The sequence below is a fragment of the Entelurus aequoreus genome, linkage group LG03 (genome assembly GCF_033978785.1).
Source record: "Entelurus aequoreus isolate RoL-2023_Sb linkage group LG03, RoL_Eaeq_v1.1, whole genome shotgun sequence".
NCBI lineage: Eukaryota > Metazoa > Chordata > Actinopteri > Syngnathiformes > Syngnathidae > Entelurus > Entelurus aequoreus.
Window position 1 is genome coordinate 5199429 of NC_084733.1, and position 72089 is coordinate 5271517.

The 72089-nt window shown below is 36.4% G+C and overlaps 1 protein-coding gene across 4 annotated transcripts; it reads left to right on the forward strand.

Moving 5' to 3' along the window:
• The first annotated feature begins 714 nt into the window (after positions 1-714).
• Positions 715-33945, forward strand: mbip (MAP3K12 binding inhibitory protein 1). 4 transcript variants are annotated; one of them, XM_062040978.1, is made up of 10 exons: positions 715-883; positions 5520-5636; positions 7708-7917; positions 8450-8546; positions 12249-12317; positions 16021-16176; positions 16251-16348; positions 33215-33253; positions 33339-33468; positions 33745-33945. In XM_062040978.1, the coding sequence occupies exons 1-9, from the start codon at positions 758-760 to the stop codon at positions 33444-33446; spliced, it is 1020 nt and encodes a 339-aa protein (XP_061896962.1). In that variant the 5' UTR covers positions 715-757; the 3' UTR covers positions 33447-33468; positions 33745-33945. The 4 variants fall into 4 exon arrangements, with proteins under 4 accessions (XP_061896962.1, XP_061896961.1, XP_061896963.1 ...); XM_062040977.1 differs by lacking the exon at positions 33745-33945 and having other exon boundaries at positions 33339-33596; XM_062040979.1 differs by lacking the exon at positions 33745-33945 and having other exon boundaries at positions 12252-12317; positions 33339-33592.
• The last annotated feature ends 38144 nt before the right edge of the window (positions 33946-72089 follow it).

The window sequence follows — 72089 nt, forward strand, 5'->3', positions numbered from 1 at the left end:
AGTGCCGGTCAGGTTGGACTTATAGATATTATGGACTGGGGTTTGGGCCTGAGGCTGGACTATTGTTGTGTTGACACACGTTTGAAAAAAAAAAAAAAAAAAAAAAAAATAGGGGGACGGAATCTGTAATGTGTTTTATTTTAGTAATGTGTTAATATGGGATACATATTCGGGTTGTTTATGTTCTTAGAAAGGTTCATCTAAGAAAGGGGAGATGTTATAGGCGAGTAAGGGTTGCACCCCTAACAGAATGGTATGTCCCAGCAGCTAGCAGGAAGTGTGTGTTGTGTTTACGTCCGGGCCATCAGTTGCAATAAAGACCACTGAATGAGTTACACACTATTGTCTCCTGTCCCAACTATATACAAGAACAATTACTCCGGTACTCTTGTCTTGTTCTGTATATTGTACAGTATTTTGTATATTGTACAGGCTTGCTTATTATTTGTATTGGATAGTAGTCTGTTTATTTAAATTCTTATTTTTTATCTTTATTACTTCTTGTGTTTTATCCCATATTTGTTTCCACTACCGCACCTTAAATTGGAGTCTTTAATCTTGTTATATGCAAATATAATGACAATAAAGTCCATCATATTATATTCTATTCTATAAAAGTCGTTGAAATATTGCAAATTGGCACTGTTGACTATCTTTGCTCCGCCCATTTTCATGACGCATGACGCTAGTATGCATCTATTTCCGGTTTTTCAGCCAATCAGCGATGAGCTGTTCGGGCCGCTGACGTCACAGCACAATGGCGACCACGGCGCGGAAGCCGAGCGGGTCTCGTTCTACGGTCGGCGAGTCCAGTAAGAAAATGTCCAGCGCCTCCGACTGCCTGGGTGTGCTGTTGGAGCTGCTGGTAGACTTTGGAAGAGAGGTTAGTTCGGGTGGTTTCTGCGTGCCGTGAAAGTGTTCTACAGCCAAGTGCCGGGTTAGCTAACAGCTAGCATGCTAACGCTACTAGCGGCAGTCAACACAATACATGAGCAGCAACTCGTGAGAAAACATTTTTAAATTGATTTTAGAGCAAAATTAATACATTTCTATACATTTTACTATGTACAAATCACCCAGTGTGCCTAATATTATTTTCTATTAAAATAAGTTTGTTTACATTTGCACTGTGTGTGCGCGCATGCGCATTGTATTTATTTTTTTATTTGTTTTAATTTTATAAACCTTTATTTATAAATTTCAACATTTACAAACAGTTGAAAAATAATAATCAAAGTAAGTACAAAAACATGACAAAACAGCGCCAGGGGGTTGTAAATTCAAAGTAACTAAAATAGTGTATAGTGTAATATGTTTAGAAACTCAGGAAATAATGTCCCTGGACACATGAGGACTTTGAATATGACCAATGTATGATCCTGTAACTACTTGGTATCAGATTGATACCCAAATGTGTGGTATCATCCTAAAGTAAAGTATCAAACAACAGAAGAATAAGTGATTATTGCATTTTAACAGAAGTGCAGATAGAACATGTTGAAACAGAAAATAAGCAGATATTAACAGTAAATGAACAAGTAAATTAATAATTCATTTCCACCACTTGTCATTAATAGTTTTGACAAAATAATAGGTAGATAAATGACACAATATGTTACTGCATATGTCAGCAGCTAAATTAGGAGCCTTTGTTTGTTTACTTACTACTAAAAGACAAGTTGTTTAGTATGTTCACTATTTTATTTAAGGACACAATTGTAATAAGAAATGTATGTTTAATGTACCGTAAGATTTTTTTGTTAAAATAAAGCCAATAATGACGTTTTTTTTGTGGTTCCCCTTTATTTAGAAAAGTACCGATATACTTTTGGTACCGGTACCAAAATATTGGTATCGGGACCACACTAATACACACACACCGAACACCCACTGGCAGAAATGTAGATCGGCGCTTAGGCATCATACTGCAAGCCGGTTATAATATTTAGAAAGTATAGGTAATAAAAATGGCTTTTGTATTTACAAAAATGGTCATGTAGCTGCATGCAGTGACTATGCGTAGCTCAATTTGAAGGGGAACTGCTCTCTTTTTTTTAAAATGTTGCCCGTGTAGGACAAGATCACATATGTTTTTCTTTTTTATGCATTCTAAATCGTAAATAAAGTAGATGTTAGCAAAAGTCTGCTAACACTGGAGTCAATGGAAGCTCCTATATTCTGCCCACAAAGCCCTCTAATAAACATTTGAAAACTGCCCAAAATACTCACTTTACATCTTGTGACCTCAATATTAACCGAGTATTAGAATTTTTGTAATCATGAACTATGCAGGAGACACTTTTTTTTTTGCGTCGCATTGATCACAGAGAGCTAACTAGCTTATGCTGCTATATTGACATACTGAGCCGGCTGCTGCTGCTTTGCCTCCGAGTTGGTAAAGGTTAATTTTGGATTATATAAAAAAAAAATTGCCTCTGCGCATAGCATAGATCCAACGAATCGATGACTAAATTAATCGCCAACTATTTTTAATAATAATAATAATACCTGGGATTTATATAGCGCTTTTCTAAATACCCAAAGTCGCTTTACACGTGTGGGGGGGGGGGATTAAAACAACTTTATTAGGAAAAGAAACTAAGAAAAGAAAAAAGAAAAAAAATAATAATAAAGAAACACCAAGGGCAGGGTCAGTTTGGAAAGGCTAATGTGAAGAGGTGAGTTTTTAGGGTGGTTTTGAAGGTAGGGAGGGAGGGGGCTTCTCTGATGTGCCTGGGGAGAGCGTTCCAGAGAGAGGGGGCAGCCACGGAGAAGGCCCTGTCGCCCCAGGTTCGGCGCCTGGTCTTGGGGACCTCCAGGAGGCCAGCATCACTAGACCTGAGGGAACGGGACGGAACGTGTGGCTGGAGGAGGTCAGAGAGGTAGGGTGGAGCCAGGTTATGGAGTGCCTTGTAGGTGGTGAGGAGTATTTTAAAGGGGATTCTGTATTTGACAGGCAGCCAGTGGAGGTCATGAAGGACAGGTGTGATGTGCTCTCTGGAGCGGAGTTCTGGACATATTGCAGTTTATTGAGGGTTTTGGAAGTGATGCCATAGAGGATGCTGTTGCAATAGTCTAGCCGGGATGAGATGAAGGCGTGGATGAGGGTTTCGGCAGCAGAGGGTGTGAGGGAGGGCCGGAGACGGGCAATGTTTCTGAGGTGGAAGAATGCAGTTTTGGTGATGTGGTTTACATGGGGGAGGAATGAGAGGGTAGGGTCGAAGATTACACCTAGATTGCGGATGTGGGTGGAGGTAGTGACAAGGGAGCCGTCGATGTTTAATGAAAAGTCCTGAGTGGAGCGAGTGAGGGAGTCGGGGCCAATTATAATTATTTCAGATTTGTTGCAGTTGAGTTTTAGAAAGTTTTTTTGCATCCAGGTTTTTATGTCTGTGAGGCAGGTGGTAAGGGTGGAGTGGGTGGCTGGGGTGATGGTCGTGGTGGAAAGGTATAGTTGTGTGTCGTCGGCATAGCAGTGAAATTGAAGGCCGTGGTGGCGGAGGATCTGACCGAGGGGCAGGAGGTAGATGGTGAAGAGTAGGGGGCCAAGTACTGAGCCTTGGGGGACGCCGTGGGTGACTGGGGCAGTGGAGGAGGTGCAGTTGTTGATTGAGATGAATTGCTGACGGTCAGAGAGGTAGGATTTCATCCAGGAGAGGGCAGTGCCGGATAAACCAAGGGAGGAGTGGAGGCGTGATAGGAGGATGGAGTGGTTGATGGTGTCGAAGGCAGCACTGAGGTCGAGGAGAATGAGGATGGAGAGGGAACCAGAGTCGGCGGAGAGGAGGATGTCGTTGGTGACCTTGAGGAGGGCAGTTTCTGTGCTGTGGAGTGAGCGGAAGCCGGATTGGAACGTTTCGTATAGGTTATTGTGGAGAAGGTGGGATTTGATTTGGGAGGCAACTGCACGTTCGAGAATTTTAGAGAGGAAGGGGAGGTTGGAGATGGGCCTGTAGTTGTTGGGGAAGTTGGGGTCGAGACCGGATTTCTTGAGGATGGGGGTGATGGCAGCCAGCTTGAGGGCAGGAGGGACAGAGCCAGTGGATAGGGAGGAGTTAATTATAGTGGTGATGAGAGGTGAGAGTGAGGGAAGGCAGGCTATAACTAAAGTGGATGGGATTGGGTCGAGGATGCAGGTGGAGGCTTTCATACCAGAAGTTATGGAGGATAGGTCAGTTGTGGTGATTTCGGAGAAGAAGTTGAGTGGGTGGTTGGAGAGTAAAGGGGGGGCATGATCGGGGGTAGGGGAGGAGGTGGGAGAGGAAGCGGCCAGTTCAGAGTGGATGGTGTTGATTTTTGATTGAAAAAATGATAAAAATTCTTCACATTTGCTGGTGGTGAATGAGGTGGTGGTGGTGTCCATGGGTTTGAGGAGTTGGGTTACGGTAGAGAAGAGTATCTTGGGGTTGTTGCTGCCGGATTGTATAACGGAGGAGTAGTGGGAAGTGCGTGCATTGTTGAGGGCATCTCTGTATTCCTGTTGGTGTAGTGTGTAGATGTCCAGGTGAACAGTGAGACCGGTTTTCTTTGAGAGCCGTTCAAGCTGCCGGCCCTTGGCTTTAAGGTGACGGAGGTGGTCAGTGTACCAGGGGGCAGTGTGGGTGTAGGAGACAGTTTTGGTTTTTATGGGGGCGAGTTGATTGAGACAGGAGGAGAGTGCGCTGTTGTATCTGTTAACCAGTTCAGTGGGGGAGGCGCTCAAAGTGAGGGTATGATCGGAGGTGGTGTCAATCAGTAGGGCGGAAAGAGAGGGGGGGTGGATTGATTTCATGTTCCGGTATGATATGGAGCGTTGCTGCTTGATAAGGGGGGTGGGGATGTCTATGTCCAGGGTGAGGGCCAGGTGGTCTGAGAGGATGTCTGTGAGGTTGAAGCTGGTGAGGTTGCTGATGGAGAGTCCAGTGGTGCAAATTAAGTCCAGGGTGTGTCCTTTTTTGTGGGTGGGGAAGTCAACGTGTTGAGTGATATTAAATGAGTCGAGAATGTCCAGAAATTCAGTGGCAGTTTTACAGGTGGTGGAATCGACATGAATGTTGAAATCACCCAGTAGGATGACTGAAGGTGAAATGGCACAGAGTTGGGTGAGAAATTCAGAAAGATCGGAAAGGAATGCAGGGTTGGGTTTGGGGGGGCGGTAGATGATTGCAGTGACCAGGGGTTTGGGGCCAGCCAGCTTGAATGACTGGTGCTCAAATTTTATAATCGATTAGTTGTTGCAGCCCTAGTACCGGTATACGTACAACCCTACTACATTAAATATATACTTACAGTGTGTATATAATAAAATTGATGGAGGTTTTTTGGGTGTTTTAGAGCGCTTTATAGGTGGAATAGAGCCACTTCCATTACCTCTATTGTTAACAGACTTTTACTAATTTTTATTTACCATTTAGAATGCATAAAAAGAAGAAAAACATAGGAGTTCTTGTTTAGGGATTGTAAATGATAGGCAAAATGTCAAAAAAGTGCCGTTCCCTTTTAACCGTGCTCATCATCATTACTTTGTGTCTACAATGCAGCTCAACTTGGGCGACGCGGCGCTGAGAGTGGACGTCAACGTGGATGCTGCGAGTCTTCAGTCTTCGGACGCAGCTCACGTTTACAGCTGTTTGCAGCAGCACATCACTAACTTACAGGTGATCACTAAGAACTGCTTGAATGTAAAGTGTTACGTATTTATATAGGAATATATGTTATGTATATGAAGGGTGTAACGGTACACAAACATTTCGGTTCGGTGCGCACCTCTGTTTAGAGGTCACGGTTCGGTTCATTTTCGGTACAGTAAGAAAAAAACTAAATATACATTTGCTGGTTATTTATTTAACAAAATTTGTTAACAATGGCTTTATCCTTTTAACATAACAATAACATACATATACACACAGTGTCGATTACCAGGGTTAATGCAGTCAACATATATAAAATAAAAACTAAATAAGATAAAGCTCAGAATTTTTTTTTAACAAAACCTTTCTACATATAAAGTGCAACATTCCCACATATAAAGTGCAACATTAAACTGCTTCAAGTTGTTGCTCAGATTAAATAAAAAGTGCAACATTAAACACTTTCAAGTCAACTCAGCCTCAGATTAACTTTTCTTCCCCCCCCCCCCAGCCTTTAACCCTGGTGACTTTCACTCAATTTTCATGTTTTTTGCCAGAAAAATCAGTTCATCCACATTGTCTGCAGAAAGAGCAGACCTGGTTGCAGTTAAAATGTCTCCAGCTGTGGAAAATACCCTTTCACTGGGCACGGAGGTAGCAGGTATGGCGAGGTAGTGCCTGGCTAACTTGGCAGTAAGAGGATATATGGGCTCATTGTTCTTCCACCATAGAAGTGGGTCAAAATCTAGTTTTTAATGCAATACGGTCTTAAATCTCAGGGTTTCCCACACATTCATTTATTTGTGGCGGCCCACCACGAAAGAATTACGTCCGCCACAAATAAAATAAAAAAATTAAAAAAAAATTTTTTTATTTTTTATTTATTTTTTTTGTCCTCTCCAGCTTCTCAGGCAAATCATATAGTTGATGTAGATGCCCATATCGGCTGTTCAGATTTACTTTACAAAAGAGAAGTGTAGGATACTTCTCTTGTTGCCTTATTTGTATTTGACTTTATTAAATGTATTGATATTAGAAACACAACATATGTATATAACAAAGGGTGCAAAGTCTGCAGGCAGTAGGAAACACATGGTTAAGTGTAGGGAGTAAAACTGATGGCAGTCTAAAGTTCAAGATTTTTGGAGCTCTTTGTTCAGTGGATCAGATGTTTGATGAAGCTCTGTGTCTATCTACCACCACTACTGTTTTCTGTTTATTTGTTACTGACTGTGGCAGGACACCTCTGCCTCTGTTTCGCTTTATGTTGCTGGTAAATAATATGGTTGTAGTAGTAGGCTAAAGTTAAATTATTTAGTATGCACTAATTAAAGGGGCAGAGCTTTGAGACATTTTAACTTTTATATTTTATAAGATATATTTTTTGTAAAAACCACAATTAATAAATATATTTCAGTGAATAACTTATTGTTCAAATCTGTATATAAATATGTACATAAGGTGTTGTAATTATATTGTTAAATGGATGGATGGACGTTTAAACCAAAGTGTTATTAATTAGTAAGTATACATTTTTTGAGCCTTTTTAGAGAAAATCAAATCATTGTAGTAAATTATGCAAATTACTCGATGATGTCATGGTGACCACGCCCATAGCCACGCCCCCACCGCCACAGGTATCTTGGCAGTTTATGGGAAACACTGAATCTGCTGCTATAAAAACATTTGTTATTGCTTTAGCCCTGCCTGACTCGCCGAGGAGAAGCTGCTTGAATGCGGTGGGAGCTGTGTTTGTTTGTCCTTCTCTTTGTTGAAGCGATGTTATCCCTTGTTGTATCGCAACGCGAAACCGAAATATTCCCAAATGGGAGATCTTAACGAGGCAGGAGGGTCTTCCAGCTCTGGCTTTTGCATGTTGTAGTAGCCCGGTCGTTGCTAGCATGCCGTGTGTTGTGCCTCGGTGTGCATTGTTTACACAACGTGCGGTACGCTACTTAATATGTCCGTGTGGAAACTCGTTCGGTACACCTCCGAACCGAATCAATCACGGTTCAATACAAATACACGTACCGTTACACCCTTAATATATATAGGAATATACAGTATGTGTTATGGTGTTCCACTTTTCTTTGTTCAGACTGTGTCAGAAAGCCTGAGGACCCTGACGAAGGCTCACAGTCACACATTATTGGCGACTAAGAAGGAGACACCACGTGACGCCGTGTCCACGTCTGCTCTTGAAGACCCGACCCCGTCCGAGCGAGGCCCTCCCCTCCCCGACGCCGCGGCGGCAGCGTCAGACGCGACCAGTGACGTCCTGGTGCAGATCCGAGCGGGCAAGTCCGAGGTCCGTTTAAGTCAGGCAGCTGTCGAGCCCTCTTTATTTTTATTTATTGTCTTTTACTCCATGTCACACAAAATGAATAATCGTTGGTAATTGACTGCACGGAGAGGCGATGACTAGGAGAGTCGGGGAGAGGGAATAAAGGGGGGGGTCTTTTAGCGGCGTGGTCCGCTAGAAGAGACCACGTTGCTGGAGGGCTCTGAGAGAGGGCCGGGTCCTTGATGGATTATGAAGTGGATGCTCATTACTCTGAGATTGGATGTGGATGGAGGACAAGAGGCCCCCATTCTGTTGCGCATTTATTTTGGTAGCCAAGCAAACAGTATTCATATTCCATCATGTGATGTCCGCCAGCGTGTTTTGCCTACCTGGGATTGCAATCGTCATTTTGCCTCATGCAAATTGCCGTTTGCCTCGGTGTGTTATCATTTCGCCTACAGCCGCGGCAACGACGACAAAAAAACTCTTTTGCCTTTCTGCCCCGCCTTTGAATATTTTATCGATCATTATCTGTTGTCGTCTCTCCCTTCTGTAGATCGAGCGGAGAATATCTGCATTTATGGAGCGCAAGCAGATGGAGATCAATGAAAACAATGTGCGCGAGTTTTGCAACGTGATCGACTGCAATCAGGGTGAGGATGGAGCGGGGGGGGGAGGAGGCGGGTGGGCGGGGAGCCTTGAATGTGTCAGGTTGGAGTGGGAGCCGCCACACAGATTGCCAATGTTTGGGAGAGAGCTGATTTCCACAAGGCGAGAGGTCAGCCTGAACTGCAGCGGGAGCACGGCTCAAGTAGCTAACGGCCTCCAAAAACGCGGCCGGCTTAGCAGAGAACAACACGTTAGCGACTAGAGCAGGGGAGTCCAATCTTTTCCATTGAGGGCCGCACACTGAAAAATCTAATAATTTGGGGGCCATATTTAAAACCAATATAATGTATAGTTGTTTCTTTTTCACGTTTACCCTTAAGTTTGGTCCTGGTTAACCAGAAGGGTCTCAGTCATGAAAATGTTAAAAATAAGTCATCTATCAATTTGTCTTATTCAACACTTAAATCACTAGATCAGGGGTGTCAAAGTTGTTTTCACTGAGGGCCACATCGCACTTATGTTTGGCCCCGGAGGGCCGCTTCTAACAGTGAATACTATTATTACACCATTTTTTATGCATTTTATTAATAGTTTTTTTTTCACACTAAAATGTAAAAAAAAATATGGTAAGTTGTAAAAATTTCACCTCAAAATGTAGTGTATATTACTGTAAATGGGAAAAACAGTACTGCTGTTTTTATGGTAAAAAAAAAAAAAGGCAGCTCAGTTGCCAGAATTTTACTGCAAAATTTACATTTGTTTTTTTATACTTTTAATAAAAAAAAATGCAATTTTACAGTAAAATTTTGGCACCTGAGCTGCCAGTTTTTTGGTTGTTTTTTTTACCGTAAATCAACAACTGTAGATTTTCCGGTGTATTACTGTAAATGCTAAAACGGCACCACAGTTTATTACAGTAAAATAAAGTACAGTTTTTTTCATTTAGAGAAAAATGCTGTAAAAACCGCAGTAAATTTTACAATTTTACCATGAAATCTATTGCTATTTTTACATTGCACAATTTGATGGATAACTTGCTTCGAAGTCATTATTATTAGTATTTATTTCTATTTTAAAAATGGTTTTGAATGTTTGATCATATATTTTTGCATAATTAGACAATATTTAAGTTAACATAATTTGCGATTACATGAGTACATTTTTTTTTTCTCCCAAAATAGAAAGAAAATACATTTAGTAAGAAAATACATATTATTTCCAAGCTTTCGAGGGCCAAAAAAGTGGCGGGCTACATCTGGCCCCCGGGCCTTGAGTTTGACACCTGTGCACTAGATCAACTGTCGATATAAATTATTTATTATTATTTTTTAATATTGTGTTATTATTTTTTAATATTGTATGCCCTTTTTGTCAAAGCCTTGTTTTTATGGCAAAACAATTAAATATGTCATATTTTCCCCCCAAAAAATTCCAAGTTGGAATATTTGAAGTAATAGTAGCTTTAAATAGGTCAATAATTCATAACAACATTGATTATTTTTTTAGCAATAACTGTTTAAAAAATCACGCTAAAATTCCTGGGGATCCAAAGAGGCCCTACTCATAATTTTTTTTGTATTTTCAATGTTTTATGCGATTTTATATAGTGTTTCGCTAAAGCTGGATTTTTTTTGGTAGTGCTTCTAAAACTTGTAGCTCATCCTCCTTATATTCCAGATCAACAATATAAGATTCTGGATCATCTTTTTGCCTTAAGTAAATGTTTGCTCTCACAAAGTCCACACGATTTGCATTGTTTTTGGTGGGGAAGGGATCTGCGGTCCCTAGCACTACACCACGCCATGACGTGTCTGGCTTCTTGATTATCTCTCAAAATGGCTCGGGAATCTCCGTGAGATTGATACTGTTTTGATCATATCTTTTTATCCGCAAACTTTGGATGTCTTTAGTTGTCATAAATCAGATATATATGATAAGTGTGTAACGGTACATGTATTTGTATTGAACCTTTTCGGTACGGGGGTTTGGGTTCGGTTCGGAGGTGTACCGAACGAGTTTCCACACGGACATATTAAGTAGCGCACCGCACGTTGTGTAAACAATGCACACCGAGGCACAACACACGGCATGCTAGCAGCGACCGGGCTACGACAACATGTAAAAGACAGAGCTGAAAGACCCTCCTGCCTCGTTAAGATCTCCCGTTTTGGAACACTTCGGTTTCGCGGTGCGATACAACAATGGATAACATCGCTTCAACGAAAAGAAAGACGAGTGTCTTGCAAACACCGCATTCAAGCAGCCTCTCCTCGGCGAGTCAGGCAGGGCTAAAGCAATAACAAATGTTTTTATAGCAGCAGATTTAAGACCATATTGCATTAAAAACTAGATTTTGAACCACTTCTATGGTGGAAGAACAATGAGCCCATATATCCTCTTACTGCCAAGTTAGCGAGGCACTACCTCGCCATACCTGCTAGCTCTGTGCCCAGCGAAAGGGTATTTTCCACAGATGAAGACATTGTCTGCAGAAAGGGCAGACCTGCTTGCAGTTACAATGTGGATAAACTGATTTTTCTGGCAAAAAACATGAAGGTTGAGTGAAAGTTACCAGGGTTAAAGACCGGGGGGGGAAGAAAAGTTAATCTGAGGGTGAGTTGACTTAAAACTGTTTACTGTTGCACTTTTTGTATGTAGAGAGAAAAATTCTGTCATTTTATTTAATCTGAGCAACAACTTGAGGCAGTTTAATGTTGATTAACGTGGACCCCGACTTAAACAAGTTGAAAAACTTATTGGGGTGTTACCATTTAGTAGTCAGTTGTACGGAATATGTACTGTACTGTGCAATCTACTAATAAAAGTCTCAATCAATCAAAAAAAGCACTTTATATGTAAATAAATAAATGATAAATGGGTTATACTTGTATAGCGCTTTTCTACCTTCAAGGTACTCAAAGCGCTTTGACAGTATTTCCACATTCACACACACATTCACACACTGATGGCGGGAGCTGCCATGCAAGGCGCTAACCAGCAGCCATCAGGAGCAAGGGTGAAGTGTCTTGCCCAAGGACACAACGGACGTGACTAGGATGGTAGAAGGTGGGGATTGAACCCCAGTAACCAGCAACCCTCCGATTGCTGGCACGGCCACTCTACCCACTTCGCCACGCCGTCCCTAGAAAGGTTTTGTTAAGAAACCATTCTGAGCCTCATCTTATTTAGTTTTCATTTTATATACACTTGTGATTTAGGGCTATATAAATAAACATTGATTGATTGATTGATATGTTGACCACATGAACCCTGGCAATGGACCCTGTGTGTATATGTATGTTATTATTATCTTTAGCATTCATGACTGCCTGCTGTTGCACTGATCAGCCTAGTGGTGGCTCACATCCATGACACACAGAGCTATTTTAAAGCAATGTTAAAAGGATAAAGCCATTGTTTACAAATTTGGCAAATAAATAACCAAAAAATGTATATTCCGTTGTTTTCTTACTGTACCAAAAATGAACCGAACCGTGACCTCTAAACCGAGGTACGTACCGAACCGAAATTTTTGTGTACCGTTACACCCTTAATATATGATAATAGCTTCAATATAGGGGCAACTTGTTTTTCCACTCTACTGCTACTTTAAAAAATTAGCTGCGGACAGCAAGTGGCCCCCCGGCGGTACACCGGACACCCCAAAACTAGAGCCACGTCGCACCCGCTCGTGGCGACAGCGTTTTTGTTCTCTTTTAATTGTATTTCTCTCGCTTTCTGCCCAGCAGAGAACAGTTGTGCCAGAACCGATGCAGTGTTTACGCCTTACCCGGGATTTAAAAGCCACGTGAAAGGTGGGATTTATTATTCAAATGTACTGTCCTGAGTTTTCAACACAACTGCAATCTACCTGTGGCATTGGATTGGTGGGCATGCCTTTGTCTGATTTGAATGATCGACCATGGTGCATCTGAGCAAATCTGAAAATTAAACTCGCTGTTTTAAAGTAAAACAAATTGAAAAGCTCTGAGTGGTCGCTGCTTTGAAAACTCACAAAGTCGCGCCTGCTTAAATGCTAACATAATAACAAGAGACATTAAAGGCCTACTGAAATGAGATTTTCTTATTCAAACGGGGATAGCGGGTCCATTCTATGTGTCATTCTTGATCATTTCGCGATATTGCCATATTTTTGCTGAAAGGATTTAGTAGAGAACATCGACGATAAAGTTCGCAACTTTTGGTTGCTGATAAAAAAGCCTTGCCTGTACCGGAAGTAGCGTGACGTCACAGGTTGTGGAGCTCCTCACATCTGCACATTGTTTACAATCATGGCCACAAGCAGCGAGAGCGATTCGGACCGAGAAAGCGACGATTTCCCCATTAATTTGAGCGAGGATGAAAGATTTGTGGATGAGGAAAGTGAGAGTGAAGGATTAGAGGGCAGTGGAAGCGATTCAGATAGGGAAGATGCTTTGAGAGGCGGGTGGGACCTGATATCCAGCTGGGAATGACTAAAACAGTAAATAAACACAATACATATATATACTCTATTAGCCACAACACAACCAGGCTTATATTTAATATGCCACAAATTAATCCCACATAACAAACACCTCCCCCCTCCCGTCCATATAACCCGCCAATACAAATCAAACACCCGCACAACACACTCAATCCCACAGCCCAAAGTACCGTTCACCTCTCCAAAGTTCATACAGCACATATATTTCCCCGAAGTTACGTACGTGACATGCACATAGCGGCACGCACGTACGGGCAAGCGATCAAATGTTTGGAAGCCGCAGCTGCATACTCACGGTAGCGAGTATCCAACTCAAAGTCCTCCTGGTAAGAGTCTCTGTTGTCCCATCTCCACAAGCATGCGTATCCAACTCAAAGTCCTCCTGGTAAGAGTCTATGTTGTCCCAGTTCTCCACAGGCCAATGGTGAAGCTTGACTGTCATCGTTCGGGAATGTAAACAATGAAACACCGGCTACGACGTATCCGCTACGTGTTTGTGTTGCTGCAGCCGGCCACTAATACACCGCTTCCCACCTACAGCTTTCTTCTTTGCTATCTCCATTGTTCATTAAACAAATTGCAAAAGATTCACCAACACAGATGTCCAGAATACTGTGGAATTTTGCGATGAAAACAGACGACTTAATAGCTGGCCACAATGCTGTCCCAAAATGTCCGCTACAATCCGTGACGTCACCCGCAAACGTCATCATACAGAGACGTTTTCAGCAGGATATTTCACGGGAAATTTAAAATTGCACTTTACTAATCTAACCCGGCCGTATTGGCATGTGTTGCAATGTTAAGATTTCATCATTGATATATAAACTATCAGACTGCGTGGTCGGTAGTAGTGGCTTTCAGTAGGCCTTTAACGTATTTCCCCATTAAGAAACGACATACCTCAGTCTAAACGTGTATAAACACATTCCTGTCTGAACAACTAAGCTATTCAATTGAACCCACAGGCTGTGCTGTTATGGCACAAAATTATCATCTGAGAAATACAAGACACAGGTGCGTTCAAGGACCTTTTGAAAAGTGTAGGATAACCAAAAAGTAGAACGCCCACCAGAAATAAAAAATAATAGATTTTATTTCCACCGCACTTTTCATTTAAATAAATCTTAAAGTACAAACCAATATGTATAACATTAAAAGTTTAGTCACTAGAACAGATGAAATACTAAGACTAAAACACTATCAGTAAAGAATACGAAACACAAAACATGCAAAATAGTTCTAAAAGTGTGTATTTATTTTAGGTATTTAAAAGAATTTCAGTGCGTGTATAAGTACTTGTTGAGCACTTTTCAACATTAATGCCAATATAATAACGGTGCTAATTTTGGTCACAATAACCGTGATATAAAATGTTCACAACACGAACACTCGGCCATCACTCCCGCAGCACTGAGAGCGCACTCGGCCTCAGAAATGTAATTTAAAACACTATCAGTAAAGAATAAGAAGCACAAAACATGCAAAATAGTTCTAAAAGTGTGTATTTATTTTAGGTATTTAAAAAATATAAGAATTTCAGTGCGTGTATAAGTACTTGTTGAGCACTTTTCAACATTAATGCCAATATGATAACGGTGCTAATTTTGGTCACAATAACCGTTATATAAAATGTTCATAACACGAACACTCGGCCATCACTCCAGCAGCACTGAGAGCGCACTCTGCCTCAGAAATGTCATTTAAAACACTATCAGTAAAGAATAAGAAGCACAAAACATGCAAAATAGTTCTAAAAGTGTGTGTTTATTTTAGGTATTTAAAAAAATATAAGAATTTCAGTGCGTGTATAAGTACTTGTTGAGCACTTTTCAACAATAATGCCAATATAATAACGGTGCTAATTTTGGTCACAATAACCGTGATATAAAATGTTCACAACACGAACACTCGGCCATCACTCCAGCAGCACTGAGAGCGCACTCGGCCTCAGAAATGTAATTTAAAACTCTATCAGTAAAGAATAAGAAGCACAAAACATGCAAAATAGTTCTAAAAGTGTGTATTTATTTTAGGTATTTAAAAAATATAAGAATTTCAGTGCGTGTATAAGTACTTGTTGAGCACTTTTCAACATTAATGCCAATATGATAACGGTGCTAATTTTGGTCACAACAACCGTGATATAAAATGTTCGTAACACGAACACTCGGCCATCACTCCAGCAGCACTGAGAGCGCACTCTGCCTCAGAAATGTAATTTAAAACTCTACCAGTAAAGAATAAGAAGCACAAAACATGCAAAATAGTTCTAAAAGTGTGTATTTATTTTAGGTATTTAAAAAATCAGAATTTCAGTGCGTGTATAAGTACTTGTTGAGCACTTTTCAACAATAATGCCAACATAATAACGGTGATAATTTTGGTCACAATAACCGTGATATAAAATGTTCACAACACGAACACTCGGCTATCACTCCAGCAGCACTGAGAGCGCACTCGGCCTCAGAAATGTAATTTAAAACACTACCAGTAAAGAATAAGAAGCACAAAACATGCAAAATAGTTCTAAAAGTGTGTATTTATTTTAGGTATTTAAAAAATATAAGAATTTCAGTGCGTGTATAAGTACTTGTTGAGCACTTTTCAACAATAATGCCAATATGATAACGGTGCTAATTTTGGTCACAATAACCGTGATATAAAATGTTCACAACACGAACACTCGGCTATCACTCCAGCAGCACTGAGAGCGCACTCTGCCTCAGAAATGTAATTAAAAAATATATATATAACAACTATACAGACGTTACCATAATTGGCTCATTTTAAAATATTGCATAAAAAATAAGATTTTCATATTGAAAACATTTAATATTTACTGACACACTCAAAAGTTACCGAAAACTGGTACCGTTGAGTACCGGTATTGATTATCTGGTACCGTGAATTGGTACCGTATCGGTTTAAATGTGAAAGGTGCCCATCCCTACTTGGGAGACAGAGCCTGGCGGAGGTCTGCGTTTTCTGAGTGCTTTCCTAGTTGTCCCTTTGTGAATGTTTCCGTGCAGTCACGCGGGTAGTCAACACGTACGGCCCTCAGACGCGCACGGGGGTCCAAGGAGAGGCCTTCGACCAGGCACGGAGCTTGGCCACGCGAGACTGCGGCAATCCGGCCGTCGAGGAACGCCTCAACAACATGGAATTTCACCTCAAACTCCCGACAGGTAAGGTTTTTTCACAATAAAAGTGTTGTTTGGAAAAAAAGGTCAATGCTAATGCGCATTGTTTTGTCACGCAGCGGGTCCGGTTCCATTGAGCGTCTACCAGAGGTTGAAGAAGCTGGAGGACCGCATCCTGCAGTTGGAGGGACTCTCACCAGAATACTTCCAGTCCTCAGTGAGCACTTTAAGGCGTTTATTGACTGCATTCAACAGATTTGGGGTTTGTTGACAGAGCTATGAGCAGACTTCTGAATACCAGATTTTGTATGTTCACGTGTCAACCGTCATGAATACACAACACTACAGTTCAATGACAAAGTAGAAGGGCACACTCACACCTAATTTAACATTCTTGCTCGTGCCCACATTGCCCGCCCGTGGCAAAACCGAACCCGGTGAGGCACCATTAGTCACACGACATGGGGGGGAAAAAAAGAGCAGCCAATTTTTAGCCGACTGCAGAGAGCGAGAACAAAAGATGTGGCATGGCGAGGAGGGAGAGGTGCCATGTCACCGCCATTGGGTCGGAACGGCAGTCCTAACTTGTATTACTCTCGCTGCTGAGGTCAGCATTTTACTTCCATACAGTTAGCAGCATGCTTCTTTAAGGTTTTAGCGCAGACCTGGGCAAATTAAGGCCCAAACCTTAGTGATGTATCAGATATATCAGATTGTAGGTGGGTGTTTTTTTTTTTTAAACCCTTCGCATTCATATTTTGCTGTGTTTTTTGCATTTTTGTAGCGTTTCGCTTGATTTTAAAATATGTCGATCAAGACGGGGTGTAATGTTCATATGTGACCTGTGCTGGCAAAATGAGTCACAATGAGGAAATTTAAAAAACCGAGTTATTGTTATTTACACATTCTCCATCTAAAGACCTTCAAAATGATATATGGTTTGTTGGAATCGGACAGAAAATGACCGAGTTACATCCGATTGAAGTCGACCAAGTTTGAGGGTCCGTTTTGAGAAAAAAACAGCTTAAAGTTTACTGTTCCAGAACAGAATGTTCCAAAACAAAACTCCATAGCAACCATACCTTAAAAGTCCTTGTAGCAACACCAAAATTGGTACAATTAAAGTCAAATCCCATGTCTAAAGGAAAAATATATATTCAACTCTATTGAAAATGGTTATGTACAAAAATGTCAACACTGTTATGTCACAGTTTTTTTGTTCACTGGTCAGTTTGTCAGCTGGTCAGCTGTCCGTAATATTCCTGACCAGCAGCACTAAGAAGATTCGCCGACTGCAGTGAATTTAGCGCACTTGCAACCGCCTGTGTACCCTCTCCACCTTCTATATCCATTACGGAATGTAAAACAGTCTAACTTATCCACAACAATAATAATTAAATGTTCGAAAATCACCTTTTTTCACCAAATATTCCGCTCGAATTACTGTGTTGTTTTTCATCAGGGCGCTGCCATGATACCACAATGCACCGCGCGGGGTGATTCAACCAATGAGGGTACGCCTCACAGCGACCCTTAGCAACAAGCCGGATTTGTTTACGTCGGGACAGGTTTAAAAACTCGAATTCTATTGGTCCAGAATGGCGTCATCGGGAATTCCATGCTCATTTTTAGAAAGTAGGTAAACTTGGCGTCACAATGATACCAAATATGGCTAGGGGGATTCCCCCTTATTGCCGCGAGTGAGCGTTGAAAACACTTGATTTTCTCAAGGAATTTTAACACAAAGGACTAATTTCTGGAGACATACCTCGTACAAAACCTTCAAATAAAGGTGATTTAAGATGTTTTCTTGCTATTTCGATGATTGGGATCGCTAGATTGTGGCTTTATGGACTCATTTTTGTGAAAATCTCAATTTCAACCAAGATACATTTTTTTCACTTATTTGCCTGTAGCTCAAAATTAGCCTGTGCGTATTCCGACTCATTTTGCCAGCACGGGTCACATATGTTGTCAATATTCAGTGTTTTATCGGTCATAGTTAATATTGTAAATCCCACATTCATTATTTTCATGTACATTCAGGGTGTCTCATTCAGTAAAAAAAAAAAAACGTAAAATTCCATTTCGTTTTTAGCATTCTATCAGACATTATTGTGAGGTTTTGCATTAGTGTTCCTAAAAATCAGGGGCCGTACTTATCAAGCTTCTTAGAATTACTCCTAAGAAGTCTGCTAAGAGTTGACTTAAGAGTAAATAAATTCTTCGCTGAAAGCTGCACTTAAAAGTTAGTTATCAAGCGTCTTACTCACACTTTCAGCGAAGTGTAGGACTGAATCTTCAGTGTCACACTCAGAGCTGAATTACGACATTACTATGTGCCGTAAACGGAATTTTAGGTGACGTCATTTCTGTGTCCATAGAAATGACCAATCACGGAAGGGAATCCGTTGTCTAAGAATAAAGAAATATCTTTGAAATATTTAAGTGGACAATGGGAGTGTATATTTTGACAATAAACTACAAAATAATACAAAACAAACTAGTCCCCGCCGGCACTCACGCTACCGCTCCCTCTCTTCTATTGCCCACACACTCACTGACGTCACTCACCTCACGGCCACACACATACGCTACTGTCATAACATTTTCTTTCCAATTCATTAATTAGGCAACTAATTTGAAACTGGTGTGGGTGGCTCTATATATACTAGCCCACTGCAGCCACATGCAGAAATCAACAAAGAATCGAAAAGTATTAAATCTGTGACAAAAATAATATCCGCTCTGTCTAAACGATACCGTTTGATCAGCTGCTCGTCATCAAAAAAAAAAAAAACATTGTTCCGTTCCCTGAACGTTCGCGCACGTCTCTCTCGCCTCAGTGCCATCCCCTGCTGGCAACTCCTAACCACTTAAGACACCTCTGAAGGTCTCTTAAATATCGTGGAGAGTAGGAGTGATTCTTAGACTTAAGAACGTTGATAAAAAAGCTTTTATTCTTAAGTTTGAGAGTAGGACTAAATTTCGCTAATTCTCAGGACTTAAGTGTAAAATGGCACTCTAAGAAGCTTGATAAGTACGGCCCCAGATATACCGGCCCCCAGACACATTTATTTCTCAAAATTTGGCCCACGAGTCAAAATAATTGCCCAGGCCTGATCTACGCTGCAAAAAGTCAGTGTTCAAAAACAAGAAAAAAACACACAAAAATTAGGGGTATTTTATTTGAACTGAGCAAAATTATCTGCCAATAGAACAAGAAAATTCGGCTGGTCAAGACTTCCCAAAACAAGTAAAATTAGCTAACCTCAATGAGCCCAAAAATACCTTTAAAATAAGTATATTCTCACTAATAACAAGTGCACTTTTCTTTGTAGAAAAAAAAGTAGACCTTTTTGCTCAATATGTTGAAAAATATTCTTAAATGAAGTAAATGCTGGTGCCATTATCTTGACATAATGATATGCGCTCGGCATCATGATTTTTTTTTTCATTCTTGAAGTAAGAAATTATTACTTTAAAAAAGTAGTTTTATACTTGTGAGTGTTGATGACACAGCTTTGCATCAGTTGATATTCTAGTTTCAAGCATGTTTTACTTAATATAGGTCATCAAATCTCAGCAACAAGCTGTAATATCTTACTGGGATCATTTAGGACCAAAACCCTTAAAACAAGTAAAACACTCTAACATAAAATCTGCTTAGTGAGAAGAATTATCTTATCAGACAGAAAATAAGCAAATATCACCCTTATTTGAGATATTTCATCTTACTTAGATTTCATTTTTTGCAGTGTAAACACTGCAAAAAGTCAGTGTTCAAAAACAAGAAAAAAACACACAAAAATGAGGGGTATTTTATTTGAACTAAGCAAAATTATCTGCCCAAAGAACAAGAAAATTCGGCTTGTAAAGACTTTCCAAAACAAGTAAAATTAGCTAACCTCAATGAACCCAAAAATACCTTAAAATAAGTATATTCTCACTAATAACAAGTGCACTTTTCTTGGTAGAAAAAAAAAATTAGACCTTTTTGCTCAATATGTTGAAAAATATTCTTAAATGAAGTAAATACTAGTGCCATTATCTTGACATAATGATATGCGCTCGGCATCATGAATTTTTTTTTCATGCTTGAAGTATGAATGTATAACTTTAAAAAAAGTAGCTTTATACTTGTGAGTGTTGATGACACAGCTTTGCATCAATTGATATTCTAGTTTCAAGCATGTTTTACTTAATATAGGTCATCAAATCTCAGCAACAAGCTGTAATATCTTACTGGGATCATTTAGGACCAAAACCCTTAAAACAAGTAAAACACTCTAACATAAAATCTGCTTAGTGAGAAAAATTATCTTATCAGACAGAAAATAAGCAAATATCACCCTTATTTGAGATATTTCATCGTACTTAGATTTCATTTTTTGCAGTGTAAACACTGCAAAAAGTCAGTGTTCAAAAACAAGAAAAAAAACCACAAAAATGAGGGGTATTTTATTTGAACTAAGCAAAATTATCTGCCCAAAGAACAAGAAAATTCGGCTTGTCAAGACTTTCCAAAACAAGTAAAATTAGCTAACCTCAATGAACCCAAAAATACCTTAAAATAAGTATATTCTCACTAATAACAAGTGCACTTTTCTTGGTAGAAAAAAAAAATTAGACCTTTTTGCTCAATATGTTGAAAAATATTCTTAAATGAAGTAAATGCTAGTGCCATTATCTTGACATAATGATATGCGCTCGGCATCATGAATTTTTTTTTCATGCTTGAAGTATGAATGTATTACTTTAAAAAAAAGTAGCTTTATACTTGTGAGTGTTGATGACACAGCTTTGCATCAGTTGATATTCTAGTTTCAAGCATGTTTTACTCAATATAGGTCATCAAATCTCAGCAACAAGCTGTAATATCTTACTGGGATCATTTAGGACCAAAACCCTTAAAACAAGTAAAACACTCTAACATAAAATCTGCTTAGTGAAAAGAATTATCTTATCAGACAGAAAATAAGCAAATATCACCCTTATTTGAGATATTTAATCTTACTTAAATTTCATTTTTTGCAGTGTAAACACTGCAAAAAGTCAGTGTTCAAAAACAAGAAAAAAACACACAAAAAGTTGGGGTATTTTATTTGACCTAAGCAAAATTATCTGCCAATAGAACAAGAAAATTCGGCTTGTCAAGACTTTCCAAAACAAGTAAAATTAGCTAACCTCAATGAACCCAAAAATACCTTAAAAAAAGTATATTCTCACTAATAACAAGTGCACTTTTCTTGGTAGAAAAAAAAGAGACCTTTTTTGCTCAATATGTTGAATAATATTCTTAAATGAAGTAAATGCTAGTGCCATTATCTTGACATAATGATATGCGCTCGGCATCAATATAGGTCATAAAATCTCAGCAACAAGCTGTAATATCTTACTGGGATCATTTAGGACCAAAACCCTTAAAGGCCTACTGAAACCCACTACTACCGACCACGCAGTCTGATAGTTTATATATCAATGATGAAATCTTAACATTATAACACATGCCAATACGGCCGGGTTAACTTATAAAGTGACATTTTAAATTTGCCGCTAAACTTCCGGTTCGAAACGCCTCTGAGGATGACGTATGCGTGTGACGTAGCCCGACGAACACGGGTATGCCTTCCACATTGAAGCCGATACGAAAAAGCTCTGTTTTCATTTCATAATTCCACAGTATTCTGGACATCTGTGTTCGTGAATCTGTTTCAATCATGTTCATTGCATTATGGAGAAGGAAGCCGAGCAAGCAAAGAAGAAAGTTGTCGGTGCGAAATGGACGTATTTTTCGAACGTAGTCAGCCACAACAGTACACAGCCGGCGCTTCTTTGTTTACATTCCCGAAAGATGCAGTCAAGATGGAAGAACTCGGATAACAGAGACTCTAACCAGGAGGACTTTTGATTTGGATACACAGACGCCTGTAGAGAACTGGGACAACACAGACTCTTACCAGGATTACTTTGATTTGGATGACAAAGACGCAGACGTGCTACTGTGAGTGTGCAGCTTTGGCTTTTTTTTGCGTATGTACGTAACTTTTTTAAAATATATAAGCTTTATGAACCTTGGGTTAGGTGAACGGTCTTTTGGGCTGAGTGATTGTGTGTGTTGATCATGTGTTTGAATTGTATTGGCGTGTTCTATGGAGCTAGGAGCTAGCAGAGGAGCTAGGAGCTAGCATAACACGTACCGTACCGTACGTGCGCGTCACGTACGTAACTTTTTTAAAATATATAAGCTTTATGAACCTTGGGTTAGGTGAACGGTCTTTTGGGCTGAGTGATTGTGTGTGTTGATCGGGTGTTTGAATTGTATTGGCGTGTTCTATGGAGCTAGGAGCTAGCAGAGGAGCTAGGAGCTAGCATAACAAACACGCAGGTGTTATTATGCAGGATTAATTTGTGGCATATTAAATATAAGCCTGGTTGTGTTGTGGCTAATAGAGTATATATATGTCTTGTGTTTATTTACTGTTGTAGTCATTCCCAGCTGAATATCAGGTACCGTGAGTATGCAGCCTTGGCTGCTAAACATTCGATAACTTGACCGTATGTGCGCGTCACGTACGTAACTTTTAAAAAATATATAAGCTTTATGAACCTTGGGTTAGGTAAACGGTCTTTTGGGCTGAGTGATTGTGTGTGTTGATCAGGTGTTTGAATTGTATTGGCGTGTTCTATGGAGCTAGGAGCTAGCAGAGGAGCTAGGAGCTAGCATAACAAACACGCAGGTGTTTTTATGCAGGATTAATTTGTGGCATATTAAATATAAGCCTGGTTGTGTTGTGGCTAATAGAGTATATATATGTCTTGTGTTTATTTACTGTTGTAGTCATTCCCAGCTGAATATCAGGTCACCCCCGGCTCTCACAGCATCTTCCCTATCTGAATAGCTTCAACTCCCCACTAGTCCTTCACTTGCACTTTACTCATCCACAAATCTTTCATCCTCGCTCAAATTAATGGGGAAATTGTCGCTTTCTCGGTCCGAATCTCTCTCACTTCATGCGGCCATCATTGTAAACAATAGGGAACTTTGCGTATATGTTCAACTGACTACGTCACGCTACTTCCGGTAGGTGCAAGCCTTTTTTTTATCAGATACCAAAAGTTGCAATCTTTATCGTCGTTGTTCTATACTAAATCCTTTCAGCAAAAATATGGCAATATCGCGAAATGATCAAGTATGACACATAGAATAGATCTGCTATCCCCGTTTAAATAAAAAAAATTCATTTCAGTAGGCCTTTAAAACAAGTAAAACACTCTAACATAAAATCTGTTTAGTGAGAAGAATTATCTTATCAGACAGAAAATAAGCAAATATCACCCTTTTTTGAGATATTTAATCTTACTTAGATTTCATTTTTTGCAGTGTAAAGATAATAATTTTTTTGCCTTGTTGTTTGAGTCTACCCTGTTTCGAGAGTATGACAACACAGTGTTTCCCATAAACTGCCAAGATACCTGTGGCGGTGGGGTTGTGGCTATGGGCGTGGTCACCATGACATGCTCCTGATGGCTGCTGGTTAGCGCCTTGCATGGCAGCTCCCGTCATCAGTGTGTGAATGTGGAAATACTTTCAAAACGCTTTGAGTACCGTAATTTCCGGACTATAAGCCGCACCTGACTATAAGCCGCACCAGCTAAATTTAGGGGAAAATACAGATTGCTCCATATATAAGCCGCACCCGACTATAAGCCGCAGGGTTTTGATGTGTAATTAGCGTAGTATATAGGGGTTCCTGCTACCACGGAGGGGATTGTCGGGACAGAGATGACTGTTTGGGAACGCAAAGCGTCCCATTTATTAACAATAAATCTTTCAATCATTCAATCAAACTTTCACATCTTTGACATGGCGAACAGCATTCGTGCAGAGTACAAATAATACAACGGTGCAAAGTAATACAAAGTGCTCGCCTGTACGTTATCAAAATAACCAGCCTACCGGTATATGAAAAGTCAGTCTTTAATCATTGTGTCATCGTCTTCCTCCTGCGTACTAAAACCACCGAAATCCTCTTCGTCGATGTCGGAGAAGAACAGGCCGTAAATAAGCCGCACCGTTGTATAAGCCGCAGGGACCAGAACGAGGGTAAAAAGTAGCGGCTTATAGTCCGGAAATTACGGTACCTTGAAGGTAGAAAAGCGCTATACAAGTATAACCCATTTATTTATCATTATCATCGAGTAATTTGCATAATTTACTACAATGATTTGATTTTCTCTAAAAAGGCTAAAAAAATGTATACTTACTAATTAATAATAACAGTTTTGTTTTAAACGTCCATCCATCCATTTTACAATATAATTACAACACTTTATGTACATATTTATATACAGATTTGAACAATAAGTTATTCACTGGCGAAGTTGGTAGAGTGGCCGTGCCAGCAATCGGAGGGTTGCTGGTTACTGGGGTTCAATCCCCACCTTCTACCATCCTAGTCATGTCCGTTGTGTCCTTGGGCAAGACACTTCACCCTTGCTCCTGATGGGTGCTGGTTAGCGCCTTGCATGGCAGCTCCCTCCATCAGTGTGTGAATGTGTGTGAATGGGTGAATGTGGAAATACTGTCAAAGCGCTTTGAGTACCTTGAAGGTAGAAAAGCGCTATACAAGTATAACCCATTTATCATTATTTATCACTGAAATATATTTATTAATTGTGGTTCTTACAAAAAATATATCTTATAAAATATAAAATCTAAAATGTCTCTTAAAGCTCTGCCCCTTTAATTAGTGCATACTACATAATTTAACTTTAGCCTACTTTTGATTGACTACAACCATATTATTTACCAGCAACATAAAGTGAAACAGAGGCAGAGGTGTCCTGCCACAGTCAGTAACAAATAAACAGAAAACAGTAGTGGTGGTAGATAGACACAGAGCTTCATCAAACATCTGATCCACTGAACAAAGAGCTCCAAAAATCTTGAACTTTAGACTGCCATCAGTTTTACTCCCTACACTTAACCATGTGTTTCCTACTGCCTGCAGACTTTGCACCCTTTGTTATATACACATGTTGTGTTTCTAATATAAATACATTTAATAAAGTCAAATACAAATAAGGCAACAAGAGAAGTATCCTACACTTCTCTTTTGTAAAGTAAATCTGAACAGTCAATATGGGCATCTACATCAACTATAGGATTTGCCTGAGTAGCTGGAGAGGACAAAAAAAAAAAAAAAACATTAAAAAAAAAAAGTTTTTATTTATTTATTTGTGGCGGACGTAATTCTTTTGTGGCGGGCCGCCACAAATAAATGAATGTGTGGGAAACCCTGCAACAGTAGAACTAAAAACATTACCTATCACCAAAAGCACTATTAATTAGAGATGTCCGATAATATCGGCCTGCCGATATTATCGGCCGATAAATGCTTTAAAATGTAATATCGGTAATTATCGGTATCGGTTTTTTTATTATCTGTATCGTTTTGTTTTTTTTGTTTTTTAAAAAAAATTAAATCAACATAAAAAAACACAAGATACACTTACAATTAGTGCACCAACCCAAAAAACCTCCCTCCCCCATTTACACTCATTCACACAAAAGGGTTGTTTCTTTCTGTTATTAATATTCTGGTTCCTACATTATATATCAATATATATCAATACAGTCTGCAAGGGATACAGCCCGTAAGCACACATGATTGTGCGTGCTGCTGCTCCACTAATAGTACTAACCTTTAACAGTTAATTTTACTCATTTTCATGAATTACTAGTTTCTATATAACTGTTTTTATATTGTTTTACTTTCTTTTTTATTCAAGAAAATGTTTTTAATTTATTTATCTTATTTTATTATTATTTTTAAAAAAGGACCTTATTTTCGCCATACCTGGTTGTCCAAATTAGGCATAATAATGTGTTAATTACACGACTGTATATATCGGTATCGGTAATTAAAGAGTTGGACAATATCGGATATCGGCAAAAAGCCATTATCGGACATCCCTACTATTAATTTGTTACTACCTATTACTGCTAAGTGTTGGATAGCTTCCTTTTACACTTACATGACAGGTGTGCTCAAATGTTACAGTACAAGTAAAATATTTAAACACTTGCGATTTCAAAAGTTCAACCCGTGAAAGCAAATATTGGTTTATCTTACGGTGATAACTAAGATTACTGCCGCAGGCGTGGTCGTGTTCCACCTCCGACTGTGAATTATTTCTGGTGGGCTTGACATGTCAGCAAGAAGGACTTCTTCCCATTTTGATGTGACCTGCTGGAGGAAGTCAGTCCAGCCGGCGTGTTCGTTGCCGGCGTTAAGAGTGTGCTTGAGATGAGCTGCACTGCTCTCCATGCCGCCGTCAGTCAGTCAGTCAGCACAGCATGGCGTGCTCTTCATGCGCTTTTCACTCTCTGCATGTTTGTGCGAGCGCAGATGTCGAGTGTCTCTGAATAAACGGATGGGGTTCTTACCACTAGTACCACCCACTTTTTTTTTTTTCTTTTTATGAAAAATAAGGTATTTTGGGGTATTTTGCTTATGCAGTTTCACTCAGTTGGCCCACAATAGCAGTGAGGCTTCTTACTCGACTTTTGCAAATCCTCCAGATTAAAGACCGTTTGCAAAAAGTGCAAAATAGATAATATCATGGGACAAATGTTGCAGGCAGAACATGAACAAGAAGCTTCTGGAAACACTGCTGAGGTGGAACTACAAACCCCAAAAGCAGGGAAGTTGTCACGTTGTGTAAATGGTAAATAAAAAGAGAATACAATGATTTCGAAATCATTTTCAACCTATATTCAATTGAATAGACTGCAAAGACAAGATATTTTATGTTCACACTGAGAAACTGATATTTTTGACCGTGAAGAGATCCTGAGGTCCATTGTTGTGACCATCACCTCATGTTGCAGCATGACAATGCACGGCCCCATGTTGCAGCAGGATCTGTACACAATTCCTGCAAGCTGAAAACATCCCAGTTCTTGCCTGGCCAGCATACCCACCCAGTGTTTCCCAAAAAACTGCCAAGATACTTGTGGCGGTGGGGGCGTGGCTATGGGCGTGGTCACCATGACATCATTGAGTAATTTGCATAATTTACTACAATTAGGGATGTCCGATAATGGCTATTCCGATATTGTCCAACTCTTTAATTACCGATACCGATATCAACCGATACCGATATCAACCGATATATGCAGTCGTGGAATTAACACATTATTATGCCTAATTTGGACAACCATGTATGGTGAAGATAAGGTACTTTTTAAAAATAATAATAAAATAAGATAACTAAATTAAAAACATTTTCTTGAATAAAAAAAGAAAGTAAAACAATATAAAAACAGTTACATAGAAACTAGTAATGAATGAAAATGAGTAAAATTAACTGTTAAAGGTTAGTACTATTAGTGGAGCAGCAGCACGCACAATCATGTGTGCTTACAGACTGTATCCCTTGCAGACTGTATTGATATATATTGATATATAATGTAGGAACCAGTATATTGATAACAGAAAGAAATGGGGGGAGGGAGGTTTTTTGGGTTGGTGCACTAATTGTAAGTGTATCTTGTGTTTTTTATGTTGATTTAATAAAAAAATTTAAAAAACCGATACAGATAATAAAAAAACCAATACCGATAATTTCCGATATTACATTTTAACGCATTTATCGGACATCCCTAACTACAATGATATGATTTTCTCTAAAAAGGCTAAAAAAATGTATACTTACTAATTAATAACAGTTTTGTTTTAAACGTCCATCCATCCATTTTACAATATAATTACAACACTTTATGTACATATTTATATACAGATTTGAACAACAAGTTATTCACTGAAATATATTTATTAATTGTGGTTCTTACAAAAAATATATCTTATAAAAATATAAAAGCTAAAATGTCTCTTAAAGCTCTGCCCCTTTAATTAGTGCATACTAAATCATTTAACTTTAGCCTACTACTACAACCATATTATTTACCAGCAACATAAAGTGAAACAGAGGCAGAGGTGTCCTGCCACAGGCAGTAACAAATAAACAGAAAACAGTAGTGGTGGTAGATAGACACAAAGCTTCATCCAACATCTGATCCACTGAACAAATAGCTCCAAAAATCTTGATCCTACACTTCTCTTTTGTAAAGTAAATCTGCACAGCCGATATGGGCATCCACATCAACTATATGATTTGCCTGAGAAGCTGGACAGGACAAAAAATAAAATAAAATCTATTTGTGGCGGCCTTAATTCTTTCGTGGCGGGCCGCCACAAATAAATGAATGTGTGGGAAACACTGCCACCGGACATGTCACCCATTGAACATGTCTGGGATGCTGTGGATGGGCGTATACGACAGCGTGTTCCACTTCCTGCCAATATCCAGCAACTTGGCGCAGCCATTGAAGAGGAGTGGAGCAACATTCCGCAATCAACAACCTGATCAACTGGCCTTTTATTATGGGCCGCCTCACTCACCTGTGCGATAATCATGCTGTTTAATCAGCATCTTGATATGCCACACCTGTGAGGTGGGATGGATTATCTTGGCGAAGAAGAAATGCTCACTAACACAGATTTAGACAGATTTGTGAACAGTATTTGAAATTAATAGTTTGTGTGTATAGTGAAAGTTTTACATCTTTGAGTTCAAGCAGGCCTGGCCCTAACCAATCTGGTGCCCTAGGCAAGATTTTAGGTGGCGCCCCCCCACATCGGCAGTGAAGTGTATATACTCACAAGAAACCGAATAGCTTTGTCTTTGACCTTTAGTTTTACTTAAAGAAGGCAAATTAACATATTATATGAGAATGTTATGTTATGGTTATCTTTAACCGAATCACAGCAGTGTTCAAATTAAAAAACAGCATTCCCTCTCATATGATATTGCTTAATTAACATTAATGATGTGCACTTTAACAACTAGGCTTACAACTATACCTAATATATGAAGGGGTGGAAAAGTGACTATTACCTGCAGGGCAAACATTAGCTAACCAGAAGGCAATAACAATGTAAACAAAAAACACCTGCTTAAAAGATCTAATACAAATGTCCCTGAGGAATGGAAGGTGGGAGTACTGTAATTACCTAACGTTACATTATTATTTTCCATAACAATTTAGCCCCCTCCACAATATTAACACAACGTTAAAACAGAACTAGCTATTTATTGATTAGCAATTGCCGAATCATGTAACATTAGCTTAATGCTAAAAAGCCAGGTTACTATCACATTCTGTAACAGACAAATAATTTCATGTAGGCTAACGTTACCTACCTGCTACCTCTGTCTTTTTCTCGTTTCTCCTCCTCTTCTTTTCTATTTTTTCTTCCCTAGACACCTGACAGTTTTGGCCGTTTTGACATCTTGTGTTGATTTTTTGATGTGGTGACGTCCAAAAAGAGTCATGATACGGGAAGGGGGGCGCACCGTGCGGGGGGAAGGGGGGAGGGGGCGTAATGTTGTAACAAATAATACTTCAATTAAATAGGCTTTACTTTGCATTTTAATTAACGTGGGATTATTTTTTGTATTTAGAAATAATAGTACCAACTTTTTTTTTATTTTCTCCAACATTTGTGGCACTGGCGTGGCGCCCCCTGATGGACGGCGCCCTTAGCATTTGCCTATATGGCCTATGCCACGGGCCGGCCCTGAGTTAAAGTCATGAAAAATGGGAGCAAAAACAAAAGTGTTGCGTTTATATTTTTGTTCAGTTTATACCCAAAACTCACAAGACCCACCAGAATAATGTCGCATTGTGCGACTTTGATCAACAATTTGCTTATAGACGACGTACAAAACAACACAATAAGTGGACTGTTAGTCCATTAGTGACCATTTGCCAATGTTTACAGTATATGATAACTACAAGAGTGCTCTATCTCTTAAAACAACAGAATACAATAGGATGAGAACAGAGACGTCAATAAAGTCATTCGGAAATTACTTGATGGCACTAGACTGGGAAAATATATGTAAGGAATTTTAAAAATGTTCAGAGTATATTATGTCCTTTGAATAAAATTAATAGGAAATTTAAGTGCAGTGACCATCTCCGGATAACCATTGGGCTGCAAAAAGCCTGCATAAAGAAAAATACTCCTTACAGAGAATTCATTAGACTGAGAAGTAAAGATGCTGATAGTCGATATACAATATATAAAAATAAATTTAGCAATATAATGAGAACAGCAAAAAAACTATATTTAGATTTTGAACATTTTAGAAGAAAATAAAAACAACACAAACGAATATGGGGCATAATACAAAAGCCAAAAGCAGTGAAGTTGTCACGTTGTGTAAATGGTAAATAAAAAGAGAATACAATGATCTGCAAATCCTTTTCAACTTATATTCAATTGAATAGACTGCAAAGACAAGATGCTTAACGTTCCAACTGGAAAATGTTATTTTTTCGCAAATATTAGCTCATTTGGAATTTGATGCCTGCAACGTGTTTCAAAAAAGCTGGCACAAGTGGCAAAAAAGACTGAGAGAGTTGAGGAATGCTCATCAAACACTTATTTGGAACATCCCACAGGTGAACAGGCTAATTGGGAACAGGTGGGTGCCATGATTGGGTATAAAAGCAGCTTAAAGGCCTACTGAAAGCCACTACTACCGACCACGCAGTCTGATAGTTTATATATCAATGATGAAATCTTAACATTGCAACACATGCCAATACGGCCGGGTTAACTTATAAAGTGACATTTAAAATTTCCCGGGAAATATCCGGCTGAAACGTCGCGGTATGATGACGTATGCGCGTGACGAAGTCAGTTTAACGGAAGTTATGGTACCCCGTAGAATCCTATACAAAAAGCTCTGTTTTCATTTCATAATTCCACAGTATTCTGGACATCTTTTGCAATTTGTTTAATGAACAATGAAGGCTGCAAAGAAGACAGTTGTAGGTGGGATCGGTGTATTAGCAGCGGACTACAGCAACACAACCAGGAGGACTTTGTTGGAGAGCAGACGCGCTAGCCGGCGACCTCACCTGGACTTCCTACGTCTCCGGGCCGCCAAACGCATCGGGTGAAGTCCTTCGTCCTTCCGCCGATCGCTGGAACGCAGGTGAGCACGGGTGTTGATGAGCAGATGAGGGCTGGCTGGCGTAGGTGGAGAGCTAATGTTTTTAGCATAGCTCTGTGCGGTCCGGTTGCTAAGTTAGCTTCAATGGCGTCGTTAGCACAGCATTGTTAACCTTCGCCAGCCTGGAAATTATTAACCGTGTATTTACATGTCCACGGTTTAATAGTATTGTTGATTTTCTATCCATCCTTCCAGTCAGGGGTTTATTGTTTTTGTTTCTATATGCAGTTAAAGCACGATGCTATCACATTAGCTCGTAGCTAAAGCGTTTCGCCGATGTATTGTCGTGGAGATAAAAGGCACTGAATGTCCATTTCGCATTCTCGACTCTCATTTTCAAGAGGATATAGTATCCGAGGTGGTTTAAAATACAAATCCGTGATCCACAATAGAAAAAGGAGAGAGTGTGGAATCCAATGAGCCAGCTTGTACCTAAGATACGGTCAGAGCGAAAAAAAATATGTATTTCACTGCATTCTAGTCCGTCACTCTAACGTTCCTCGTCCACGAATCTTTCATCCTCGCTCAAATTAATGGGGTAATGGTCCGAATCGCTCTAGCTGCGTTGAAAACAATAGGAAAATATGAGGGAGTGAACAACTGACAACGTCACGCTACTTCCGGTAGGGGAAAGTTTTTTTTTTTATCAGAGACCAAAAGTTGCGAACTTTATCGACGTTGTTCTATACTAAATCCTTTCAGCAAAAATATGGCAATATCGCAAAATGATCAAGTATGACACATAGAATGGATCTGCTATTCCCGTTTAAATAAATAAAAATTATTTCAGTAGGCCTTTAAATGAAATGCTCAGTCATTCACAAACAAGGACGGGGCGAGGGTCACCGCTTTGTCAACAAATGCCTGAGCAAATTGTTTAAGAACAACATTTCTCAACCAGCTATTGCAAGGAATTTAGGGATTTCACCATATACGGTCTGTAATATCATCAAAAGTTTCAGAGAATCTGGAGAAATCACTGCACGTAAGCAGCTAAGCCCGTGACCTTTGATCCCTCAGGTGGTACTGCATCAAAAATTGACAGTGTGTAAAGGATATCACCACATGGGCTCAGGAACACTTCAGAAAACCACTGTCAGTAACTACAGTTGGTCGCTACATCTGTAAGTGCAAGTTAAAACTCTACTATGCAAAGCGAAAGCCATTTATCAACAACACCCAGAAACGCTTCGCTGGGTCCGAGCTCATCTAAGATGGACTAATGCAAAATTTAAAAGTGTTCTGTGGTCTTGTTTTTGGAAACTGTGGACGTCGTGTCCTCCGGAACAAAGAGGAAAAGAACCATACGGATTGTTCTTTTTCTTTTTCCTGCTTATTTCAGCAAGACAATGCCAAGCCACGTGTTACAACAGTGCGGCTTCATAGTAAAAGAGTGCGGGTACTAGACTGGCCTGCCTGTAGTCCAGACATGTCTCCCATTGAAAATGTGTGGTGCAATATGAAGGGTAAAATATCAGAAGGGAGACTGTTGAACAACTTAAGCTGTACATCAAGCAAGATTGGGAAATAATTCCACTTCAAAAATGTGTCTCCTCAGTTCCCAAACCTTTACTGAGTGTTGTTAAAAGGAAAGGCCATGTAACACAGTAGTAAAAATGTCCCTCTGACAACTTTTTTGCAATGTGTTGCTGCCATTAAATTCTAAGTTAATGATTATTAGCAAAAAAAAACATGTTTCTCAGTGTGAACATGAAATATCTTGTCTTTGCAGTCTATTCAATTGAATATAAGTTGAAAAGGATTTGCAAATCATTGTATTCTCTTTTTATTTACCATTTACACAACGGGACAACTTCACTGCTTTTGGGTTTTGTAACAAATACAGCAACTACAAATCTTCTACAGATGAATCAAGGCTACTTTCCATATCCTGATGCAGACTGTCTGATGAGTAAATTAGTTCAGCAGCTGAGGCCAAAATGAAAACTAATCTAAGCTAATCACCAAGGTCTGTGCTTCTTTGTAGAACCTGGCGCACAAACGACTCAAGACGTCACCCGCTCAGGTTTTGTTGTTTTCTTCCCTTCTGCATCCATCCTGGACTTTGCTATTTGCTCCTTCCAACCCCGTCTGTCTCTTTGTCCTTTCAGGCCTGCAGCCTGACGGAGTTGGACGAAAAGATCAACGCCGTCAGAGCGGCCCTGCGAAAGAAAGCCAACGAGTTCAGACCCGAGTACGGCTCAGAGTACCCGCTTTGACCTCAGGTGGAATACTTGTAAAGTTAAGTGTAATATTTCTAAAAATAAACCCACATTTCTTGCATAAACGTTGGACTTTTTAAGCTGTTTTTGCCGACACTACACACAAATATAATTGCAACACTTTTTAGATAACAGGAGGTCAAATGATGTCCTTTTTAAAAATGACTTTATGTGATGTTTCTTTTTAGATTACCTGCACATAAAATATTTTCAGTTGTATTAAATTGTACTTTTAGATGACAAGTCCAAGGCATACTTGTGTTATAATCATGTCTTTTGTTCTTTCACCTGCCAGGTAGATGGATTGCTATTAAGATGCTGTCGGACTCACTTATAGTGGGTTTACATGTGCAAAGCTGGACAGCCAGTTAACATCAAGTCATTTACAAAAGGTAAACATGGAGCTAGCAGTTACACAGCAGATAAGCACGCAATAGAACAGCACATTTATCAATATAAACAAGTATCAAATACTTTTAGTTGCATATTACTTTCACACACAGTACAAAATTGTATTTCGTAATGAGCTTTAAAGGCCTACTGAAAGCCACTACTACCGACCACGCAGTCTGATAGTTTATATATCAATGATGAAATCTTAACATTGCAACACATGCCAATACGGCCGGGTTAGATTAGTAAATTTTCCTGAGGGAACTCTCCTGAAGGAATCAATAAAGCCAATTATTTCAAATATTTCACTTTAAAATGTTTTATGTGGAAAATATTGTGTGGTTGCCATACAAAAACATCAACGTTTTCTTTGACTAAAGAGCATAAAACAAACAAAATAATAGTTCAAACGTAAAATCGACAGATATATCTGAAGTTGATCTTGTAACTTAAGCGTTGAAAGTAAAAAAAACACTAATAAAAATGTATCACTTTATATGAGTGGGGCACCTTTTGGATCCCAAATATATTTAATGGGATTTTATTTATCTTTTCAATCAATCAATCAATCAATGTTTATTTATATAGCCCTAAATCACAAGTGTCTCAAAGGGCTGTACAAGCCACAACGACATCCTCGGTACAGAGCCCACATACGGGCAAGGAAAAACTCACCCCAGTGGGACGTCGGTGAATGACTATGAGAAACCTTGGAGAGGACCGCATATGTGGGTAACCCCCCCCCTCTAGGGGAGACCGAAAGCAACGGATGTCGAGTGGGTCTGACATAACATTGTGAAAGTCCAGTCCACAGTGGATCCAACACATCAGCGGGAGTCCAGTCCACAGCGGGGCCAACAGGAAACCATCCCGAGCGGAGACGGGTCAGCAGCGCAGAGATGTCCCCAACCGATGCACAGGCTAGTGGTCCACCCGGGGTCCCGGCTCTGGACAGCCAGCACTTCATCCATGGCCACCGGACCTATGCAACTCCCCCTCGCAAGGGACAGGGGAGAAGAGGAGAGAAGAAAAGAAACGGCAGATCAACTGGTCTAAAAAAAGGGGGGGTCTATTTAAAGGCTAGATTATACAAATGAGTTTTAAGATGGGACTTAAATGCTTCTACTGAGGTAGCATCTCTAACTGTTACCGGGAGGGCATTCCAGAGTACTGGACCCCGAATAGAAAACGCTCTATAGCCCGCAGACTTTTTTTTGGCTCTGGGAATCACTAATAAGCCGGAGTTCTTTGAACGCAGATTTCTTGTCGGGACATATGGTACAATACAATCGGCGAGATAGGCTGGAGCTAAACCGTGTAATATTTTATACGTAAGTAGTAAAACCTTAAAGTCGCATCTTAAGTGCACAGGAAGCCAGTGCAAGTGAGCCAGTATAGGCGTAATATGATCAAACTTTCTTGTTTTTGTCAAAAGCCTTGCAGCCGCATTTTGTACCAACTGTAATCTTTTAATGCTAGACATAGGGAGGCCCGAAAATAATACGTTACAGTAATCGAGACGAGACGTAACGAACGCATGAATAATGATCTCAGCGTCGCTAGTGGACAAGATGGAACGAATTTTAGCGATATTACGGAGATGAAAGAAGGCCGTTTTAGTAACACTCTTAATGTGTGACTCAAACGAGAGAGTTGGGTCGAAGATAATACCCAGATTCTTTACCGAGTCTCCTTGTTTAATTGTTTGGTTGTCAAATGTTAAGGTGGTATTATTAAATAGATGTTGGTGTCTAGCAGGACCGATAATCAGCATTTCCGTTTTCTTAGCGTTGAGTTGCAAAAAGTTAGCGGACATCCATTGTTTAATTTCATTAAGACACGCCTCCAGCTGACTACAGTCCGGCGTGTTGGTCAGCTTTAGGGGCATGTAGAGTTGGGTGTCATCAGCATAACAGTGAAAGCTAACACCGTACTTGCGTATGATGTCACCCAGCGGCAGCATGTAAATACTAAAGAGTGCAGGGCCAAGAACTGTGATTACTCAAAAATAATAATGAATTAAAATCAATGGTGTCCTGCATTATTGATCTTTTTAAGGCTCTAATTACTTCACATCAAACATTGCTTTCTGAATGTTTTGGGCAGTGGGGGAAATACTGCATATTTCAGTTTTATTATAAAAAAACAAAGTTTTCTTTGACAGAAAAGGCATAAAACCTTTTTTTTTTTACTTTATATCAACCTGAAGTTGATATACTGAAGAGATTTACTGTAAGCGTTAAATAAATAAAAAATAATAATAATTTGACTTGTTTTTAACATTTTAATGACTTAGACCAGGGGTCACCAACCTTTTTGAAACCAAGAGCTACTTCTTGGGTACTGATTAATGCGAAGGGCTACCAGTTTGATACACACTTAAATAAATTGCCAGAAATAGCCAATTTGCTCAATTTACCTTTAACTCTATGTTATTATTAATAATTAATGATATTTACACTTAATTGAACGGTTTAAAAGAGGAGAAAACACGAAAAAAATGACATTTAAATTTTGAAACATAGTTTATCTTCAATTTCGACTCTTTAAAATTCAAAATTCAACCGAAAAAAAGAAGACAAAAACTTAAAAAAAGAATTTATGGAACATCATTAGTAATTTTTCCTGATTAAGATTAATTTTAGAATTTTGATGACATGTTTTAAATAGGTTAAAATCCAATCTATACTTTGTTAGAATATATAACAAATTGGACCAAAGACAAATCATTATTTCTTCTAGATTTTCCAGAACAAAATTTTTAAAAGAAATTCAAAAGACTTTGAAATAAGATTTAAATTTGATTCTACAGATTTTCTAGATTTGCCAGAATAATTTTTTTGAATTTTAATCATAATAAGTTTGAAGAAATATTTCACAAATATTCTTCGTCGAAAAAACAGAAGCTAAAATGAAGAATTAAATTCAAATGTATTTATTATTCTTTACAATAAAAAAAATAAATTTACTTGAACATTGATTTAAATTGTCAGGAAAGAAGAGGAAGGAATTTAAAAGGTAAAAAGGTATATGTGTTTAAAAATCCTAAAATAATTTTTAAGGTTGTATTTTTTCTCTAAAATTGTCTTTCTGAAAGTTATAAGAAGCAAAGTAAAAAAAATTATGAATTTATTTAAACAAGTGAAGACCAAGTCTTTAAAATATTTTCTTGGATTTTCAAATTCTATTTGAGTTTTGTCTCTCTTAGAATTAAAAATGTCGGGCAAAGCGAGACCAGCTTGTTAGTAAATAAATACAATTTAAAAAATAGAGGCAGCTCACTGGTAAGTGCTGCTATTTGAGCTATTTTTAGAACAGGCCAGCGGGCTACTCATCTGTTCCTTACAGGCTACCTGGTGCCCGCGGGCACCGCGTTGGTGACCCCTGACTTAGACCCTTTATGGTCCCCGGAAGCCCTAAAGGTAAAAAAAAAGAAATCCATATATTTTGTTATGGTTTGAAAATGAAAAATATCAAAATGGCCCCCGCATGCTTTAATTTGTCTGTGTGCGGCCCTCAGTGGAAAAAGTTTGGACACCCCTGGACTAGACGTATAAGATTTCATGGGATTTAGCGATTAGGAGTGACAGATTGTTTGGTAAACGTATAGCATGTTCTATATGTTATAGTTATTTCAATGACTCTTACCATAATATGTTACATTAAAGGCCTACTGAAATGAAATTTTCTTATTTAAACGGGAATAGCAGATCCATTCTATGTGTCATACTTGATCATTTTGCGATATTGCCATATTTTTGCTGAAAGGATTTAGTATAGAACAACGTCGATAAAGTTCGCAACTTTTGGTCTCTGATAAAAAAAAACCTTGCCCCTACCGGAAGTAGCGTGACATAGTCAGTTGTTCACTCCCTCATATTTTCCTATTGTTTTCAACGCAGCTGGAGCTATTCGGACCATTACCCCATTAATTTGAGCGAGGATGAAAGATTCGTGGACGAGGAACGTTAGAGTGACGGACTAGAATGCAGTGAAATACATATTTTTTTTTCGCTCTGACCGTAACTTAGGTACAAGCTGGCTCATTGGATTCCACACTCTCTCCTTTTTCTATTGCGGATCACGGATTTGTATTTTAAACCACCTCGGATACTATATCCTCTTGAAAATGAGAGTCGAGAACGCAAAATGGACATTCAGTGCCTTTTATCTCCACGACAATACATCGGCGAAACGCTTTAGCTACGAGCTAACGTGATAGCATTGTGCTTTAACTGCATATAGAAACAAAAAAATAAACCCCTGACTGGAAGGATAGATAGAAAATCAACAATACTATTAAACCGTGGACATGTAAATACACGGTTAATGCTTTCCAGGCTGGCGAAGGTTAACAATGCTGTGCTAACGACGCCATTGAAGCCTACTTAGCAACCGGACCGACCAGAGCTATGCTAAAAACATTAGCTCTCCACCTACGCCAGCCAGCCTTCATCTGCTCATCAACACCCGTGCTCACCTGCGTTCCAGCGATCGGCGGAAGGACGAAGGACTTCACCCGATGCGTTTGGCGGCCCGGAGACGTAGGAAGTCAAGGTGAGGTCGGCGGCTAGCGCGTCTGCTCTCCAACAAAGTCCTCCTGGTTGTGTTGCTGTAGTCCGCTGCTAATACACCGATCCCACCTGCAACTGTCTTCTTTGCAGCCTTCATTGTTCATTAAACAAATTGCAAAAGATGTCCAGAATACTGTGGAATTATGAAATGAAAACAGAGCTTTTTGTATAGGATTCTACGGGGTACCATAACTTCCGTTACTCTGACTTCGTCACGCGCATACGTCATCATACCGCGACGTTTCAGCCGGATATTTCCCGGAAAATTTTAAATGTCACTTTATAAGTTAACCCGGCCGTATTGGCATGTGTTGCAATGTTAAGATTTCATCATTGATATATAAACTATCAGACTGCGTGGTCGGTAGTAGTGGCTTTCAGTAGGCCTTTAACATACCAGGCACATTCTCAGTTGGTTATTTATGCCTCATATAACGTACACTTATTCAGCCTGTTGTTGTTTACTATTCTTTATTTATTTGAAATTGCCTTTCAAATGTCTATTCTTGGTGTTGGCTTTTATCAAATACATTTCCCCAAAAAATGCGTTTTATACTCCAGTGCGGCTTACTGTATGTATGTTTTTTTTAGGGATGTCCGATAATGGCTTTTTGCCGATATCCGATATGCCGATATTGTCCAACTCTTTAATTACCAATACCGATATCAACCGATATATACAGTCGTGGAATTAACACATTATTATGCCTAATTTGGACAACCAGGTATGGTGAAGATAAGGTACTTTTTAAAAAAATGAATCAAATAAAATAAGATAAATAAATTAAAAACATTTTCTTGAATAAAAAAGAAAGTAAAACAATATAAAAACAGTTACATAGAAACTAGTAATTTAATGAAAATTTGTCATATTAACTGTTAAAGGTTAGTACTATTAGTGGACCAGCAGCACGCACAATCATGTGTGCTTACGGACTGTATCCCTTGCAGACTGTATTGATATATATTTATATATAATGTAGGAACCAGAATATTAATAACAGAAAGAAACAACCCTTTTGTGTGAATGAGTGTAAATGGGGGAGGGAGGTTTTTTGGGTTGGTGCACTAATTGTAAGTGTATCTTGTGTTTTTTATGTGGATTTAATTAAAAAAAAAACGATACTGATAAAAAAAAAACGATACCGATAATTTCCGATATTACATTTTAACGCATTTATCGGTCGATAATATCGGCAGACCGATATTATCGGACATCTCTAGTTTTTTTCCTTCTTTATTATGCATTTTCGGCCGGTGCGACTTATACTCCGGTGCGACTTATACACCGAAAAATACGGTAGTCATGAAAATAAAGAAAACCTGTGTGTGTCCAAACTTTTGACCTGTACTGTATGTGTAAATATTGACCTTTTACCTTTTAATTCAGTGTTTGCATTTGTACTTCTTTCATATTTGCGTTCAAATCAATCAATCAAAATGTATATAGCCTTTAAAATAGATATAGCCTTTTTTATCCCCAGGTGTCTCAAAATATATAACTTCCCGCTTCTTGACACGCTTAACTTGACACCAGGAAGAAGATGCGTGTTATTGGTTATCAATGATTGGGCTAATTGACGAGCAGACAAAGCAAACAAGCAGCTAACAGCGAGCGCACGTGTTTGTGCGCACCGCTGTGTGTAATTGAGAGGAAGCTGAGCGAGGGCACCTGATTTCTGTGCCTGACTGCTGCGTGCTGATGATCAGCGCTAATGGTTGTCATTATGACAAATGACCTGATTACTGCTACCCTTGTTTGCGAAACATCTCCCAGACCCAACAAACCGGCGGCGCCGCCTAAACGGGCCGCCGCTGAGCTTGACTCTACCGTCGTCTTTTTTTTTTTTTTTTTTTTTTGCTGTGAAAGGCCGTCGACTAAGGCGGCAATTATGTTTTTATTGTGTTTCCAGCCAGGCAGGCACAATTGACTTTCATTTCACTTAACATGAATGGTGCTAAATAACCAAAAACTATCTTGTTTAACCATTTAGTTTCAGTCCGCACGCTAATACACGTACTGCAGAAACTAGGGTTGTCCCGATACCAATATTTTAGTACCGGTAAGGTATTTCGATACTTTTCTAGATAAGGGGGACCACAAAAAATGTCATTATTGGCTTTATTTGAACAAAAAATCTTACGGTACATGAAACATATGTTTATTATTGTAATTTAGTCCTTAAATAAAATAGTGAACATACTAGACAACTTGTCTTTTAGTAGTAAGTAAACAAACAAAGACTCCTAATTGCAAAAAATTTGTCACAGGGGCATTTTAACACTGTGTTACATGGCCTTTCCTTTTAACAACACTCAGACACATTTTTGAAGTGGAATTCGTTCCCATTCTTGCTTGATGTACAGCTTAAGTTGTTCAACAGTCTCCCTTCTTATATTTTAGCCTTCACGCATTTTCAACGGGAGACAGGTCTGGACTTCAGGCAGGCCAGTCTAGTACCCGCACTCTTTTACTATGAAGCCACGCTGTTGTAACACGTGGCTTGGCATCGTCTTGCTGAAATAAGCAGGGGCGTCCACGGTAACGTTGCTTGGATGGCAACATATGTTGCTCCAAAAGCTGTATGTACCTTTCAGCATTAATGGTGCCTTCACAGATGTGTAAGTTACCCATGTCTTGGGCACTAATACACCCCCATACCATCACACATGCTGCCTTTTTACACTTTGCGCCTAGAACAATCCGGATGGTTCTTTTCCTCTTTGTTCCGGAGGACATGACGTCCACAGTTTCCAAAAACAAGACCACAGAACACTTTTCAATTTTGCGTCAGTCCATCTTAGATGAGCTCGGGCCCAGCGAAGCGTTTCTGGGTGTTGTTGATAAATGGCTTTGGCTTTGCATAGTAGAGTTTTAACTTGCACTTACAGATGTAGCGACGGACTGTAGTTACTGACAGTGGTTTTCTGTAGTGGTCCTGAGTCCATGTGGTGATATCCTTTACACACTGATGTCACGGTTTGATGCAGTACCGCCTGAGAGATCGAAGGTTCGTAATATCATGGCTTACGTGCAGTGATTTCTCCAGATTCTCTGAACCTTTTGATGATATTACGGAGTGTAGATGGTGAAATCCCTAAATTCCTTGCAATAGCTTGGTTGAGAAATGTTGTCCTTAAACAATTTGCTCAGGCATTTGTCGACAAAGCGGTGACCCTCGCCCCGTTCCTTGTGTGTGAACAACTGAGCATTTCATGGAAGCTGCTTTTATACCCAATCAAACCTAGAACAATCCGGATGGTTCGTTTCCTCTTTGGTCCGGAGGACACGACGTCCACAGTTTCCAAAAACAATTAGAAATGTGGACTCGTCAGACCACAGAACACTTTTCCACTTTGCATCAGTCCATCTTAGATGAGCTCGGGCCCAGCGAAGCCGGCGGCGTTTCTGGGTGTTGTTGATAAATGGCTTTCGTTTTGCATAGTAGAGTTTTAACTTGCACTTACAGATGTAGCGACAAACTGTAGTTACTAACAGTGGTTTTCTGAAGTGGTCCTGAGCCCAAGTGGTGATATCCTTTACACACTGATGTCACGGTTTGATGCAGTACCGCCTGAGGGATCGAAGGTCCGTAATATCATGGCTTACGTGCAGTGATTTCTCCAGATTCTCTGAACCTCTTGATGATATTACAGAGCGTAGATGGTGAAATCCCTAAATTCCTTGCAATAGCTTGGTTGAGAAATGTTGTCCTTAAACAATTTGCTCAGGCGTTTGTCCACAAAGCGGTGACCCTCGCCCGTCCTTGTTTGTGAACGACTGAGCATTTCATGGAAACTGCTTTTATACCCAATCATGGCACCCACCTGTTCCCAATTAGCCTGTTCACCTGTGGGATGTTCCAAATAAGTCTCTGCTGAGCGTTCCTCAACTTTCTCACTCTTTTTTGCCACTTGTGCCAGCTTTTTTGAAACACGTTGCAGGCATCAAATTCCAAATGGGCTAATATTTGCCAAAAAATAACAAAGTTTTCCAGTTGGAACGTTAAATATCTTGGGTCACAAAATAGGTCACAAAAGCTCTAGAGTATATTTTACAAGCTTTTGGTCAGTATGTAAAGGATATCACCACCTGGGCTCAGGAACACTCCAGAAAACCACTGTCAGTAACCACAGTTGGTCGCTACATCTGTAGGTGCAAGTTAAAACTATACTATGCAAAGCCGAAGCCATTTATCAACAACACCCAGAAACACCCGCCGGCTTGTTAATGATTATTTGCACAAAAATAACAAAGTTTCTCGGTGTGAACATGAAATATCTTGTCTTTGCAGTCTATTCAATTGAATATAAGTTGAAAAGGATTATCAAATCATTGTATTCTCTTTTTATTTACCATTTACACAACGTGACAACTTCACTAGTTTTGGGGTTTGTACATAAAAATTGTGAATAATGGGCAAAATTCCCACCAAAAAAAGTGTAATTTTCCTTTAATGTTAACGATGGAATAGATTTATATACACAGCAAAAAGTCAATGTTTAAAAACAAGAAAAAAAATTAAAAAATTAGGAGTATTTTACTTGAACTAAGCAACATTATCTGCCAATAGAACAAGAAAATTTGCCTTGTCAAGACTTTCCAAAACAAGTAAACTTAGCTAACCTCAATGAACCCAAAAATAGCTTAAAACTAGTTTATTTTTCTTAATGGAAAAGAAGCAGTCAAGACTATATTTCTTAACTGCGTGAGATAATTTAGGAATAAAACACTTAAAACAAGTAAAACACACTAACATAAAATCTGCTTAGTGAGAAGAATTATCTTATCAGACAAAAAATAAGCAAATATCACCCTTATTTGAGATATTTAATCTTACTTAGATTTCAGTTTTGCAGTGTAGCACTTTTTTTCTCATTGATTCAGTCCACATTGATGATGGTGGTAAGCTACTTTTGCGGAAATGGCCACACATTGACTGACAGACTGACTTCTGGACAATAGACCTCACATTGTGGTGTTTTTTGTCTTCCTAACAAGGAATTGGGAATAAAAAAAAAGAAAATTCAATCCATGTTCTTTCAGGTGAACCTCGTTTGTTGCCTGGAGTCCTTCTGTGGACGTTAGACTGGAATGTTCCAGCCAACAAGGGGGACAAAATTGTGCAGAGGCCACTTGAGCTTTGCTGCAGCGTTGACAAAATGGGGGGTGGGTTTGGGGGTTGTCCATTGTTCCCCCGGAGCTTTTGTCTCAGACGCGGTCCCCTCATGAGGGTTAATGAGGACAAATTGGTCCAAGGCTAACAAATGGATTATGCTCTGGGACAAAAGGTTGTATTTTGGGGGCCTGCGTTGGCCGGGCTCCGCCCCCTCATGGGCCCATTGAGCCCGGCGAGCTCGCTGGCGTCTGCCTCAAGTGGCTCGCCAAATATCTCATTATCTTCATCCTGCCTGTTTTAGTTCATCTCGCCAGCCCCACACCCGGGGACTTAAGCCCGCTACACTGCAAAAACTGAAATCTAAGTAAGATGAAATATCTCAAATAAGGGTGATATTTGCTTATTTTCTGTCTGACAAGATAATTCTTCTCACTAAGCAGATTTTATGTTTGAGTGTTCTACTTGTTTTAAGGGTTTTGCTCCTAAATGATCTCAGTAAGATATTGCAGCTTGTTGCTGAGATTTGATGACCTATATTGAGTAAACTAGAATATCAACTGTTGCAAAGCGGTGTCATCAACACTCACAAGTATAAAATTACTTTTTCAAAGTAAGACATTCTTATTTCTAGCATGAAATAAAAAATCCTGACTTTGACAAAATTGTGTCTCATAATTAAAACATTTAACATGTGACATTTCAAAAGAATTTTGAACAGAAATAGTTCATGCACATTCAGATAAATTCTTCAAAATTACAATAAAAAAAGAATTGGCCGGGGGCCGGGCTATATATATATATATATATATATATATATATATATATATATATATATATATATATATATATATATATATATATATATATATATATATATATATATATATATATATATATATATATATATATATATATATATATATTAGGGGTGTGGGAAAAAATCGATTCGAATTTGAATCGCGATTCTCACGTGCGATTCAGAATCGATTCTCATTTTTAAAAAATCGATTTTTTTTATTATTTTTTTTTTTTATTAATCAATCCAACAAAACAATACACAGCAATACCATAACAATGCAATCCAATTCCAAAACCAAACCCGACCCAGCAACACTCAGAACTGCAATAAACAGAGCAATTGAGAGGAGACACAAACACGACACAGAACAAACCAAAAGTAGTGAAACAAAAATGAATATTATCAACAACAGTATCAATATTAGTTACAATTTCAACATAGCAGTGATTAAAAATCCCTCATTGACATTATCATTAGACATTTAGTTTATGAGATGTGATGCAAGTGTAAGCCACTGTGACACTATTGTTCATTTTTTGTTTTTTTGTTTTTTTATTAATGTTTCTAATGATAATATCAATGAGGGATTTTTAATCACTGCTATGTTGAAATTGTTACTAATATTGATACTGTTGTTGATAATATTCATTTTTTGTCTCGCTACTTTTAGATTGTTCCGTGTCATGTTTGTGTGTCCTCAATTGCTCTGTTTATTGCTATTCTGAATGTTGCTGGGTCGGGTTTTGTTTTGAAATGTATGGTATTGTTGTGTATTGTTTTCATTTAAAAAAAAAAAAAAAAATCGTTTTTGAATCGAGAATCGTGTTGAATTGAAAAAAAAATCGATTCTGAATCGAATCGTGACCCCAAGAATCGATTTTGAATCGAATCGTGGGACACCCAAAGATTCCCAGCCCTAATATATATATATATATTCCTTGCTCACTAATTGACTGAAAGAGCACGCACATGGCGCAATGATGTCATGTTATTAGGGATGTCCGATAATGGCTTTTTGCCGATTTCCGATATTGTCCAACTCTTTATTACCGATACCGATATCAACCGATATATGCAGTCGTGGAATTAACACATTATTATGCCTAATTTGGACAACCAGGTATGGTGAATATAAGGTACTTTTTTAAAAAATTAGTAAAATAAGATAAATAAATTAAAAACATTTTCTTGAATAAAAAAGAAAGTACAACAATATAAAAACAGTTACATAGAAACTAGTAATGAATGAAAATTAGTAAAATTAACTGTTAAAGGTTAGTATTATTAGTGGACCAGCAGCACACACAATTTGATTGATTGAGACTTTTATTAGTAGGTTGCACAGTGAAGTACATATTCCATACAATTGACCACTAAATGGTAACACCCGAATAAGTTTTTCAACTTGTTTAAGTCGGGGTCCACTTAAATTGATTCATGATACAGATATATACTATCATATATACTATCATCATAATACAGTCATCACACAAGATAATCACATTGAATTATTTACATTATTTACAATCAGGGGTGTGGAGGGGGTGGGGGTATGGACATCAAGTAGTGGACATAGAGAGAGAGAGAGAGAGAGAGAGATCAGAAGGCATACGAAAAAGAAAAAGAATCTGCATTTGATTGTTTACATTTGATTATTAGCAATCCGGGGAGGGTGTTAGTTTAGGGTTGTAGCTGCCTGGAGGTGAACTTTTATTGCGGTTTTGAAGGAGGATAGAGATGCCCTTTCTTTTATACCTGTTGGGAGCGCATTCCACATTGATGTGGCATAGAAAGAGAATGAGTTAAGACCTTTGTTAGTTCGGAATCTGGGTTTAACGTGGTTAGTGGAGCACCCCCTGGTGTTGTGGTTATGGCGGTCATTTACGTTAAGGAAGTAGTTTGACATGTACTTCGGTATCAGGGAGGTGTAGCGGATTTTATAGACTAGGCTCAGTGCAAGTTGTTTAACTCTGTCCTCCACATTGAGCCAGCCCACTTTAGAGAAGTGGGTAGGAGTGAGGTGGGATCTGGGGTGGAGGTCTAGAAGTAACCTGACTAGCTTGTTCTGAGATGTTTGGAGTTTAGATTTGAGGGTGTGGAGGTGCTAGGGTACCAGGAGGTGCATGCGTAATCGAAAAAGGGTTGAACGAGAGTTCCCGCCAGAATCCTCAAGGTGCTTTTGTTGACCAGAGAGAAAATTCTGTAGAGAAATCTCGTTCGTTGGTTAACCTTTTTGATTACCTTGGTTGCCATTTTATCACAGGAAAGGTTAGCCTCTAGAATGGAACCTAGGTAGGTGACCTCATCTTTCCTGGTGATGACACTGTCACCTACTTTTATGGTGAAGTCATTGACTCTCTTAAGTTTGATGTGGGACCCAAACAGGATGGATTCTGTTTTACCCAAGTGGATGGATAGCTTGTTGTCACCGAGCCAGGTGCAAGTTCTTCAGAGCTCAGCACTGAGGATTTTCTCCACATGTGACTTGTCCTTGCCGGATACCAGCAGGGCAGAGTCATCCGCAAACAAAAACAATTCACAGTCGCATGCCGATGACATGTCGTTTATGTATATTAGGAACAGTAAAGGTCCCAATATACTGCCTTGGGGGACTCCACAGCTCACCGAGAGGGGGGGGGACACGGTGCCGTTCACCTCTACCACCTGCTCCCTCCCCTCCAAGTAAGATTGCATCCAGCTCCAAGAGGTTTTGTTAAATCCGATTGCTCTGAGTTTATCCAACAGTATAGCGTGGTTAACGGTGTCAAAGGCCTTCTGAAGGTCCACCATGACCATGCCGCAGTATTTGCCCGCGTCCACCTCATGTTTGATGTGGTCGGTCAGATAGAGAAGGCATGTGTCAGTGGAGTGGTTAGTTCTGAAGCCGGATTGGAATTTGTACATGAGTTTATTAGTGGCGAGGTAACTATCCACCTGTTCATAAACTATTTTCTCCATTACTTTCGAAATGGAGCTGAGAATAGAAACAGGTCGGTAGTTGCCAGGTTCCAATTTGCTTCCTTTTTTAAAGAGGGGAGTTACTCTTGCTATCTTAAAATCTTTTGGTACTTGGCCTTGTGTAATTGATAGGTTTATTATGTGCGTGATGATCGGGGCAATGATGGAGGCAGAGTCCCTGAGGAATCTGGAGGGAATATTATCAAGGCCGGGGGCCTTGTTAGGGTGGAGCGCGCTCAATTTTTTAAACACCTCATCAGCTGTGACCATTTCTAATTTGAAATCATCGTTGGATACTCCTAGCTTTCTGTAGAAGGCTTTAATGTGTTCTACACCAAAACGACCAGAGTGGTGGGACAGCTTGTTGACAAGAGTTGCGGCTATGCTGGTGAAAAAGATGTTAAGTCTGCTAGCTACCTCCATTTTGTCTGTAATGAGGGAGTCACCCTCCTTGATGCTGATGTTGGTGAGTCTTGTTTTAAGTTTCTGGCTGCAACCAGGAAGCTGGTTGTTGAGAATTTTCCAGAGCTCACGTGGCTTATTCGTGTTTTCCTCTATTTTGTCGTTAATGTAATTTTTTTTTAAGGATTTAGTCAGGTTGGTTGACTTATTTCTTAATTTATTGCATTGCTTTTTGAGAGTTGAAAGGAGTAATTTGAGGTTGATATTATTGGGTTGTTTATCTACTTCTGTTTTACATTTTTGGTATTCAGAGTATTTCCTGTCTCTGTCTTTTATGGCAGCTAATAGGTCCGGATTCATCCATGGTTCCGAGCGGGCTTTGATCCTGACTGTTTTCACGGGAGCCATGTCATTTAGTATCTTTAGGAACGCCGTTTTGAAGCGATCCCAAGCGACATCGACCAGGTTGCTCGCGAGCACAATCATGTGTGCTTACGGACTGTATCCCTTGCAGACTTTATTGATATATATTGATATATAATGTAGGAACCAGAATATTAATAACAGAAAGAAACAACCCTTTTGTGTGAATGAGTGTAAATTGGGGAGGGAGGTTTTTTGGGTTGGTGCACTAATTGTAAGTGTATCTTGTGTTTTTTATGTTGATTTAATTTAAAAAAACAAAAAAAGCGATACCGATAATAAAAAAAATGATACCGATAATTTCCGATATTACATTTTAACGCATATATCGGCCGATAATATCGGCAGGCCGATATTATCGGACATCTCTACATGTTATCGATGGGAAAATGCATTTTTAGACAATATGATTTGCCTGAGCGTTGCCTTTTTGCCTTTCCATTAAGAACAATAAACTAGTTTTTAGTGTAAGTTTGCTGGTTTCAAGAAATGTCATGCCGAGCTCATATCATTATGTCAAGATAATGGCACTAGCATTTACTTCATTTAAGAATATATTTCAACATATTGAGAAAAAAGGTCTCATATTTGTTTTTTCTACCAAGAAAAGTGCACTAGTTATGAGTGAGAGTATACTTATTTTAAGGTATTTATTTTGGAAAACTTGACAAGCCAAATTTTCTTGTTTCATTGGCAGATAATGTTGCTTAGTTCAAGTAAAACACCCCTCATTTTTGTATTTGTTTCCTTGTTTTTGAACACTGACTTTTTGCAGTGTACACACTGCATCATTTGGCAAATATGCTTAAGTTAAAGACTAAGAGCCACAAATTGCAGGCCAGGCATTTTTTGTGCAATTAAAAAAACAACTAATTTCACCAAAGTCCTGCAGATGACAGTTAACTGTGTTTTTATTTTACTAGGGATGGGTAGAATTCACATTTGAATCGATTCTGGTACTCAACAGTACCAATTTTTCAAACTTTTTAGCGTTAATAAATATCAACTGTTTTTGATAATAAAATCTCCCTTTTTTTTTGCAACATTTAAAAATGAGCCTGTCAGAATAATTGTATCTAAGTTATCACAAAACTTTGTGTTTTAATGAGTTCCCGGCGAGCAGACAAAAGCTGTCTTTGATCGTACCAATCAAAAGGCTTGTAAAAACTCCATTGTGTAGGATGGGAAGCGACATGAAGGTGTCGGTTTATTTGATGTATTGTAATCCACAGGAAGATTTTGTCTTGACCCAAGCAGGACCTGACCCCCCTCCAGGCACCTTTTTTTTAACTGTTTTGTGACCAAAGGCAGCGAGTGTTTACGACCCTCGTCCCTTTAGAAACAGCTGTTGCCATGTAATCAGGAAAAGTCCAAATAAAAGAGGAGGCGTACAATCAATCAATCAATCAATCAATGTTTATTTATATAACCCTAAATCACAAGTGTCTTAAAGGGCTGCACAAGCCACAACGACATCCGCAGTACAGAGCCCACATAAGGGCAAGGAAAAACTCACAACACAGTGGGACGTCGATGTGAATGACTTTGAGAAACCTTGGAGAGGACCGCATATGTGGGTGACCCCCCCACACCCCTCTAGAGGAGACCGGATGCAATGAACGTCGAGTGGGTCTGAAATAATATTGTGAAAGTCCAGTCCGTAGTAGATCTAACATAATAGTGAGAGTCCAGTTCATAGTGGATCTAACATAACAGTGTGGGAGTCCAGTCCATAGTGGATCTAACATAATAGTGAGAGTCCAGTCCATAGTGGATCTAACATAATAGTGTGAGAGTCCAGTCCATAGTGGATCTAACATAATAGTGAGAGTCCAGTCCATAGTAGATCTAACATAATAGTGAGAGTCCAGTCCATAGTGGATCTAACATAATAGTGAGAGTCCAGTCCATAGTGGATCTAACATAATAGTGAGAGTCCAGTCCATAGTGGATCTAACATAATAGTGTGAGAGTCCAGTCCATAGTGGATCTAACATAATAGTGTGAGTCCAGTCCATAGTGGATCTAACATAATAGTGAGAGTCCAGTCCATAGTGGGGCCAGCAGGAGACCATCCCGAGCGGAGACGGGTCAGCAGCGCAGAGATGTCCCCAACCGGACAATCTTTCGTCAGATCGTGGTGGGACACTGTTCAAGGGTACAGATCTAGGCGTTTCTCCTCATTGAGCCAAATTTAATTCTGTCTCTGTTTAATTCCTTGCTTCTTTGTCTGTTTAATAGATGTCATCAGTGTTTGAACCTGACAGAGCCGATTATGTTAACTGCTGTCCTGTTTCTACCTTCTTTCTTTATCACATTTCCCAGTCTCGTTTATAGGTATGACACAAAGTTGCAAGTCTCAAGATGGCAGTGGTTTATGAGCTGTTGGTCAGCACGGTCTTTGCTCTCTGTCGCGCCCTACAAAGTGTCAATACCGTAAGTATTGTACACCAGCTGTTTTGTGCATCTTAGTCGTGGTTCTCATTAACACATTTGGTGGTGTTGAAATCGCCGAGTAAAATCGTGAATGCTAATTAGTAGGATTAAAGGCCTCACCTTTTCTCCTCCAAACATATTGCTGGGTATTGTGGCCAAACAGATCCATTTTTGTTTCATCTGACCACAGAACTTTCCTCCAGAAGGTCTTATCTTTGTCCATGTGATCAGCAGCAAACTTTAGACGAGCCTTACGGTGTGGCGTCTGGAGCAAGGGCTTGCTTCTTGCATGGTAGCCTTTCAGTCCATGGCCATGCAAAACAGATTTGACTTTAGACACTGACACCTGTGTTCCAGCAGCTTCCAATTCGTTGCAGACCTGTTTTTTGGTGGTTCTCGGTTGACTCTTGATCATCCTGACCAATTTTCTCTCAGCAGCAGGTGATAGCTTACGTTTTCTTCCTGATCGTGGCAGTGACAAAACTGTGCCATGCACTTTTTATTTTCGAACAATTGTCTGCACAGTTGCTTTTTGGACCTTAAGATGCTTTGAAATGGCCCCAAGCGACATTCCTGACTTGTTCAAGTCAATGATTCCTTTTTTTCAGATCTGTGCTGAGTTATTTTGACTTTCCCATTGTCACGTTCGTAACCGAGTCTAATGACTGCATCACAGTGGATCTAACATAATAGTGAGAGTCAAGTCCATAGTGGATCTAACATAATAGTGAGAGTCCAGTCCATAGTGGATCTAACATAATAGTGAGAGTCCAGTCCATAGTGGATCTAACATAATAGTGAGAGTCCAGTCCATACTGGATCTAACATAATAGTGAGAGTCCAGTCCATAGTGGATCTAACATAATAGTGAGAGTCCAGTCCATACTGGATCTAACATAATAGTGAGAGTCCAGTCCATAGTGGATCTAACATAATAGTGAGAGTCCAGTCCATAGCGGATCTAACATAATATTGTGAGAGTCCAATCCATAGTGGATCTAACATAATAGTGTGAGAGTCCAGCCCATAGTGGATCTAACATAATAGTGTGAGAATCCAGTCCATAGTGGATCTAACATGATAGTGTGAGAGTCCAGTCCATAGTGGATCTAACATAGTAGTGTGAGAGTCCAGTCCATAGTGGATCTAACATAATAGTGAGAGTCCAGTCCATAGTGGATCTAACATAATAGTGTGAGAGTCCAGTCCATAGTGGATCTAACATAATAGTGAGAGTCCAGTCCATACTGGATCTAACATAATAGTGAGAGTCCAGTCCATAGTGGATCTAACATAATAGTGTGAGAGTCCAGTCCATAGTGGATCTAACATAATAGTGTGAGAGTCCAGTCCATAGTGGATCTAACATAATAGTGAGAGTCCAGTCCATACTGGATCTAACATAATAGTGAGAGTCCAGTCCATAGTGGATCTAACATAATAGTGAGAGTCCAGTCCATAGCGGATCTAACATAATATTGTGAGAGTCCAATCCATAGTGGATCTAACATTATAGTGTGAGAGTCCAGCCCATAGTGGATCTAACATAATAGTGTGAGAGTCCAGTCCATAGTGGATCTAACATAGTAGTGTGAGAGTCCAGTCCATAGTGGATCTAACATAATAGTGAGAGTCCAGTCCATAGTGGATCTAACATAATAGTGTGAGAGTCCAGTCCATAGTGGATCTAACATAATAGTGTGAGAGTCCAGTCCATAGTGGATCTAACATAGTAGTGTGAGAGTCCAGTCCATAGTGGATCTAACATAGTAGTGTGAGAGTCCAGTCCATAGTGGATCTAACATAATAGTGAGAGTCCAGTCCATAGTGGATCTAACATAATAGTGTGAGAGTCCAGTCCATAGTGGATCTAACATAATAGTGTGAGAGTCCAGCCCATAGTGGATCTAACATAATAGTGTGAGAGTCCAGTCCATGGTGGATCTAACATAATAGTGTGAGAGTCCAGTCCATAGTGGATCTAACATAATAGTGTGAGTCCAGTCCATAGTGGATCTAACATAATAGTGAGAGTCCAGTCCATAGTGGATCTAACATAATAATGCGAGAGTCCAGTCCATAGTGGATCTAACATAATATTGTGAGAGTCCAGTCCATAGTGGATCTAACATAATAGTGTGAGAGTCCAGTCCATAGTGGATCTAACATAATAATGTGAGAGTCCAGTCCATAGTGGATTTAACATATTAGTGAGAGTCCAGTCCATAGTGGATCTAACATAATAGTGAGAGTCCAGTCCATCTGGATCTGACATAATATTGTGAGAGTCCAGTCCACAGTGGATCTAACATAATAGTGTGAGAGTCCAGTCCATAGTGGATCTAACATAATAGTGTGAGAGTCCAGTCCATAGTGGATCTAACATAATAGTGAGAGTCCAGTCCGTAGTGGATCTAACATAATAGTGAGAGTCCAGTCCATAGTGGATCTAACATAATAGTGAGAGTCCAGTCTGTAGTGGATCTAACATAATAGTGAGAGTCCAGTCCATAGTGGATCTAACATAATAGTGAGAGTCCAGTCCATAGTGGATCTAACATAATAGTGAGAGTCCAGTCTGTAGTGGATCTAACATAATAGTGAGAGTCCAGTCCGTAGTGGATCTAACATAATAGTGTGAGAGTCCAGTCCATAGTGGATCTCACATAATAGTGATAGTCCAGTCCATAGTGGATCTAACATAATAGTGAGAGTCCAGTCCATAGTGGATCTAACATAATAGTGTGGGAGTCCAGTCCATAGTGGATCTAACATAATAGTGTGAGAGTCCAGTCCATAGTGGATCTAAAATAATAGTGAGAGTCCAGTCCATAGTGGATCTAACATAATAGTGAGAGTCCAGTCCATAGTGGATCTAACATAATAGTGTGAGAGTCCAGTCCATAGTGGATCTAACATAATAGTGTGAGAGTCCAGTCCATAGTGGATCTAACATAATAGTGTGAGAGTCCAGTCCATAGTGGATCTAAAATAATAGTGAGAGTCCAGTTCATAGTTGGTTGACGATAAGATATTTTCTGTCAGACTTTTTCGCTAAATGACTTTGAACCAAGAGTCCGATATAAGAAGTGTAAGTTACTGGAGTGAACGTAACGCCTTACTACCCACTTTTGACGACAAACTGGTGTAATTCCGACTTAGAAATCGTGCTAGTCTCGTGCTCGCATTGGAGACGCTTCTGCGTTTTACGTCTTTCCAGAAGTCGACGGCGAACAAAGCGGCCACTTCCTCATTGACTCAGACTAATTCCTGCCTGTCAATCAGCCCCGAGTCTCAGCAAGTTCTTGGGAACCAGTTCTGAAAGGACACAGAGGTGTTCCTTGTGCCCCCTTTTGAATCCGCTCGCATTTCTTTCTCTCTCTCTTATTCGCCGAGGTCGCAGGAGAGGATTCATATCTATTCATATCTCGGCAACTCTTAATGGGCTCCAGGCCCTCCAGAGAGAAAGCTCTTTCCTGTGACTAGTCAGCTCCAGTCTTTATTCAGCGGTGGCTCCGTGTCAAAAAAGACTGTTGCTCGTTTGAGCGGCAAACAATGGGGAACAAGGCTGAATCTGGAGCGGGGGGGAACAAAAGACAGAAAACAGGCTTTTCACTCTGCAGAACATTAGATTCGGACACATTTTTGCCACGGCGGTTTTTTTCCCCCTTCCCCATCATCCTGAGTGCTGTGGCTCTGGTCTTCTAAAGAGACCACCTGTTGGCAACAAGCCTGTTCTTCATTACAGGCAGGCCCATTATCGCAGGGTGAGGAGCGCCACAGGCTAACTTTTTTAGCTTAACCCTGCAGAGCTTTCTAAAGCACCGACGACTGGGAACGGCCCGTTTGCTACTGGAAAAAATAACAAAATAATTTTCAGTGTTGGCAAGGCTTTTTGTTGGCGTGAGAGGAAGTGCTTCGTTTTTTCATTCGGTTGTGCTCTTGTTCGTCGCAAATAAAAAAATTAAAAAATGTAAAAAGTTGCTAAAGAGCCAGAAAGCTTGCAGGGCTGGTCGACATACATTTTTTTGTGAAATTAGTTTTATACGAACCACAATGGTGGCAGCAAAATAAACAGATTTATTTTTAAGTTTGTTTATTTTTATTTACTTTTGCACTGAATGCATGTTTTAATGTGTAATATTAGACAATGATTATGTTACTGCTTAGTGATAATGACCAATACAACACAGCAAAATAAACTGATTTTAATGTTTTGCACTGAACAGGAAGTTTATTTTTATTTATTTTTGCACTGAACAAGAATTAGTTTTTTTTTTTTCACTGAACAGGAAGTTTATGAATTTTTTTTATTTTTTTTTGCATCGAACAGGAAGTTGTGTGCATGTTTTAATGCTTTGTAATAATTAGACCGTAATTATGTTATTCCTTAGTGATAATGACCAAGTTATTACAACGCAGCAAAATAAATAGATTTTTTTTAATTAATTTTTTTTTTTTTTTTTGCACTGAATTTTTTTTTTTAGTTGTTTTTTTTTTGCACTGAGTATGAAGTTTTGTGCATGTTTTAATGTATAATATTACACAGTAATTATGTTACTGCTTAGTGATAATGACCAATACAACACAGCAAAATAAACTGATTTTTATTTTTTGCACTGAACAGGAAGTTTATTTTTATTTATTTTTGCACTGAACAAGAATTAGTAATTTTTTTTTAGTTTTTTTTTTCACTGAACAGGAAGTTTATGAATTTATACATTTTTTTGCATCGAACAGGAAGTTGTGTGCATGTTTCATGCTTTGTAATAATTCGACCGTAATTATGTTATTCCTTAGTGATAATGACCAAGTTATTACAACGCAGCAAAATAAATTGTTTTTTGTTTTTTTTCACTGAATATTTTTTTTTTAGTTGGTTTTTTTTTGCACTGAGTATGAAGTTGTGTGCATGTTTTAATGTATAATATTACACAGTAATTATGTTACTGCTTAGTGATAATGACCAATTTAACACAGCAAAATAAACTGATTTCTATTTTTTGCACTGAACAGGAAGTTTAATTTTATTTATTTTTACACTGAAATAGTATTTTTTTTTTTTCACTGAATAGGAAGTTTATGAAATTATCATAAAATGAAGTTGTGTGCATTTTTTTAATGCTTTGTAATAATTAGACAGTAATTATGTTACTGCTTATTGATAATGACTAAGTTACTGCAACGCAGCAAAATAAACAGATTTTTTTAAAGTTTATTTTTATTTATTTTTGCACTGAATATTTTTTTGTTGTTGTTTTTTTGCACTGTGTGCATGTTTTAATGTGTAGTATTAGACAATGATTATGTTACTGCTTCGTGATAATGACCAATACAACACAACAAAATAAACTGATTTTAATGTTTTGCACTGAACAGGAAGTTTATTTGTTTTTATTTTTTGCACTGAACAGGAAGTTTATTTTTATTTATTTTTGCACTGAACAAGAATTAGTAATTTTTTTTTAGTTTTTTTTTTTACTGAACAGGAAGTTTATGAATTTATACATTTTTTTGCATCGAACAGGAAGTTGTGTGCATGTTTCATGCTTTGTAATAATTCGACCGTAATTATGTTATTCCTTAGTGATAATGACCAAGTTATTACAACGCAGCAAAATAAATTGTTTTTTGTTTTTTTTCACTGAATATTTTTTTTTTAGTTGGTTTTTTTTTGCACTGAGTATGAAGTTGTGTGCATGTTTTAATGTATAATATTACACAGTAATTATGTTACTGCTTAGTGATAATGACCAATTTAACACAGCAAAATAAACTGATTTCTATTTTTTGCACTGAACAGGAAGTTTAATTTTATTTATTTTTACACTGAAATAGTATTTTTTTTTTTTCACTGAATAGGAAGTTTATGAAATTATCATAAAATGAAGTTGTGTGCATTTTTTTAATGCTTTGTAATAATTAGACAGTAATTATGTTACTGCTTATTGATAATGACTAAGTTACTGCAACGCAGCAAAATAAACAGATTTTTTTAAAGTTTATTTTTATTTATTTTTGCACTTTATTTTTGTTGTTGTTTTTTTGCACTGTGTGCATGTTTTAATGTGTAGTATTAGACAATGATTATGTTACTGCTTCGTGATAATGACCAATACAACACAACAAAATAAACTGATTTTAATGTTTTGCACTGAACAGGAAGTTTATTTGTTTTTATTTTTGCACTGAACAAGAATTAGTTTTTTTTTTTTCACTGAACAGGAAGTTTAGATTTAGACTTAGACTTAGACAAACTTTAATGATCCACAAGGGAAATTGTTCAACACAGTAGCTCAGTTACAATGATGGAAAGGACAATGCAGGTATAAATAGACTAATATAGCTATAAAAAAATCAAACATATATACGAATATATACATAATATGTGTACAGAGTAATTTATATACAGATATATTATATTATGTATATATGAATTATGAATTTATTATTATTTTTTTGCATCGAACAGGAAGTTGTGTGCATGTTTTAATGCTTTGTAATAATTAGACCGTAATTATGTTATTCCTTAGTGATAATGACCAAGTTGTTACAACGCAGCAAAATAAATATATTTTTTTTAATTAATTTTTTTTTTTTTTTTTTGCACTGAATATTTTTTTTTTAGTTGTTTTTTTTTGCACTGAGTATGAAGTTGTGTGCATGTTTTAATGTATAATATTACACAGTAATTATGTTACTGCTTAGTGATAATGACCAATTTAACACAGCAAAATAAACTGATTTCTATATTTTGCACTGATCAGGAAGTTTAATTTTATTTATTTTTACACTGAAATAGTTTTTTTTTTTTTTTTCACTGAATAGGAAGTTTATGAAATTATCATAAAATGAAGTTGTGTGCATTTTTTAATGCTTTGTAATACTTAGACAGTAATTATGTTACTGCTTATTGATAATGACTAAGTTATTGCAACGCAGCAAAATAAACAGATTTTTTTTAAGTTTATTTTTTTTAATTTTTGCACTGAATATTTTTTTGTTGTTGTTTTTTTGCACTGTGTGCATGTTTTAATGTGTAATATTAGACAATGATTATGTTACTGCTTAGTAAAAATGACCAATACACCACAGCAAAATGAACAGATTTTTATTTTTTGCACTGAACAGGAAGTTTATTTTTATTTATTTTTGCACTGAATAAGAATTAGTATTTTTTTTTTAGTGTTTTTTTTTCCACTGAACAGGAAGTTTATGAATTTATTAATTTTGTTTTGCATCGAACAGGAAGTTGTGTGCATGTTTTAATGCTTTGTAATAATTAGACCGTACTTATGTTATTCCTTAGTGATAATGACCAAGTTATTACAACGCAGCAAAATAAATAGATTTTTTTTTTTTTTTTTTGCACTGAATATTTTTTTTTTTAGTTGTTTTTTTTTGCACTGAGTATGAAGTTGTGTGCATGTTTTAATGTATAATATTACACAGTAATTATGTTACTGCTTAGTGATAATGACCAATTTAACACAGCAAAATAAACTGATTTCTATTTTTTGCACTGAACAGGAAGTTTAATTGTATTTATTTTTACACTGAAATAGTATTTTTTTTTTCACTGAATAGGAAGTTTGTGAAATTATCATAAAATGAAGTTGTGTGCATTTTTTAATGCTTTGTAATAATTAGACAGTAATTATGTTACTGCTTATTGATAATGACTAAGTTATTGCAATGCAGCAAAATAAACAGATTTTTTTAAAGTTTATTTTTATTTATTTTTGCACTGAATATTTTTTTGTTGTTGTTTTTTTGCACTGTGTGCATGTTTTAATGTGTAATATTAGACAATGATTATGTTACTGCTTAGTGATAATGACCAATACAACACAGCAAAATAAACTGATTTTTATTTTTTGCACTGAACAGGAAGTTTATTTTTATTTATTTTTGCATCGAACAGGAAGTTGTGTGCATATTTCAATGCTTTGTAATAATTAGACCGTAGTTATGTTATTCCTTAGTTATAATGACCAAGTTATTACAACGCAGCAAAATAAATAGATTTTTTTTTTTTTTTTTTTTTTTTGCACTGAATTTTTTTTTGTTTTTTTTTTTTTTAAATGAGTATGAAGTTGTGTGCATGTTTTAATGTATAATATTACACAGTAATTATGTTACTGCTTAGTGATAATGACCAATTTAACACAGCAAAATAAACTGATTTCTATTTTTTGCACTGAACAGGAAGATTAATTTTATTTATTTTTACACTTAAATAGTTTTTTTTTTTTTCACTGAATAGGAAGTTTATGAAATTATCATAAAATGAAGTTGTGTGCATTTTTTAATGCTTTGTAATAATTAGACAGTCATTGTTACTGCTTATTGATAATGACTAAGTTATTGCAATGCAGCAAAATAAACAGATTTTTTTAAAGTTTGTTTATTTTTATTTATTTTGCACTGAATATTTTTTTTTGCAATGAGTAGGGAGTTGTGTGCATGTTTTAATGTGTAATATTAGACAGTAATTGTGTTACTGTTTAGTGATAATGACCAATACAACACAGCAAAATAAACTTCTTCATTTTTTAAGTTTGTTTCTTTTTAATTATTTTTGCACTGAATATTATTTTATTTTTTTTATTTTTTTTGCACTGAGTAGGAAGTTGTGTGCATGTTTTAATGTGTAATATTAGACAATAATTATGTTACTGCTTAGTGATAATGACCAATACAACACAGCAAAATAAACTGATTTCTATGTTTTGCCCTGAACAGGAAGTTTATTTTTATTTATTTTTGCACTGAACAAGAATTAGTATTTTTTTTAAAGTTTTTTTTTATAGGAAGTTTATGAATTTATTTAAAATGTTTTGCATTGAACAGGAAGTTGTGTGCATGTTTTAATGCTTTGTAATAATTAGACAGTAATTACTTGACTGCTTAGTGATAATGACCAAGTTATTACAACGCAGCAAAAATAAACAGATTTTTTTAAAGTTTGTTTATTTTTTATTTTTTTTGCACTGAATAATTTTTTGTTTTTGTTGGGTTGTTTTGCACTGAGTAGGATGTTGTGTGCATGTTTTAATGTGTAATATTACCGTAGACAGTAATTATGTTACTGCTTAGTGATAAAGTCCAAATACAACACAGCAAAATAAACAGATTTTTTTTTAGTTTGTTTATTTTTATGTATTTTTGCACTGATTATTTATTTTTGTAGGTTTATCAAAAAAAAATTAAAATAAAGTAAAAATAACTTATAGAATTATATAAGAATAAATAAAAGAATACTAGTTACAGTTTTTGATGAAAATTAGATTGTTCAAATGACATAAGAATAACTATTTTGATTGAAAAGGGTTACATTTGAATAAATAACTTGTTTTTTTCCCCACAAAATATACTATAATATGCCACAAAATGTGGATTAATCTGTGAAAATTATATTTTTTATTTTTTAAAATCATATTTATTTATTTTGGTAGGGAAATCATAAAACAGGTACTGAGAAAACAGGACCCCCCCTCCCCCCCCAAAAAAATAAAGTAAAAATAACTTATAGAATTATATAAGAATAAATAAAAGAATAATAATTACAGTTTTTGATGAAAATTAGATTGTTCAAATGACATAAGAATAACTATTTTGATTGAAAAGGGTTACATTTTAATAAATAACTTATTTTTTTCCCCACAAAATATACTATAATATGCCACAAAATGTGGATTAATCTGTGAAAATTATATTTTTTATTTTTTAAAATCATATTTATTTATTTTGGTAGGGAAATCATAAAACAGGTACTGAGAAAACAGGACCCCCCACCCCCAAAAAAATAAAACATTTAAATAAAGTAAAAATAACTTATAGAATTATATAAGAATAAATAAAATAATAATAGTTACAGTTTTTGATGAAAATTAGATTGTTCAAATGACATAAGAATAACTATTTTGATTGAAAAGGGTTACATTTTAATAAATAACTTATTTTTTTCCCCACAAAATATACTATAATATGCCACAAAATGTGGATTAATCTGTGAAAATTATATTTTTTATTTTTTTAAATCATATTTTTTTATTTTGGTAGGGAAATCATAAAACAGGTACTGAGAAAACAGACCACCCCCCCCAAAATAAAATAAAGTAACAATAATTTATAGAATTATAGAAGAATAAATAAAAGAATACTAGTTACAGTTTTTGATGAAAATGCATAATTAGATTGTTCAAATGACATAAGAATAACTATTTTGATTGAAAAGGGTTACATTTTAATAAATAACTTGTTTTTTTCCCCACAAAATATACTATAATATGCCACAAAATGTGGATTAATCTGTGAAAATAATATAAAAAACTGTTTTAAATTATATTTATTTATTCATATGGTAGGAAAATCATAAAACAGGTACTGAGAAAACTGTTCCCTCCCCCAAAAAAACTGTTTTTTAAAAAAAAATTTAAATAAAGTAAAAATAACTTCCTATTAATACATATTATTTTGTAATTGTTTCGAGGAAAATGTTCCTCCCAAAAAAAGTAATATAAAAATATTTCCCTGACGTTAATTAACAAAGAAAATGAACTTTGAAGCGTCTGAAAAGACTCATTCAGTAGATTTACACCAGCCTCAGCTTGAAGAAGTTCCCATTTTCCCGAATAACTTGGAGTGTCGCACTTCCTTCAAGTGCCTTTTTTTTTTCTTCCCCCCAGTCGTCAACCCCCAAGCGTCATGCCATCACTGTGGGAACACACTTCCTACTTTGGTAAACACCCAGAAGGAGGAAGTTGTGGGTTCGCACCTGCGAGAGACAACCCCCAGGCCTGTTTCGGTGCGGATAGGGACTTAAGGGCCACGCGCGTCCCCCCTCGGCGGCCCTCGACAAGTCAGCTGCTCTGTGCGGCCCTGCGGTGCGGCGCCGGGCTGTGTGGAGTTAAATGGTCCAGGAGGGAGCAGCAGGGGTTGAATTCAGGCAATTACAATCAAGTCAGGGTATAGTTAGCGCCCGGGCCCCGGCTGCACCTGAGCTGGATGCTGATGAGACACTTAGCCCCCCCCATCCCCCTTTCCTCTTCCATTCCTGCAGCCGCAGACCCCCTGCTGGACACTGCAGTACCCCAGCTTCACATGTAGGTGGCGTGCAGAGCCTTCATGCACTGCCCGGCAATTGAACCCGTGTCATTTTGCGACTGCAAAGACAAGATATTTCATGTTTTTTGCAAAGATTACCTCATTTAATGCCTGTGACGCGTTTCAAAAAAGCTGGCACGTGTGGCAAAAATGACCGAGAAAGTTGAGGGATGCTCGTCAAAGGCTTATTTGGAACATCCCACAGGTGAACGGGCTAATTGGGAACAGGTGGGTGCCATGATTGGGTGTAGAAGCAGCTTCCATGAAATGCTCAGTCGTTCACAAACAAGGAACGGGGCGAGGGTCACCACTTTGTCGACAAAATGCCTGAGCAAATTGTTTGAGAACAACATTTCTCAACCAAGCTATTGCAAGGAATTTAGGGATTTCACCATCTACGCTCCGTAATATCGTCAAAAGGTTCAGAGAATCTGGAGAAATCACTGCACGTAAGCCATGATATTACGCACCTTGGATACTTCAGGCGGTACTGCATCAAAAAGCGATATCAGTGTGTAAAGGATATCACCACATGGGCTCAGGAACTCTTCAGAAAACCACTGTCAGTAACTACAGTCGGTCGCTACATCTGTAAGTGCGAGTTAAAACTCTACTATGCAAAGCCAAAGCCATTTATCAACAACACCCAGAAACGCTGTCGGCCTCGAAAAGTGTTCTGTGGTCTGACGAGTCCACATTTCAAATTGTTTTTGGAAAACCGTGGACGTCGTGTCGTCCGGACCAAAGCAAAAGCCGTTTATCAACAACACCCAGAAACGCCGTCGGTTGGTCGCTACATCTGTAAGTGCAAGTTAAAGCTCTACTATGCAAGGCGAAAGCCATTTATCAACAACACCCAGAAACGCCGTCGGCTTCGCCGGGCCCCAAGCTCATCTAAGACGGACTGACGCAAAGTGGAAAAGTGTTCTTTGGTCTGACGAGTCCACATTTGAAATTGTTTTTGGAAAACTGTGGACGTCGTGTCCTCCGGACCAAAGCAAAAGCCGTTTATCAACAACACCCAGAAACGCCGTCGGCTTCAATGGGCCCCGAGCTCGTCAAAGATGGACTGACGCAAAGTGGAAAAGTGTTCTGTGGTCTGACGAGTCCACATTTCAAATTGTTTTTGGAAAACCGTGGACGTCGTGTCCTCTGGACCAAAGCAAAAGCCGTTTATCAACAACACCCAGAAACGCCGTGGGCTTCAATGGGCCCCGAGCTCATCAAAGATGGACTGACGCAAAGTGGAAAAGTGTTCTGTGGTCTGACGAGTCCACATTTCAAATTGTTTTTGGGAAACTGTGGACGTCGTGTCCTCCGGACCAAAGAGGAAAAGAACCATCCGGATTGTTCTAGGCGCAAAGTGTAAAAGGCAGCATGTGTGATGGTATGGGGGTGTATTAGTGCCCAAGACATGGGTAACTTACACATCTGTGAAGGCACCATTAATGCTGAAAGGTACATACAGCTTTTGGTGCGACATATGTTGCCATCCGAGCGACGTTATCATGGCCGCCCCTGCTTATTTCAGCAAGTTTCTCAGTGTGAACATGAAATATCTTGTCTTTGCAGTCTATTCAATTGAATATAAGTTGAAAAGGATTGGTTGTATTCTCTTTTTATTTACCATTTACACAACGTGACAACTTCACTGCTGTTGGGGTTTGTACTTTATATGGTCACTTCCTCCCTGGCCATACATGCCATGCATGAGCAGAGATATGCCAGTGAGGAGTCCCACTCTTTACCCCGACAAGATGCTCTTTAGATCTTTTCTGGGAGAGAGAGGGCTGGAGTAGGAAGGGAGGCCGGGCACTTTGCTGAAGCACCATCTGGGTGGTAAAAGGGGGCAGGTTGCCATGGAAGCGGCGCTCAAGTATATGGACACTAAACAAACGTAAAGACTCGGGGAAAAAAGGCCTGAGCATGGGTTGTTGACGCGTTCAAGACCTCGGGAAGGGTGTCGGAAATATTCCACTCGGAGCCCAGCGGGGCCTGACCTGGTCGTGTCCCGTTGAACGTAAACAACAAAAAACATGGCTGACGGACGTGATAAGTTACAGGTTATTTTTTTTAAAGCCCGCGGCACATTCTAAGAATAATATTTTTTTTTAAAACACATTTTTTATATTAATTATATATATTTATTTATTTATTTATTTTTTTTTTTTTTTTTTTTGGGGGGAGAAGGGGAAAAATTCCCTATAAAATGAATATATATATATATATATATATATTTTTTTAATTATTGACATTTTTTGTGGAACATATTTTATATTTTGTGTGTTTGCCATACAAAAAAAAATCCACGTTTTCTTCGACGAAAAGGGCATGGAACAAACAAACCAAAATAAAACCCACTACCATTTGATAATTTTTTTTTAACTTTGCATTTCTTTTATGTGTGAAGAGCACTTTATTAATGAAGTTTGATTAATTGATTGATTGATTGATTTTAACTGCACAAATGCGGCACAAACGAATGAGGGGCCGGGGTCCAACTTCCTTTAATTTTAACTTAATTTTAGTGTGTTTTTTTACATATTTATATATATATATATATATACATATATATATATATATATATATATATATATATATATATATATATATATATATATATATATATATATATATATATATATATATATAATTCTAAAGTTAATTATTATATGCATGAGGGGCCGGGGGTCCAACTTCCTTTAATTTTAACTTAATTTTAGTGGGTTTTTTTACATATATATATATATATATATATATATATATATATATATATATATATATATATATATATATATATATATATATATATATATATATATAATTCTAAGGTTAATTATTATATGCATTAGGGGCCGGGGTCCAACTACCTTTAATTTTAACTTAATTTTAGTGAGTTTTTTTTACATATATGTATATATATACTTCTAAAGTTAATTATTGTATGCATGAGGGGCCGGGGTCCAACTACCTTTAATTTTAACTTAATTTTAGTGGGTTTTTTTTACATATATATATATATATATATATATATATATATATATATATATATATATATATACTTCTAAAGTTAATTATTGTATGCATGAGGGGCCGGGGTCCAACTTCCTTTAATTTTAACTTAATTTTAGTGGTTTTTTTTACATATATATATATATATATATATATATATATATATATATATATATATATATATATATATATATATACATATATATATATATATATATATAATTCTAAAGTTAATTATTATATGCATGAGGGGCCGGGGTCCAGCTTTCTTTAATTTTAACTTAATTTTAGTGGGGTTTTTTTACATTTATATATATATATATATATATATCATTCTAAAGTTAATTATTATATGCATGAGGGGCCGGGGTCCAACTTCCTTTAATTTTAACTTAATTTTAGTGGGGTTTTTTTACATATATATATATAATTCTAAAGTTAATTATTATATGCATTAGGGGCCGGGGTCCAACTACCTTTAATTTTAACTTAATTTTAGTGGGGTTTTTTTTTACATATATATACATATATATATATATATATATATATACTTCTAAAGTTAATTATTATATGCATGAGGGGCCGGGGTCCAACTTCCTTTAATTTTAACTTAATTTTAGTGGTTTTTTTTACATATATATATATATATATATATATATATATATATATATATATATATATATATATATATATATATATATATATATATATATATATATATATACTTCTAAAGTTAATTATTATATGCATGAGGGGCCGGGGTCCAACTTCCTTTAATTTTAACTTAATTTTAGTGGGGTTTTTTACATATATATATATATATATATATATATATATATATATATATATATATATATATATATAATTCTAAAGTTAATTATTATATGCATTAGGGTGCGGGGTCCAACTTCCTTTAATTTTAACTTAATTTTAGTGGGTTTTTTTACATATGTATATATATATATATATATATATATATATATGTACATATATATATATATATAATTCTAAAGTTAATTATTATATGCATTAGGGGCCGGGGTCCAACTACCTTTAATTTTAACTTAATTTTAGTGGGGTTTTTTTACATATATATATATATATATATACTTCTAAAGTTAATTATTATATGCATTAGGGGCCGGGGTCCAACTACCTTTAATTTTAACTTAATTTTAGTGGGGTTTTTTTACATATATATATATATATATATATATATATATATATATATATATATATATATATATATATATATATATATATATATATATATATATATATATATATACTTCTAAAGTTAATTATTGTATGCATGAGGGGCCGGGGTCCAACTACCTTTAATTTTAACTTAATTTTAGTGGGGTTTTATTACATATATATATATATATATATATATATATATATATATATATATATATATATATATATATATATATATATATATATATATATATATATATATATATATATACTTCTAAAGTTAATTATTGTATGCATGAGGGGCCGGGGTCCAACTACCTTTAATTTTAACTTAATTTTAGTGGGTTTTTTTTACATATATATATATATATATACTTCTAAAGTTAATTATTGTATGCATGAGGGGCCGGGGTCCAACTTCCTTTAATTTTAACTTAATTTTAGTGGGTTTTTTTACATATATATATATATATATATATATATATATATATATATATATATATATATATATATATATATATATATATATATATATATATATATATATGTATATATATATATATATATATATATATATATATATATATATATATATATATATATATATATATAATTCTAAAGTTAATTATTATATGCATGAGGGGCCGGGGTCCAACTATATATATATATATATATATATATATATATATATATATATATATATATATATATATATATATATATATATATATATATATACTTCTAAAGTTAATTATTATATGCATGAGGGGCCGGGGTCCAACTTCCTTTAATTTTAACTTAATTTTAGTGGGTTTTTTTACATATATATATATATATATATATATATATATATATATATATATATATATATATATATATATATATATATATATATATATATAATTCTAAAGTTAATTATTATATGCATGAGGGGCCGGGGTCCAACTACCTTTAATTTTAACTTAATTTTAGTGGGGTTTTATTACATATATATATATATATATATATATATATATATATATATATATATATATATATATATATATATATATATATATATATATATATATATATATATATATATATAATTCTAAAGTTAATTATTATATGCATTAGGGTCCGGGGTCCAACTACCTTTAATTTTAACTTAATTTTAGTGGGGTTTTTTTTACATATATATATATATATATATATATATATATATATATATATATATATATATATATATATATATATATATATATGCTTCTAAAGTTAATTATTGTATGCATGAGGGGCCGGGGTCCAACTACCTTTAATTTTAACTTAATTTTAGTGGGTTTTTTTTACATATATATATATATATATACTTCTAAAGTTAATTATTGTATGCATGAGGGGCCGGGGTCCAACTTCCTTTAATTTTAACTTAATTTTAGTGGTTTTTTTTTTACATATATATATATATATATATATATATATATATATATATATATATATATATATATATATATATATATATATATATATAATTCTAAAGTTAATTATTATATGCATTAGGGTCCGGGGTCCAACTACCTTTAATTTAACTTAATTTTAGTGGGTTTTTTTTTACATATATATATATATATATATATATATATATATATATATATATATATATACATATACTTCTAAAGTTAATTATTATATGCATGAGGGGCCGGGGTCCAACTTCCTTTAATTTTAACTTAATTTTAGTGGGGTTTTTTACATATATATATATATATATATATATATATATATATATATATATATATATATATATATATATATATATAATTCTAAAGTTAATTATTATATGCATTAGGGTGCGGGGTCCAACTTCCTTTAATTTTAACTTAATTTTAGTGGGTTTTTTTACATATGTATATATATATATATATATATATATATATATATATACATATATATATATATATAATTCTAAAGTTAATTATTATATGCATTAGGGGCGGGGTCCAACTACCTTTAATTTTAACTTAATTTTAGTGGGGTTTTTTTTACATATATATATATATATATATACTTCTAAAGTTAATTATTATATGCATTAGGGGCCGGGGTCCAACTACCTTAATTTTAACTTAATTTTAGTGGGTTTTTTTTTACATATATATATATATATATATATATATATATATATATATATATATATATATATATATATATATATATATATATATATATATATATATACTTCTAAAGTTAATTATTGTATGCATGAGGGGCCGGGGTCCAACTACCTTTAATTTTAACTTAATTTTAGTGGGGTTTTATTACATATTATATATATATATATATATATATATATATATATATATATATATATATATATATATATATATATATATATATATATATATATATATATATATATATATATATATATATATATATACTTCTAAAGTTAATTATTGTATGCATGAGGGGCCGGGGTCCAACTACCTTTAATTTTAACTTAATTTTAGTGGGTTTTTTTTACATATATATATATATATATACTTCTAAAGTTAATTATTGTATGCATGAGGGGCCGGGGTCCAACTTCCTTTAATTTTAACTTAATTTTAGTGGGTTTTTTTACATATATATATATTATATATATATATATATATATATATATATATATATATATATATATATATATATATATTTATATATATATATATATATATATATATATATATATATATATATATATATATATATATATATATAATTCTAAAGTTAATTATTATATGCATGAGGGGCCGGGGTCCAACTATATATATATATATATATATATATATATATATATATATATATATATATATATATATATATATATATATATATATATATATATACTTCTAAAGTTAATTATTATATGCATGAGGGGCCGGGGTCCAACTTCCTTTAATTTTAACTTAATTTTAGTGGGTTTTTTTACATATATATATATATATATATATATATATATATATATATATATATATATATATATATATATATATATATATATATATATATATAATTCTAAAGTTAATTATTATATGCATGAGGGGCCGGGGTCCAACTACCTTTAATTTTAACTTAATTTTAGTGGGGTTTTATTACATATATATATATATATATATATATATATATATATATATATATATATATATATATATATATATATATATATATATATATATATATAATTCTAAAGTTAATTATTATATGCATTAGGGTCCGGGGTCCAACTACCTTTAATTTTAACTTAATTTTAGTGGGGTTTTTTTTACATATATATATATATATATATATATATATATATATATATATATATATATATATATATATATATATATATATATATATGCTTCTAAAGTTAATTATTGTATGCATGAGGGGCCGGGGTCCAACTACCTTTAATTTTAACTTAATTTTAGTGGGGTTTTTTTACATATATATATATATATATACTTCTAAAGTTAATTATTGTATGCATGAGGGGCCGGGGTCCAACTTCCTTTAATTTTAACTTAATTTTAGTGGGGTTTTTTTACATATATATATATATATATATATATATATATATATATATATATATATATATATATATATATATAATTCTAAAGTTAATTATTATATGCATTAGGGTCCGGGGTCCAACTACCTTTAATTTTAACTTAATTTTAGTGGGTTTTTTTTACATATATATATATATATATATATATATATATATATATATATATATATATATATATATATATATATATATATATATATACATATACTTCTAAAGTTAATTATTATATGCATGAGGGGCCGGGGTCCAGCTTTCTTTAATTTTAACTTAATTTTAGTGGGGTTTTTTTACATTTATATATATATAATTCTAAAGTTAATTATTATATGCATGAGGGGCCGGGGTCCAACTTCCTTTAATTTTAACTTAATTTTAGTGGGGTTTTTTTACATATATATATATATATATATATATATATATATATATATATATATATATATATATATATATATATATATATATATATATATATATATATATATATATATATATATATATATATAATTCTAAAGTTAATTATTATATGCATTAGGGGCCGGGGTCCAACTACCTTTAATTTTAACTTAATTTTAGTGGGGTTTTTTTACATATATATATATATATATATATATACTTCTAAAGTTAATTATTATATGCATGAGGGGCCGGGGTCCAGCTTTCTTTAATTTTAACTTAATTTTAGTGGGTTTTTTTTTACATATATATATATATATATATATATATATATATATATATATATATATATATATATATATATAATTCTAAAGTTAATTATTATATGCATTAGGGGCCGGGGTCCAACTACCTTTAATTTTAACTTAATTTTAGTGGGTTTTTTTTACATATATATATATATATATATAATTCTAAAGTTAATTATTATGTGCATGAGGGGCCGGGGTCCAACTTCCTTTAATTTTAACTTAATTTTAGTGGGGGGTTCTTACATATATATATATATATATATATATATATATATATATATATATATATATATATATATATATATATATATATATATATATATATATATATATATATATATATATATATATATATAATTCTAAATTTAATTATTATTTGCATGAGGGTCCAACTTTCTTTAATTTTAACTTAATTTTTGTGGGTTTTTTTTACATATATATATATATATATATATATATATATATATATATATATATATATATATATATATATATATATATATATATATATATATATATATATATATGTATATATGTATATATAATTTTATATATATGTAAAAAAAAAAAAACTAAAATTAAGTTAAAATTAAAGGAAGTTGGACCCTCATGCAAATAATAATTAACTTAGAATTTCATGGCTGCAACACGTGCCAAAGTAGTTAGGAAAGGTCATGTTCACCACTGTGTTACATGGCCTTTCCTTTTAACAACACTCAATAAACGATTGGGAACTGAGGAAACTAATTTGTTGAAGCTTTGAAAGTGGAATTCTTTCCCATTCTTGTTTTATGTAGAGCTTCAGTCGTTCAACAGTCCGGGCGTCTCCGCTGTCGTATTTTACGCTTCATAATGCGCCACACATTTTCAATGGGAGACAGGTCTGGACTGCAGGCGGGCCAGGAAAGTACCCGCACTCTTTTTTTTTTACGAAGCCACGCTGTTGTAACACGTGCTGAATGTGGCTTGGCATTGTCTTGCTGAAATAAGCAGGGGCGTCCATGAAAAAGACGGCGCTTAGATGGCAACATATGTTGCTCCAAAACCTGTATGTACCTTTCAGCATTAATGGTGCCTTCACAGATGTGTAAGTTACCCATGTCTTGGGCACTAATGCACCCCCATACCATCACACATGCTGCCTTTTACACTTTGCGTCGACAACAGTCTGGATGGTTCACTTCCCCTTTGGATCCGGATGACACGATGTCGAATATTTCCAAAAACAATTTGAAATGTGGACTCGTCAGACCACAGAACACTTTTCCACTCTGCATGAGTCCGTCTTAGATGATCTTGGGCCCAGAGAAGCCGGCGGCGTTTCTGGGTGTTGTTGATAAATGGCTTTCGCCTTGCATAGTAGAGCTTTAAAATGCACTTACAGATGTAGCGACCAACTGTATTTAGTGAAAGTGGTTTTCTGAAGTGTTCCTGAGCCCATGTGGTGATATCCTTTACACACCGATGTCGCTTTTTGATACAGTGCCGTCTGAGGGATCCAAGGTCACGCTCATTCAATGTTGGTTTCCGGCCATGCCGCTCACGTGCAGTGATTTCTCCAGATTCTCTGAACCTTTTGATGATATTACGCAGCGTAGATGTTGAAATCCCTAAATTCCTTGCAATAGCTGGTTGAGAAAGTTTTTTCTTAAACTGTTCAACAATTTGCTCACGCATTTGTTGACAAAGTGGTGACCCTTGCCCCATCTTTTCTTGTGAAAGACTGAGCATTTTTTTGGGAAGCTGTTTTTATACCCAATCATGGCACCCACCTGTTCCCAGTTAGCCTGCACACCTGTGGGATGTTCCAAATAAGTGTTTGATGAGCATTCCTCAACTTTATCAGTATTTTTTTAATTTTTTTTATTTATTTTTTTTAAATTTATTTATTTTATTTTATTTATTTTTTTATCAGTATTTATTGCCACCTTTCCCA

Excerpts from the sequence above, each read along its gene's own strand:
- mbip (XM_062040978.1), top strand. The coding sequence starts at position 758 with ATGGCGACCACGGCGCGGAAGCCGAGCGGGTCTCGTTCTACGGTCGGC. Across the intron at positions 7,918-8,449 it reads TCCGAGCGGGCAAGTCCGAG|ATCGAGCGGAGAATATCTGC; the intron begins GTCCGTTTAAGT and ends TCCCTTCTGTAG. Across the intron at positions 33,254-33,338 it reads TCAAGACGTCACCCGCTCAG|GCCTGCAGCCTGACGGAGTT; the intron begins GTTTTGTTGTTT and ends TTGTCCTTTCAG.